This window comes from Nicotiana tabacum, chromosome 10 (assembly GCF_000715075.1).
Source record: "Nicotiana tabacum cultivar K326 chromosome 10, ASM71507v2, whole genome shotgun sequence".
Classification (NCBI taxonomy): domain Eukaryota; kingdom Viridiplantae; phylum Streptophyta; class Magnoliopsida; order Solanales; family Solanaceae; genus Nicotiana; species Nicotiana tabacum.
In genome coordinates this window covers 91,182,095-91,254,183 of record NC_134089.1, presented here as the reverse complement: position 1 = coordinate 91,254,183, position 72,089 = coordinate 91,182,095, and the positions used below count along the sequence as shown (strand labels likewise).

General features: G+C 36.2%; 5 protein-coding genes and 1 long non-coding RNA gene across 10 annotated transcripts; 1 reads left to right on the top strand and 5 right to left on the bottom strand.

The window, feature by feature from the left end:
* Nucleotides 1–25,792: 25,792 nt before the first annotated feature.
* Nucleotides 25,793–31,566, top strand: LOC107807308 (putative WRKY transcription factor 20). Of its 2 annotated transcripts, none has more exons than XM_075223122.1 (6): nt 25,793–26,083; nt 27,232–27,423; nt 29,011–29,530; nt 29,638–29,806; nt 29,878–30,033; nt 30,639–31,566. In XM_075223122.1, the coding sequence occupies exons 1-6, from the start codon at nt 25,829–25,831 to the stop codon at nt 31,114–31,116; spliced, it is 1,770 nt and encodes a 589-aa protein (XP_075079223.1). In that variant the 5' UTR covers nt 25,793–25,828; the 3' UTR covers nt 31,117–31,566. The 2 variants fall into 2 exon arrangements, with proteins under 2 accessions (XP_075079223.1, XP_075079224.1); XM_075223123.1 differs by lacking the exon at nt 25,793–26,083 and adding an exon at nt 26,690–26,849.
* A 582-nt stretch (nt 31,567–32,148) lies between these two features.
* On the bottom strand, nt 32,149–34,951 carry LOC107807309 (scarecrow-like protein 21). Its single transcript, XM_016631660.2, has 2 exons — nt 34,698–34,951; nt 32,149–34,081 (listed from the first exon to the last, which is right to left on the bottom strand). Exon 2 carries the CDS (start codon nt 33,965–33,967, stop codon nt 32,324–32,326), a length of 1,644 nt encoding a protein of 547 aa, XP_016487146.1. The 5' UTR covers nt 33,968–34,081; nt 34,698–34,951; the 3' UTR covers nt 32,149–32,323.
* A 3,401-nt stretch (nt 34,952–38,352) lies between these two features.
* Nucleotides 38,353–39,977, bottom strand: LOC142165245 (uncharacterized). Its single transcript, XM_075223841.1, has 3 exons — nt 39,815–39,977; nt 38,794–39,463; nt 38,353–38,680 (listed from the first exon to the last, which is right to left on the bottom strand). The coding sequence occupies exons 1-3, from the start codon at nt 39,975–39,977 to the stop codon at nt 38,353–38,355; spliced, it is 1,161 nt and encodes a 386-aa protein (XP_075079942.1).
* Nucleotides 39,978–40,056: 79 nt separating this feature from the next.
* Nucleotides 40,057–42,057, bottom strand: LOC107807306 (uncharacterized). Its single transcript, XM_016631658.2, has one exon. The coding sequence runs from the start codon at nt 42,055–42,057 to the stop codon at nt 40,057–40,059; it is 2,001 nt and encodes a 666-aa protein (XP_016487144.2).
* A 2,553-nt stretch (nt 42,058–44,610) lies between these two features.
* On the bottom strand, nt 44,611–45,391 carry LOC107807311 (uncharacterized). Its single transcript, XR_012695633.1, has 2 exons — nt 44,999–45,391; nt 44,611–44,912 (listed from the first exon to the last, which is right to left on the bottom strand). It is a non-coding gene; the product is annotated as an uncharacterized LOC107807311 (long non-coding RNA).
* Nucleotides 45,392–56,462: 11,071 nt separating this feature from the next.
* LOC107807310 (zinc finger CCCH domain-containing protein 18) lies at nt 56,463–61,600 on the bottom strand. 4 transcript variants are annotated; one of them, XM_016631663.2, is made up of 9 exons: nt 61,369–61,600; nt 59,615–60,522; nt 59,362–59,529; nt 59,097–59,276; nt 58,669–58,745; nt 58,326–58,481; nt 58,121–58,217; nt 57,583–57,676; nt 56,463–56,801 (listed from the first exon to the last, which is right to left on the bottom strand). In XM_016631663.2, exons 2-8 carry the CDS (start codon nt 60,508–60,510, stop codon nt 57,604–57,606), a joined length of 1,647 nt encoding a protein of 548 aa, XP_016487149.1. In that variant the 5' UTR covers nt 60,511–60,522; nt 61,369–61,600; the 3' UTR covers nt 56,463–56,801; nt 57,583–57,603. The 4 variants fall into 4 exon arrangements, with proteins under 4 accessions (XP_016487149.1, XP_016487150.1, XP_016487148.1 ...); XM_016631664.2 differs by lacking the exon at nt 56,463–56,801 and having other exon boundaries at nt 57,245–57,676; nt 59,615–60,519; nt 61,369–61,599; XM_016631662.2 differs by lacking the exon at nt 56,463–56,801 and having other exon boundaries at nt 57,245–57,676; nt 61,369–61,598.
* Nucleotides 61,601–72,089: the final 10,489 nt, after the last annotated feature.

Genomic DNA, 72,089 nt, shown 5'->3' with positions numbered 1-72,089 from the left:
TTGCTTCCAATATCAGGTACACAACTGAAAAGCTGGTTATTGTAATCCGAAATATGAAGCATGAATACATATGAAGAATGAAAATTTGAAGTTTTAATTTCGTTTTTTTCTTTGTTCCTTTTGTTGATTGTATTTAAGCTATTTCATGAATTACTAAATAATAGCTGGAATAAGAAAATAATATCATAAGTTAGTCTGTAATAAATCAGTTCGGCAAAACAGGTTAATTCACTAGTTATGAAGGCTTCAAGATTATAGGTTGATCATGAACAAGTAGCTAAATTTAGCTAAAACACGAATTTAAATTAAACATCGTAAATTAGGCATTAAGGCATGACTTGAGCTTAAGCAAGATTAGAAGAACGTTTAAGTCTAATAAACTTTCTAATAAGTTTTAGTAATTTTGGTTAAATCTAATTTCAAATGATTGTGAATAATTAATCTCAATAATATTTGTTTTTTTAAAAAAATAACAATGTTGAGTTTTAATCTAGCTATATTTGTTTATTTTGAATATTAGTTGTTGAATTTTTATTTTATTTATAATTTCGAAATTAAGAGTAAAATTCTTTTTTTCATCAATATTTGTATTAATCAAGCAATTAGCATGTCATGTTTTCTTAAAATAATAAAAGCTAGTAATTAATTAGGATTTTTCTTTCTTTATTTTAGAGACTAATTTTTATAGAAAATGTAGTCGCTTTAAAATTTGTCCATTTAAAATAAATGAGATGAGTCTCGCTTAATGAAATGTATAGATTTCGGGGCCCTCAATAAATGTACAGTTAATTGCTTAGAATTAGGGAGGAGCCGTTTTAGCAAATTTCACGGCCCTACCCAAAATAATGACACGCTAGTCGCTCTAGGCGCGTATTTAATAATGTTATTTCCTTAAATACGGGTGTGCATTTATGTAACCCAAATCTAAATCTCAACGGAGTCGAAATATGTCGATAACCACGGGTGCATTGATTGCGACGTGATTTGAAATACGTTTTCACAATGTTGCAATTTTTCGTAAAATAATAACAATAAATAAAAAGAATAATAAAAGCGGCTAAGGGATAAAATTTGCACATAAGTTTATAATACGTATTATATTAGATAATCAAGCCGAATATAACAGTTAAGCGACCGTGCTAGAACCACGGAACTCGGGAATGCCTAACACCTTCTCCCGGGTTAACAGAATTCCTTATCCGGATTTCTGGTGCGCAGACTGTAATACAAAGTCATTCTTTTCCTCGATTCGGGATTAAAATAGGTGACTTGGGACACCCTAAATCTCCCAAGTGGCGACTCTGAAATAAAGAAATAAATCCCGTTTCGACTGTCTTTTAATTGGAAAAAACTCCTGTACCCCCGCGAGGGCGGAAAAAGGAGGTGTGACAGGTAAGACCTCGGTATTAAGCCCATCAAACAAGAGAGCTGATGGTTTATATATGTTATAAAAGGCTCAGTATAGCTTGAATTAACACGGAGGAGTCTAAGACTAGGAGCATTTAGAAGAGATGGAATGCTCCTCTGGTCGTAATGTAAGGATGTAATAGTGGTAAATTATAAAAGGATGATATATAGGCCTTCATTTGAGTAATGATTCAAAGAGAAGAGATTTCATGGATGGCACGGGACTAGGATACCCCCATAAGACGAATCACATCGGGATACTATGAAATACGGTTATTGAAGTATAGTATTGTCCCTAGGTGGATTTGGAAAACCACTTCAAATGTTCCCCGATAAGACGTGAGACTTGTGGAAATGTATTACGTAAGAGGTTTCAAGTTATCAGTGGTGGATTATAGATTAACATTAAGGTAAATCAATAATAGATGGATAAAGATTCCAAAGTATGAGAGGAGATTATGATGTCATTCTTTAGATGAACAGTAATAAGGATTATACATATAGGATAAGCGGTGAGAGAGTAACCTGGAGTTGGGTGGCAGACTTCGGTAATAGTAAACCGAAGTAAGAGTTACTGTATAATATGACCTACCTAGTTGTATTAAATCCATAAGCATAGATAACTGAGGCTATGAAACAAGATATAGCAAAAGTCGTAAGTTTAACAAAGTACCGAGTGAAGAACTTCAGTATACCCATAGATGCCCAGACGAACAACATATCAAGCTTTGTATATGTTTACAACGTGCTACCTAGAGATTGGATAAAAGCTGGAGAAAAAAAAGAGTCGCATAGGCGCACATACAAGGAAAAAGTCGTACAGGCTGCATGACAAAAAGGAGCAACAGTTACGAGATTGGAAGGGGTCCGACCACAAGTCGTGGTATGAGAAGGAGGACTAAAGGGGGAATACCCTAGACTTTGGATTTATTCAAAGAATAGTTGCCTACATGGATAGAAGAGTATTAAAATGTTCACAAGAGCTATGGGTTATGCAAATGATAAGTGGATTAGTCAACATTCGAGGACGAATGTTCCAAAGGGGGGAATGATGTTATACCCTATGTTTTCGTATGTTAGAGTATCCGTAAGTCAATTGATGTAAGCTCAGAAATGAGATCAACTTTGAAAGTACGTAAAGTAAGTTAATCCTTTTATAATGGAGGTTACAAATCTTTATGATCATGAATAACGAGTACCAAAAGGGTTGGAAAGCTTAGGCGCTAAATGAATTAAAGAAAATAAGTTTCGTCGAATGTCGACAAGTTTGGAATGTTATAGCCTATACTTTTGGGGTGAGACAAGGGTGATTAACATGATGATGAGGTTATGTTATGAGTTAGTTTATTCGTATGATAGTCGTGTGTTATGTTTTTAAGTCAAGCAAGTTGTGGAACAAAAGTTGGAAAAAGTCATCACAAGTTACATTCAAAAATGAGTTGAAACCTAGGTTAAATGTAGCTGAGCTTTTCTCCAAACATACTTTGAATCAAGGGATGATATACATATTAAATTTAATATCTATGAGTCTAGTTTTCAAATCATTAAACCGTTTATCAATACAATCTTGGAGTATAGAGATATTCGCATTTTCGCGAGACCGCGCAGCTAGTAGGTGACAAATAGGTGCATCACCTACTTGCCAAAAAGAGAGGCCTCAACTAAGTCGGTCAAGAGGGGAATTTTAAGGGATTATAAACTCAGTTATTTCACCTATATTTCAGACCAAGAAAACCTAATTGAACCCCTTCAACTCCTCCCCAAAAATCCCACACAAACCCTAGGGTATTCCGGGTGTTACGACGCGATTCTAGTGCTGAAAAGTCCGGACAGCTTGCTAGTTTCTCTTTCTCCTTCTTGTAGCCATGTTGACAAACTTATTTTTGATGAAAAAGGACCATGTTTCGTGGGTTATACTCAGTACAAGGTAAGTTTATGCTTCTCCTTCCATTATCTATGCGTTTGCGAGTTGTAACTCGATCGTAAAGAATAGACCTAGCTAGTTTCGAAAGAATGGTATGTTGTTTGTTCTTGTGTAATGGTTGGCTGGTTGAATTCATGGCTGATTTATTGGATAAGAGGTATAATGATGTACTTTTGGTTGTATTTCCCAATTTGAAAGAAAAGACAAGTCGAAACGTGTTTAAGTAAACTGAAAAATTATTTTTGAGTTGATGAACTTGTGGGAATATTTTTGGGTTGTTTCGTGTTGGTATTGGGTTGTCTCTTTTACTACTATGAGGAGGAAGGTTGTGGATAAACACCACATAATGACAAGGTTGTTTGTTGGTCGTTCGTCGTAACATTTTCGGGTTGGTTGACACTATTATGGTTGTCGTGTTGTGTATGAAGTGATAGGGGTATGTTGGGCTGTTTGTGATTGTTTTGAATAGTGTGAAGTCATATATATAGGGGAGGTTCTGTCCGTTTCATTGTAAAATAGGTTGTGGTCGATACATAATAGTTACGACGCTTAAACAATAACGAGAGTGTCATTTCTCTTATTGTAGACTAAGGAGCCGTGAAATTGCATAGATTAAGGACTCAACGGGTTTAAGGTATGTTAAGGCACTTACTTCTTTCTTTTGGTATGATCTAAAGTGACATGAACATAAACGGTACGTTAATTCATAACGGATCTACTCCTAGAAACTAAGGTTGTCCATGTTGTTCTTTCCTTATAAAGTTATTCTAAATAAATGTGTATGATCCTTAAATCCCACTAAGGTTCATATTAATGGTAGGGATGTCCATAATGTTAATCGAAGGTGCAATGACCTTACATCACTCCGAAAGGGTTAGAACGTGATTCCATGAGTCGAGCATGAATTATATATATGTATCTATTTTACTCTACCGAGCCGCGCTATAGTCGGCTGGGTATGGCACCTATTGTGCAACCGCTGATCAGTTGGGTTTACCGAGCTCCACGTGGCCGGGTATGATTCTACCGAGCCCTATGATGGCCTTACATATGATGATGATGATGCCCACAGAGGTGAATGTTTTTAAAAAGTTCATGTATATATATGTATTATGCATTTCATGTCAGTAGCACCCAGAGGCACTCAGATGTTACAGGTTGTATCTCCTTTATCTCTCTTTACATTACTGTTCTTGTTTATGCTTTCCTGCCTTACATACTCGGTACTTTATTCGTACTGACATCCCTTTTGCCTGGGGATGCTGCGTGTCATGCCTGCAGGTCCCGATTGATAGGTTGATAGTCTTCCTAGTAGGCTATCATCTCAACGAAGGTGTTGGTTCACTCTACTTGCTCCGGAGTTGCCTAGTTGGTCAGTATGCTTTGGATATGTATTGATTGGTATGGCGGGGCCCTGTCCCGATCTTTATGATTTTATGTACTCTTAGAGGCTTGTAGACAGATGTCAGGTGTAGGGACACTTGTATGGCCTTGTCGGCCTATGTTTTGAGTTTACAAATTGTCATGTCGGCCTTATAGGCCCGTATGTCACATATATAAGTTTGTATATCATTTTGGGTCTTCATACATTGAGTATTCCCTTATGTTTTATTCTTGTTATCTCATGACCGATTTTCTGGCTCATTTACTCATGATAGTATGATAAGAAAGATATGTTATATTGGTACTCGGTTGAGTAAAGCACGGGGTGCCCGTCGCGGCCCTCTGATTCGGGTCGTGATAGAGGACCCATAGTTGGTCGAGTTGAGAGAGCGGGTTCCACAGCAGAAAAAGCCATTGTTAGAACTCAAAGGAGATGGAGTTCTCAGATACAGAGGTCATTTGTTTTTTCCAGATGTAGCAAGGCTACAAGATAGGATTATGTCAGAGGCACATTATTCATGGTACTCCATTCACCCTGGGTCGACGAAGAGGTATCATGACATTAAGGATGTGTATTGATGGAACGATATAAAGAAGAACAAAGGATGTGTATTGGTGGAACGATATAAAGAATAACATTGCTGAGTATGTTGCTCAATTCCCTAGTTGCCAGAAGGTGAAGATAGAGCACCAGAAGCTCGGAGGGCTAATGCAAACTATAGAGATCCCGACATGGAAATGGGAGGCGTTAAACATGGACTTTATCATGGGTTTACCTCATTCTCATCGTAAGTTTGATTCTATATGGGTGATAGTCGATAGGCTCACAAAATCAGCTCACTTCCTATCGGTCAGATCTATATTTACAGTAGAAGCTTATGCAAAATTATATATTAAGGAGATAGTGCGACTACACAGAGTACTAGTATCTATTATATCTTACCGTAGGGCCTAGTTACAACACATTTTTGGAGGTCATTTCAGAAAGGTCTAGGGACTCAGGTGAATCTCAGCATAGCTTTTCATTCACAAACTGATGGACAAGCCGAGCGCATGATTCAGATGCTCGAGGATATGTTGCGAGCATGTGTGCTGGATTTTAAAAGAAGTTGGGATGAACATCTACCTCTTATTGAGTTTGCATATAATAACAGTTATCACTCCAGTATCTAGATGGCTCTGTACGAAGCTTTGTATGGGCGTAAGTGCAAATCTCCTATAAGGTGGTTTGATGTTGGAGAATCTGGATTACATAGGCTAGACCTGGTTCAGCAGGCCATAGAAAAAGTAAAGCTCATCCGGGAGTGACTGCTGATAGCTCAGAGTCGCCAAAAGTCATATCCTGACATGCGGCGATGAGATTTAGAGTTCGGGGTTAAGGACTGGGTATTCTTAAAGGTGTCACATATGAAAGGTTTGATGAGGTTTGGCAAAAAAGGCAAGCTTAGCCCACGATATATTGGGCCTTATAGGATCATTCGGAGAGTGGGCCAAGTAGCTTATGAGTTAGAATTCCCTTGGAATTGGAGTCTGTTTATCCGATTTTTCACGTATCTATGTTACGAAAGTGTATTGGCGATCCTACCCGAGTGGTACCCACGGATGATGTACAGATTATAGAGGACTTGTCATACGAGGAAATTCCGGTTGCCATCCTAGACTGACAAATCCGCAAGCTACGAAATAAGGAGATAGCATCTGTGAAGGTTTTACGGAGAAGTAAGAAAGTGGAAGAGATGACGTAGGAAGCAGAGGAAGAAATGAAGTCTAAATACCCCCCACTTATTCCAAACTGGAGATATGGCTCGAGGTTTATGGGATACCTCAGCACAACTCTATTCAGGCCAGTAGGTCATCAGGTAAGCTCTCATTTTGACTCTCAGAATTTATGATGAACAGTTGTGTGAAGCCAAGTGTTTCTATTTATAGACAGTGGCAATGTGTGGTGTGTATAGTATGTTTTCTGGCTACAGGTTGATTTTAGTCTAGTGTATAGAAGAGACTCTGGCAAAAAAAATTCCAAAATATCTAAGAATAAACATTCGAGGACGAATGTTTCTAAGGGGGGAAGGATGTTACATCTTGCATTTTTCATACGTTAAGGTTTCGTTCTCAGTTAATGGATGTAAACTTGGGGATGAGATTATCTGGAGGTTAGAATATTTATGTTATTTGTAACAAGCAATAAGTAACTGCCATGAAGGAAAGGGTACACGAATTAAAGAAAATGAGTTTCGCTAAAGGTTGTCGAATTTGGATAAAATACGGTCTGAGCTATAATACCCAACACTTATGGACTAGTATTATGCAAGGTAACATATGACCACGGTAGTATGATGTATAAAGTATATTAAAAATAAGTAGAATTTTAAGTAATTTGAGACAATTTTTAATTATGTGGGGAATTGGTTAATTATCGAATAACGGGACATTACCTAATTACCTAATTAGTGATAAAGATTAAATAAAAACACCACCCACCCCAAGTGGAAGCAAGCCACTAGCAAGTAAGTGACTCATGGTCACATTAGATTAGGTGTCATCTTGATAAATTAGTGGCAAGACACCTCCACTTTAAAGCTTTCAAACAAACCTTGCAAATTCATTTTCAATGTTTCAATACCAAGGAACATTGATCATTCTGATAGTTCAACAACGTGAGCATTCTGATAGTTCAACAATGCAATGTGATTTCTATAACGCAACATGATTCTATAATTTCAACAATTCCACGAGAATTTTTAGAATTTTAGCAATGGAGAAATTTTGCGGTTCTAAAGAAGTACAGTATAACTTTTTTCAAGGATATCACACGGATTTGTTCCTACTCCAGGTATGTTAAGGTTAAGTTCTTCCTTCATTTTACATGATCTCATTATTACACAAATTTGATAACGAGGCATACAGAAAAATTTATATCCCGGAATTTACGTATATTTTCCTAGTAATATTCAATTGAGTATTTCCTTTTTCCAGTCAAGAGAGCATAGAGTCTATATATACAGTATTACAGTATTTTCATTACCATCGAGCTATAATCGATGGGCAGGCCCCTATTGGGCAACCATTGATCAGATGGTACGTTATACACCGAGCCTACTGTGGTCGAACGCCTATGAGCGAGCCCAGTTGGCCGAGATACAGAGCCTAGTATGGACGAGCGCCTATGAGCGAGCCTACTACGATAGAGTAATTATATATATATATACCGAGCCTTATAGGGTCGGACAACTATTTTACTTATTATATTGAGAGAATTGAGTCAGTATCTGCAGGTAAGCATATGTTCAAGTTATCAGTTCAGTTTCAGCTTTCAGTATATTTCCTTACATACTAGGTACATTATTTTGTACTGATATCCCTTTCTGGGGGCACTGCATTTTATGCGTGCAGGTTCGGACAGACAGACGGGTAGACCTCCTTAGTAGGTGTTTGCCCGAGTTCAACTTTATCGGTAAGCTCCCCGTCCTTCGGAGTTGCCGGGTCTTGAAGTTTGGTGTACATCTTGTGTATATATGTAGATAGGTTATGGGTAGATTAGGGCCCTATTCCGATCATGGTACATCTACCAGTAGAGGCTTGTAGACATATCCTATCAGTTAGTGAAGTATGTTGGGCTTGTAGGCCCTGTACGTATATTTTGTTGGCTCGTCAATTGTAGTAATGATGACAGCCTTGCCGGCCCAACTTTAAGTTGACAGTTAGTCAGCGTTAGTCTCTATTCAGTTTTATATTTTGTATTGTACATTATCTTGTAATGTAGCCCATGGACAAAGTATGACATTACATGTTCAGAGTCTCTTAGTCGTAAATGAAACACATGGATAGGTAAGGCATTGGGTGCCGATCTCGCCCCCAAGCTCGGGACGTGACAGATACTCTTGAGTTGACTTTGATAATCTTTGAGTGATTGATTGAACCATAGTGATATTTAACTTTATTATGATTATTGTAGGCTTTAGATTCTATCCTCTTTTACGGTCTAGTTGCAAGAGGGGTGAGGTATTTTTTTTTTTTACTAGTCCAAGTATTTATGTCTAAGTTTGCTTGGTTTGGAAGATATTATAGGCTTTTCTTGGTCCGTTTGAGCTTTCTATTACCACCCAATGCTTTTTATCCATAGTCAATCCCTTTGAGTCTTTAGCCTTTCTCTATTGGAAATCATGCTACAAGCCTTTACCCGTTTTGTTTGTAATTATCTCTTGGTACCCTTACCTTCCTTAACACTCTTATGAAGTAAGTGGCTTAAGGCATAAGTTTGGGGGGGAGGGGGGTTGAGGAATTTAAAAGGGGTATCAAGGTACCAAAAAGAAAAAAGAAATGATCTTTATGAAAAGAGAAGGCAAGAAAAAAAAAGAATAAAAATAAAATGCCAAAAAGAGAATCAAAAGGAAGGTTGATGAAATAAAAAAGAGGCAACTATTTGTAGTATGAGCATCAAGGGAGAAAAAGAATGAAATAAACGAAAAGGAGTGATGTCAAGTCTCTCAAGCCCCCAAGAAAAGCAAATACCTCTAATAGATGGTAAATGTGTGCCAAGAAAGAAAAATGTGGAGTGTTTAAGGAATGGTGTAACTACTTATCCCATATGGTATCCAACCCCAATCCAAAAGCCTTCATTACAACCTGAAAGAAGTCTTACTTGATTTTAAACCGACTGATCTTATATTAGTGGTGATCTACATGAGGGGAAATCCTATGGTACTTGAAGCCGTACTTGTGATATTCCTTTATTAGAGAAGAGTGAACATTTCATTGATATAAAGATTGAGTGCTAATTCTTGAAGTGAGCTTGGCAAAATAGAAGGTAGAAGGGAAAGAGTTTGGAGTGCATTATGATCTATATGATAGAACAAGAGCCCTTGACGAGTGAAGTCAATTCTTGAAGCTCAAATGTCACATTAGAGTTATATGTGCATAATATGTGATTTGCCACCTTGTTGAAAAATGAATGAATATTGTGGGTATTTGTTGGTCCCAACTGAGTATGAATAGCTTACAATTGACTATTTGAAATGACCTTTCACTTTGAGGAGGTGGGAACTAATCTATTTTCTTGAGGACAAGCAAAGACTTAACTTTAGGGGAGTTGATAAGTTTAGATCTCAACCACTTATTAGTACTTTCTTGCTGTAGTTTTAGTCTGAAAGTATTAATTTTTTACTCCCAAAACTGATGAAATTATGCAAATTGCAGGCATGTTGGAGAATTGGACTTCAACAAAGAATTCTAACTCAAAAAGGAATGGTCTAGCTCAAAAAAGCAAGAAGGAAAGAAGCAGGCCAAAGTGTGATCTACAGAAGAAAGTACGGTCGCAACAATACTTTTGCGGCCGCAGATCTGGTACCTGAAGCTCAGAGGATTTTTGGAGAAGTTCAGTTCGCATACTAAATGTGTGGCCGCAAAACATGGTCGCACTAACAAGAATTCAAAAAGTTCAGAGAATGTACAAACCAACCAAGTGCGAAGCCTTGCCAAAAGTGTAGCCGTGAATGGAATTGTGCGGCTGCAGAATCTCTAGACTTTCTGGAGCCAAGAAAAGTGCAGACTGCACATGAAATTGTACGGCCGTAAAACCTCCCAAAGGGCATTTTGTCAGCAAAAATTGGGTCACTATAAATAGACATAAAATACTTTTTAGGGCAAGTTTTGTATTATTTTGAGCAGTGGCGGTTATATTTTGTTATTTTGGGAAAGTAGTGACTATTTTGGTTGAAGAAATATTAGATTTATCAATTTAATCTTAGTTTATGGATTTAATTAGTTTTTCTTCTTTGTTTTCTTCAATTTCTTCTATGAGTTGCTAGATTTTCTCTAGGGTTGTGACCCAACTCAAATGTGTAAACCTTATGGGTGACTAATTTAATGCTTGTTTATGATTGGGTGTTTGTTATTTAGCCTTGTTCATGCATTATTTCTAGAACTAATGGTTGTAAATATTGATTCATGCTTATTTGAGTTGGTTCTTACTTGAGAAAGACAAACTTAGTCTAGAAAAACTTGGCTAACACGAAATTGGGCTAGTTAATGTTTTGGCTAGTCTAATTAAAAGGTTTGAACTAGAGACATGAAAAACCCGACCTGAGCTCATATCAACTATCTGAATTGATACCCAATTGGGCTTGAGAAAGATAATTTGGGCAAAATCACTCTATAAACGAGAGGTATTGAGTGAGTAATTTAAAGTTGAGAGTAATAATACTCTCCGGTCACTTAAACAAGCATTAGCATGATTTACCCATTAGGCTAATACCTACGCGAAGGTTACATCCCTGGGCTTTTACCCATTTGATAAAAATAATAAAAATAATTACTTGCTTTCTAGTTTCTTCTCATTAGTTTACAATAATTAGTGTTAATTTTAGAAGTAGATAACAAAATCTCTTGTTTGGAAGCGCAATTGAGCTATTTCATTTACTCTCATCAACTGTACACCCTAACACCCCTATTAAACTCCATAAGAAAATCGACCCCGACTATTGTTGGGTACTATTATTCCAATGACTGTTTTCACTCACTATTGAGTGCGGATTGGATGTGGATCACTTCGCCTCCTCGAACATTTGCTGCTTCTCAGTGACCTCCCCCTGATAGCGTCTATATTAAACTAGCACCTATCAAACTGACTTTGCAATTGGACCTCCTGGCTCTGGAGGTCGCTGCATTGGGCCTCCACGCCCTTACTCAATTCGAGCTCCTCTTTTTCCCTCTTTAGTGCTCCCTCGAGAATGCTGAATCACTCTACGGATGCCATCAAATCCTCATCTTTCTTCTTCAGCTCCTCTCATAAAGCAGGCATGTCGCCCTCTTCACGAAGCCGCCTCTAAGCCTCCTTGTACTTTTTGCGAAACTTCACGTACTTAGTCTGCAATATCTGGTAGATATCCTTCCGTTTCTTAACTCTCTACACACTTTCGATCTCCAGGATGATGGTCTGCAAGCCAAAGAAAAAGTGAGAATAAAACTTAGAAACAAATCGAAGCAAAGAAAAGAGAGTGAAACAAAAGGGAACTTACCCTGAGAGCAAGACCGGCGATGCTCTTCGACAAGGTATTGTCTCTCAGTCCCTAAAGAGTCTCGTGCTCAGCTTCAAACAAAGAGGACCGATGACACGATTCACGAGGATTGTAATAGTCCTTGATCCTCCTTCTACCCTAACCTCGATCTGAGTAGTCCCACCACCGATCATTGCGAGGTCCTCGGGATCAAGGTCGGAGCTGGAGTTGTCACCATCATGCTTGACTCGCGTATCTTCTTGTACGGCGAGCATCTAGTTCTTCCCTTTATCAACATGGGAATCCTCTTGAGCTTTCCCAGAAGAAGAGGCCTCCCCACATTCGGGCCGAGCAGGAGCGTCATCAGCTATAATCTCAACCGCCTCGTCGGGTCAAAGGGAAGCCGCAAAATAAAGTTTTGCCAAGTTAGATACCTCTGAGGCTACCCTTACATCCTCCTTGACCAACGTCACTATAGGACCATGTTCTACGGCCTCAAGAGGGATCCCTAATAAATTGCTTGCCGCCAGTACGTCGTCCCCCCATCAACATCCTTCTTTTTACTTGACCTCAGATCTGCGTGATCCCGAGAAATCTCCTCACCCTCAATACAGGAAGGAGCCAAAGGGGGAGCAATCATAGAAGTTGAACGAGGGGCAGAAGTGGAGGGAGAGGCATTCCTCCTCCTCATAAAGATGGCATAGGCGCCATGTTCCTTCGTGCAACCCCCCTGAGGGAACCTAGAGGAAGTATAAAAAGATGAGCATGATGAAACAAGAAAATACTTATAAAACATCGAGCAAAATAATAAATTACATGTCGAAGGGAGGGCCGGTTTGAACTTCTGGCAGAAGCTCGACCAATCACAGATCCCAACGATGTAGGGGGGGGACTTGTCTGACCTAGTCAGCGAGGTGCACCACCAACTGAAGAAGTCGGTCATTAGCTACAAAACAAGAAGGATTAGTTCACAAACATAGAATGTACGACAGATTAAAAATATAGAAGCAAGAGTGCGAGCACTTACGAGTGTGGTTCCAGGCCTTAAGGAAACCAGCGACATCGGCTACGACCTCGATCTTGACAAAGAAAAAGTCAAGCCAAAATTGCCGACTACCTTTGTCATCCATTTCTACCACCAAGCATTTACCTCTACAATGTCACAGGTTCAACATCGTGCCTCAATAAAAGTTGGGCGCAAACAGATGTACCAAATGCCGCACCATGATCTTTACCCCAGCCAGCTCGACAAACTTTGGCAGCATCTTAATCACCTTATATACGTAGGGGGCGAGCAGAGCAGGGCAAACCCTATAAAAATGATAAAACTCCTCCACCAGCAGAAGGAGAGGGTACGAGTAGCTGATAGTGAACGGATAGGCATAAAGAGCACAGTACCCAGGACGGTGGACGTGAACTTCGTCATTATTAAGAGGTATTAGCTCCACGTGGTTGGGAAGGCCATATTTGACTTTGAACTCAGCCAAACTCTTAGCCATCATAGAAGATTGAAAAATCTCAGCATCACCTCCAGTGGCAGTTGAAAATTCGATTTAGCATCAGGATTGTGGGGGATGATTTCCTCCACTGAAGGGAGAGCCTCCTCCTCAACGGTGGAGATGGTGTCTCCCCCATGAACGGGAAACACAACCGCCAGTGGAGTGGGTTGGATTTCTTCATTAACATCAGAAGGAATTTCGACATGGTTATGGAATTTGAGAAAAGTTAGAATAAGAAAGATGGGAGTATAGAGAAAAGTTATAAGTTAGCAAGCGAGAGAAGGAAACTCGGGGATGGTGAGCTAGAAAAGCAAAAAAAAAAGCAAAGGTGGTTCTAAAGAAACTAAAGCTTGAGTAATGGTAAAAACTCCCTATTTATAGAGAAGGTGCACCAAAACCGAAACGGCTAACCATGTTGCAATCAAAGTCGAAACGGCAAAATCAATGAGAGGTCGCACGTGTGAGAGGCAGAACCAATGAGAACCAATTTGGATATTAACATTGACGTAGATTAACCCTTTTTCACTACAAATCTAATTGTATACACCAAAATATTAATTTTGGGTCATACACCAACGCGTTTAAAAAAAGGTATATTCACGTTGTTTGCCACTTCAGTGTTTTTAGGTGAATGGCTGACAAATAGCCAAATCAGAAGTAATTAAAAGCATAAATATTTTAGTGATTTAACTAATAATCCGTAGTAAATTTAGGGGGGTTTTAGGTATTCCGCCAAAATTATATTTACTCCACAAACCAAAACTATCTGTATTATACTAAAAGCACAAAGACCTTTAGCAAAATGTCGTTCGTTTTTTTTACCCTTTAAATATAGGTTTCACATTAGACAAAGTTGTAATTCAATTAACTTTCCTAATATCTAGCATTTTAAAATCAACTAAAATTTTGGCTATTAAATATTTTTTTATTGAATTAGATAAAAAGTCCTAATATTCCGGACTTCAAAATCAATAAAAAAAATCCTTGTATTTTTTTCTTATTTTAAAGTGTTAATATCTTACGTTTTTACTTTTGGGGGATATTATTCTCGCATCTCTTTAATTTCATATTCATAATATTTAAGTCTTATATTTTTTATATTATATATTTTTCATCAACTCCTTTTAAAAGTATAACGTAGAACATGATAGTTTTTTCATAATATATTTAAATTCTAGAAAAAGGTCTATATCTCTTTTTTTGTTTGGTTGTGCATAAAAAATTTGTACACCTATACCGAGTTACTTGAACAAAAAGTTTTTATATCCTTTTCTATTCTATTTACTATTTAGCTAAAAATAAAATATAAAGTGTAGTATTATTATTTAGTATTCTTTATTTTTGTTATTCGTTATAAGAACATGAACATATACAATAAATTTTATTATCTTTTACTTTCATGAGACGATCGGTATATTTTTATATTTATTTTTTTTTAATATGTAAAAAGCTATAAGCAATTATTAGAAGATGCATAGAAATTTATTTTTCATATTATGCTAGTTGGAATGAAAGACAAATGCACGACTATGGACAATAAGGTGGCCTCATTTCGCCTTACCAACTCCAGGGAAACTCCGAATACAGGCCTAGATCATTTGTGCTGATAGACTTTTTAAGTGCTAAGATCCAAAGTCGAGGGAGAAACAATCCATATCGTGCGCTAAGGTCCATAGGCAATCACTTAGTGGAAAACGAAGTGATTGAGCAATGACAATCAGGAGCTGATAAAAGACAACATTTGATGTCCATAAAACTTGGTTATAAAAGATGACATTGATGCATTCAGATAGAATCTAAATGCATGGTTAGGATGGAGAAAGAAAGCTCTCCAGAAAAAGGAAAAAAAGAGAGTAGATTAATGTATACTATTTTGCGATAATAATTTTTTTAATCTGTTGGAAATAATTTTTATAATAGTTTTTATTGATTAAGAAAAACAGTTTGAATAGACCTCTTATGTCAGTTAACTTGTGTCTTCTAGAATAAACTTGAGAATATATAATTTTCCAATATTTTTTAGTTAACTCTTAAATCTTCAAAGGTTGTATGTCCTTGTTGAAACAAAAAAGAAAGTATGATAACTTATGAAATTGAAGTAATTGTTATAAAATATAACCCAAAATAACAATATAGAACAAGCAAAAACAAACTAAGAGATATAGAGAGAAAGAGAGGAAGAGAGATTCTTATTTCTTCTTCAATTATGTGTATTTTCCTATCTATTACAAGGCCTTTATATAGGCATAAAAAGTGAAGAAAATATGTCATGGAATATGTCGTTGAACATACAAAATATGTCATTGAATATGTCATTAAGCATTTGAGATGAAGATCATGGAAGAAGAGTAAACATCCACCATAATGTGATATTTATCATAACACTCCCCCTTGGATATCCAAAAATAATGTGCCTCGTTAAAACCTTACTAGAAAAAAACCCTATGGGAAAAAAAATTCTAGTGAAGGAAAAAGAGTACACATGATTAGAAATACGCCCTTTTATTGCCTCGTTAAAAATCTTGCAAGGACAACTCAGTGGGACAAAACCTTGTAAGGGAAAAAGAGTACAACGCGTATTAACTCCCCCTGATGAGAGCATCAACTCACATCCTTGAGCCTTCGCATCCCAATTTTGTACACCAGTTTCTTAAAGGTTGATGTTGGTAGAGATTTGGTGAACAAATCAGCCATATTATCACTTGAACGAATTTGTTGCACATTGATATCACCATTCTTTTGAAGATCATGTGTAAAAAATAAATTTGGGAAAATGTGTTTTGTCCTATCTCCTTTTATGAATCCTCCCTTCAATTGGGCTATGCATGCTGCATTGTCTTCATACAAAATTGTGGGTAGTTTTTCACACTTCAAACCACATTTGTCTCGGATAAGATGTATTATATACCTCAACCAAATACATTCTCGACTTGCTTCATGAATAACAATTATCTCAGCATGATTAGAAGAAGTAGCCACGATTGATTGCTTAGTCGATCGCCCAGATATGGTAGTGCCGCCACATGTAAACACATAACCTGTTTGAGATCGAGCCTTATGCGGGTCAGATAAATACCCAGCATCGGCATAACCAACAAGATCGGGATTGCAATCATTGCTATAAAATAAGCCCATATCAGTAGTCCCTTTTAGATATCGTAATATGTGTTTGATCCCATTCTAGTGTTTCCTTGTAGGAGCAGAGCTATATCTTGCTAAGACATTAACCGAAAAAGTTATGTCAGGCCTTGTTGTGTTAGCAAGATATATTAGTGCACCAATTACACTAAGATATGGTACTTCAGGACTAAGAAGCTCTTCATTCTTTTCTTGAGGTCGAAATGGGTCCTTATTCACATCAAGTGATCGAACAATCATCGGAGCACTTAATGGATGTGCTCCATCCATGTAAAACCGTTTCAATACCTTTTTAATGTAGGCAGATTGATGAACAAAAATCCCATTTGTCAAATGTTCAATTTGCAAACCGAGACATAATTTTGTCTTTCCGAGATCTTTCATCTCGAATTCCTTCTTTAAATAATCAATTGCCTTTTGGAGTTCTGTAGGAGTTCCAATAAGGTTTATGTCATCGACATATACGGGAAGTACAACAAATTCCGATGTTGTTTTCTTTATAAAAACACATGGACAAATGGCATCATTTATATAACCCTCATTTAATAAATACTCACTAAGACGGTTATACCACATTCTTCCTGATTGCTTTAGACCATACAAAGATCTTTGCAATTTGATTGAAAATATTTCCCGGTGTAAGCACGTGATTTTTGCTTCACGGACAGTCACTCCAAAAGAAAAATAGTGACAAAGGACCTCGCTGTACAATTTTCAATTTTCCGTAACGTGTGCTGCTAGTCATGTGTGGTTCTGTCCATTTTTGCTATTTTTTCATTGTTAAACAAAATACGAAATGTGTATGTCATGGTAATTAGACCATAATTCGTTCAGTAAAAGAAAATTCACAAAAAATATTCTAGGGTGCGATTTAATCTATTTAAATATCTTGATAATTATGTTAGGTGTTAAATTAATGTTTGCTTGAACTTTATTTTATTTTTTAGTTTTAAAAATTAGAAAAAAAAAGAAAAATAAAGGAGAAGAAAAGAATGAAGAAAACGGTTTGGGCCAAGAAAATAAACCAAAAATAGGCCCAAACCAATTCGAGCCGACCCAGTCCAAACCAGGCCTCAGGCAAACCCCCCCCCCCCCCCCCAAACGACGCCGTATAAAGACGTTTGATCTGAGCCGTCCGTCCAGGCCGATCTAACGACTCAGGACCTCTTTCAGCAACCCGTTTTCAAACCCGACCCAATAACCGGTCTGACCCAACCCCTCACTTAAACCAAACGACCCCGTTTAACTACCAAACGACCCCGTCTCATTTCTCACCATCAGATCCAAGCCGTTGAGATCATCTGATCTAACGGCTCAGATCCAATCCCCTACCCCGTATATAAACCCTCTATCACTCCCCACGCCCCCTATCCGAACCCCCCCTTTCCCTTTCATCGTCCCCAAGCTCAAACCTGAAACCCCAAACCCTAGCAAGCCGCCCTAGTTTCCCTTCCACCAGAACCCGGCGGCATGAACGCCGATGACCACCCCCTTCACACCCCTGAAGCATCCCACCACCCTGAACACGAATCCACTAACCTAGAACACATGTACCTGGGGAATCCAGCCGGTCTTGAAAGGGGTTTGAGGTTTAATGGATCTTAACCAAGGTGTTCTCATGTGATAACACCCTGGTTAAAATTTGTTTGGCCTCAAATGGTCAAAGCTAAGTCGGATTTGGGACAGTTTGGTTTAAACTTTTTTAGTAAGTTTTCCTGCTCTTTGTTTTAGTTTTGATTGAGTTGTCAACATGCTTTGTTGAGAGTATTTGTTATTGTCTGTTACTTTTTCTGTTTTCTTCCATCTCTAGCAAAGACCTTTTATTTGGTCGATTGATTTTCTATGTGTATGTTCTGAATGTACTCTGTGATATACATGTTCGTCGATTAGATTGATCGTCAAATAAGTTAACTTATATAGGTTCCCAGTGATTGACCAAAGTTGTCCGAAGCCCTTTAGGTCCCTGAACGTATTGTTTATATGAGCGACTGATTATTACTTGTTATAATTAGTATAGTCGACCTGATAAATGTCGTCGATTAACTTCCTACGATTGAATGTTCAAATGTCCTGATATGTACAACCTCACTTGACTGAATGAACCTGTATTGTGAAATGAATATTGGACATTATCTATGAATGTTAGTTTGTAACTACATTGTAAACAATTAAAAGAACCAGGCTGGGGCAGTACTGAAATCGAATGATCAAAGCCCAAAGTGCCCTGACGCTGCAATAGGCAGGGCAGTAATAATCAAGGTTAAACAGGGGTAATCTGGGGTTTGAAAAGGACAGAAAAGATTAGTTTAAATGAAGCTGACAAGTAGGGTACTAATTAAGATTAAACTAATGCCAATGGGGAACAAGACATAAGAGCATGGGAGTTTAAAATGAATACTAAAATGAGCCCATAACTCTTGATTAAAGAAAACCAGGCGTGGGGAGCAAATGGCTGGCATCAAAAGATGCTTAAGGATGGGTTTAATAGGTATGGGCAGACTGCAAGTTGCAGAAGGCAGGCAGCTTAGCTGCACTAGGTCGATTAGCTTATAAATAAGCTGTTTTAGGACATACAAAGGGGCTGGAATTTTTAGTCTTGGGACTGGAACTTTTAGTTTGAAGAGAGGTCTATTGAGTTTAAAGAAAACTGAAAAAAACATAAGGTAGTTTCCAAAAATATTGTAACCAAACACTATCTGAAAGTTGTATAAGAATTCATATTGGCCAAGCTGCCTTGGCCAAGTTCTGTTGTTTGCATTGACTGAGCTGTTTGTGGTTTGAACTGTTGGTGTTGCTGCATTGAATACCCTGTTACTGCTGTTTGTTTCATCACTCTTTCCCTGGGATTGCTCATTTGGTACTCGACTATCTGTTGGCTCTTTTTGTTCTGGGAAATATTGCTGGTTGTCTGTGGGCTGTGGAAAACACTTGGATTTTTGATTTGTTGCTGTGTTGTTGCTGTGTATCTGCTGTTGCTGTGTGTGCTACATACTGCCCAGCTGACCATTCCTTTCTTCTTTTCGTTCTCTATACCAGGTACACGACTGATACACTGCCAATGTAACTTGAAAGTTGAGCATGAATACAAAAGAAAGGAGTTGAAGTTATTTATTTTCATATGTAGCCTGTATATTGAACATTATATGGTGTATAATAGTTTACATTTTTGCCTGGATAGTAGAGGTAGTCCTCCTACATAATGAATGTCGATGTATGGCAACTTAATAGCATATTGTGTATATAGGCTGGTAGATAAAAGGATTGACAGTGTAGATAGGCTATACCTTAGACTTTAGCTATGTTTGTGATTAGTATATCCTTTAATGCATGTTAAGTATGAAACTATCCCTTGTTAGTTAATCTTATTTCCCTTGATAAGCTGCCTCGTTATAACTGGCAAACCATACCTTTTGGAACAAACAGCACAAGTCTACACTTCAACCTTACAAATATCAAGCCCAAATCGAATGAGCTAAACAGGCCTTCATCGGAAAAGCAGTGGCCCAGGTCCGGCCAATACTGTGTGGGCTGGGTTTGGGCCCATAGTGTCCATACGGCTGTCCATGTATGCGGTCGGGCTTCGGATTTTGCGAAAGCATTCGGGACTCCGCTATAAATACCTGCAAACATGCAACTAAGTAGGATCATTTCTTTCATTAGTAGAGACAAATGTAATAGAAAAATGTAGTCACTATAGGTTTATCCTTTAAAAATAAAAATAAGACGAGCCTCGTCAAATAAATTACACATCGCCGGGGCCCTCAATAAAATGCATAACCATTGACTAGACTTTGGATTTGGCCGTTTAATGAACCTTCACGGCCTCTTCCTAAAATAACAATACGTTAGTCTCTTTAGAATACGCCTTAATAAACCTTACCTTCTTAAACTCGGGTGCACATTTATGTGACCCAAATCCAAATCTCAACGGAGTCGAAATATGTCTCTAGTCACAGGCGCATTGATTGTGGTGTGGCCCGAGATGCATTTCCATGACGTTGCAAATTCTTTAAAAAAAAATAATGAATGAGACGAGCCTCGACAAACAAAAATGCACAAGCTGCGGGGTCCTCTAAATGTATATATTAAAATACTTAGAATTCGGAATAGGCCGTTTAGCGAATTTTACGGCCTTCCCAAAATAACAATACGCTAGTTGCTTTAGGCGTGCCTTAATAATTGATTTGCCTTAAACTCGGGTGCACATTGATGTGACCCAAATCCAAATCTCAACGGAGTCAAAGTGTGTCGACAACCACGGGTACATTGATTGTAACGTGGTTCGAGATACATTTTTATAACGTTGCAATTCTTGATAAAAATAACAGTAAATGATAAAAGCGGTTAAAAGATAAACTTGGCACATAAGTTCACATTTGTATAAAATCAGATAATCAAGCCAAATATAACAGTTGAGCGACCGTGCTAGAACCACGGAATTCGGGAATGCCTAACACCTTCTCCCGGGTTAACAGAATTCCTTATCCGAATTTCTGGTACGCAGACTGTAGTATGGAGTCATTCTTTTCCTCGATTCGGGATTAAAATTGGTGACTTGGGACACCCTAAATCTCCCAAGTGGCGACTCTGAAATAAATAAACCAATCCCGTTTCGATTGTCCTTTAATTGGAAAAACTCCCTTGCGCCCTCTCGGGTGCGGAAAAAGGAGGTGTGACACCCGGGACTTTGAATTCTGTGCGTTAGGCATTTTAAATCCCTCGGGAATTTTCATGTATATCTCATTATCAAGTGAGTCGTAAAGGTAGGCTGTAACTACATCTATTAAATGCATGTCAAGCTTTTCATGGACAGCAAAACTAATGAGATAACGGAATGTTATAGCATCCATAACAGGAGAATATGTCTTTTCATAATCGACACCAGGCCTTTGTGAAAATCCTTGTGCAACAAGGCGTGCCTTATATCTTTGTACCTCATTTTTCTCATTCCTTTTGCGTACAAAGACCAATTTATAGCCAACAGGCTTAACACCATTAGGTGTTTGGACTATAGGCCCAAAAACTTCACGTTTTGCAAGTGAACTTAACTCTAATTGGATTGCTTCTTGCCATTTTGGCCAATCAAGTCTTTGTCGACATTCTCCAACAGATTGAGGTTCAAGATCCTCACTTTCTTGCATAATTCTAGATGCAACATTATATGCAAAGATGTAACCCACCACTATATCCATTCGATTCAAATTTATCTCAATATCGATTGGATTTATTGATAGTTCCTTATTTTCTTGAATCTCAGGCTCATTGATTTCCTCATGAATCTCAGGATTGGTTAAATCGTGAATTTCATTATGAGACTCTTTCGTAGTGTCATCTTGATCATTTGTTTTCCTTTTTCTAGGATTTCGATCCTTAGAACTAAATGGTCTGCCACGTTTTAGGCGTGCTTTTAACTCATTAGCTATGACAGTAGAAGATTGTCCAATAGGGACATCAATACGGATTGGAACATTCTCTGTAGGGATATGTGATTTTGTTATCCTTTTTAGATTCGTAAATGCATCTGGCATTTAATTTGCTATTTTCTGCAAATGGATAATCTTTTGCACCTCTGTGTCACAAATAGAGGCATGTGGATCAAGATGAGACAATGATGTATTTTTCCACAAAGTTTCACGTTTGGTTTCACTAATTTCTCTCCCTAATTTTGGAAAAAATGCCTCATCGAATCGACAATCTGCAAAACGAGCAGTGAACAAATCTCCCGTTAATGTTTTAAGGTAACGAATAATGGAGGGCGATTCAAACCCAACATATATTCCTAACCTTCTTTGGGGACCCATCTTGGTGCGATATGGGGGTGTTACAGGCACATATACAGCGCATCTAAAAATTCTTAGATGAGATATATTAGGTTCATGACCCAAAACTAATTGCAACGGGAAATATTTGTGATAATTTGTTGGTCTGAGACGATATAGCATTGCTGCATGCAAAATGGCGTGACCCCAAACAGAAGTGGGAAACTTCGTTTTCATGAGTAACGGTCTTGCTATCAATTGCAGACGTTTAATTAAAGACTTTGCAAGGCCATTTTGAGTGGGAACATGAGCTACAGGATGTTCCACTTTTATCCCAATTGATAAGCAATAATCATTAAATGCTTGGGATAAAAACTCAGCAGCATTATCAAGTCTAATAGACTTAATTGGATTGTCGGAAAATTGTGTCCGTAATCGGATTATTTGTGCCATTAATTTTGCAAACGCGAGGTTGCGAGATGACAATAGGCATACATGAGACCATCTAGAAGATGCATCTATTAAGACCATAAAATATCTAAACGACCCACTAGGTGGGTGAATAGGTCCACAAATGTCCCCTTGTATACGTTCTAAAAATGCAGGGGACTCAATCCCAACCTTTGTTGGTGATGGTCTTATAATTAACTTGCCTTGATAACAAGAAGTGCAAGAAAATTCATTATTTAAAAGAATTTTCAAATTCTTTAATGGATGCCCATTTGAGTTTTCTATGATTCGTCTCATCATAATTGATCCGGATGACCCAATCGATCATGCCAAAGTACAAAAGAATTGGAAGCAGTAACCTTTTGGTTTAAGGTAGAATGTGCCTCAATTGCACTAATTTTTGTCCAATACAGGCCACAAGATAAAGATGGGAACTTCTCAATAATTCTTTTTTGTCCAGAGACATTCTTGGTAACGATGAGATATTCCATATTATTCTCATATATTGTCTCAATATGAAATCCATTTCTGCGGATATCTTTAAAACTCAACAAGTTCCTCTTAGACTTGGAGGAGAACATTGCATTCTCTATGATAATTATTGTTCCCATAGGCAGAGTTATAGTAGCTCTTCCAGAGCCTTCAATTAGATTACTACTACCAGAAATTGTAGTAATATCTGCCTTACACATACTTAAATGAGAGAAATATTTCTTCTCTTTGAATATTGTATGTGTCGTACATGAATCAATTAAGCAAATATTTTTACAATTGAACTTTGATCCAAGTTTGCTTTGAAAGATATCCATATTTGCTTCCCGTAGTTTGACATACAAAAGAAGTATATGAATAAATATTAGTATTTTTAGAGAAAAATGGAAAAGAAATAAAGTTAAACCAATAATTGAATATAAGCCTTTAATGCATTTTCTGGCAAATTCTAATTATTATACAAATAATTACGCAAAAAAATAATACAAGTACACATATGACTAATACAACTACAACAAATTTATTTACATGTATAAACTATTTGCATTTTCCTACACATTGTATGAAAAATAATTGATCCGTGTAAGAAAAGAACATACTCATAAAAAAAATTGAGGGTGAAGTAACAAAAGTTGTTCCAGGGTGCTTGTAAACCTTTTCTTAAAGGGAATTAAAGCAACGTAAAGGAAAGTTAAAATTGTTAAAAGATCACTGAGACTAGAATACTAACTAATAGGATATTACTCCTTGTTTGTGAAATTTATAAAATTTCGGAAATAAAAATATTCTTAAGAACTACATAAGAAGAATTATAAAGTACAATAAAAATTACGAGATATTTATTCATTACATACTACGAGTAGGAAAGCATAAAAATTAAATTGCTCAATCATCTCTAACCACAGATCCATCACCGATCAAGTGGTTTATTTTTTCATCAGGCTGCTCAAAAAAATCTACCACATCCAAGTGGGTGATGTCAAATTCATTGTCATAGACAAGATTGGCTTCAGGGCCTTTATTCTTCAGAGATGCTTGATAAAGCTCAACCAAATATTTTGGTATGCGATAAATTTTTGCCCAATGCCCTTTTCTACCGCAACGATAGCATTTAGTTTCTAAACCCTCTGCGTTTCGCTTCTCATCTTTCCCTTTTCATTTTTGGAAGTTATTTTTCGGTGGAGGATGATTAACACCAGGAAATTTTCTTCCTTGGATATGGCCACGACCACGAATATGACCACGACCCTTTCCACGATTAGCATAATGGGAATACACCTCATCTTCTTTAGGCAATGGTGTAGACCCAGTGGGTCGATTTTTGTGATTTCTCATAAGCAATTCATTGTTTCGTTCAGCCACAAGTAGAAGAGAAATCAACTGAGAGTACTTTGTGAAGCCTTTCTCTCGGTATTGCTGTTGCAAGACCATATTGGAGGCATGAAACGTTGTAAACGTTTTTTCAAGCATATCATAGTCACTGATATTATCTCCACAGAGTTTCAATTTAGAAGTAATTCTAAACATAGCAGAATTATATTCAGAAACAGACTTAAAGTCTTGGAGCCTAAGATGAGCCCAATCATATCGTGCTTGTGGAAGAGTGACCAACTTTAAGTTGTCATATCTTTCCTTTAAACCATTCCACAAAACAAGTGGATCTTTCACTGTGAGATATTCAATTTTCAACTCTTCATCAAGGTGATGGCGCAAGAAAATCAAGGCCTTAGCACAGTCTTGGGTAGATGCTTTATCTTTATCTTTAACGGCGTCTCCAAGACCCATTGCATCTAAATGGATTTCAACATTCAATACTCATGTCATATAGTTCTTGCCCGAAATTTCAAGGGCAACGAACTTTCTTTTCATAATATCAGACATAATTTAAAAAATACAAATTTGAGAAAAATTATACCTTAATTTTCTCAAAGATCTTCTTGAGATGGTAGAGCCTCGTGCTGATAACGTGTTATAAAATATAACCCAAAATAACAATATAGAACAAGCAAAAACAAACTAAGAGATATAGAGAGAAAGAGAGGAAGAGAGATTCTTATTTCTTCTTCAATTATGTGTATTTTCCTATCTATTACAAGGCCTTTATATAGGCATAAAAGTGAAGAAAATATATCATGGAATATGTTATTGAACATACAAAATATGTCATTGAATATGTTATTAAGCATTTGAGATGAAGATCATGGAAGAAGAGTAGACATCCACCATAATGTGATATTTATCATAACAGTAATAAAATTATAAAATTGGAAGAAATATTAATTGAATATAGTAATTGAGATGCATGATTAAAAACTTCTATAGGGTAGAACTCTTCCTTTTTGAGTAAGTGGCTAAATAGAATCAATAATAATCATTTCCAAGAATTCTTTTTTTTATATATATATTTTTATTTTTGTAATTCAAATATAATTTTCACTATAAGAATATAATAATTTATTAAGATAGATTACACGACTAGTGACTTTATAATTGGGAATTTGGAATTGGCTTTTATGGAGGGTCATTATTGGAAGAAGAGTAGTTGGATGGGGACAAAGCAATAAAATCCAAATCCCAAGTCCACTTGGCGTCGAACCGTCTTTCATCACTGACAATATTAAAGTAAGTACGCAAACAATCCACCCTGCTTCAAAGTTACCAAATTACCCTCATACTTAAAACCCAAACTACCCCTGCCCGCTGCCCCTGGTCACCCTGTTGAGTCACACTCCTTTTGATTGTGTCTTCTCCTACGCACCAAAATCCTCTTCTGAATCGTCAATGGAAAACTCTCACTCAAAGTCCCACTCTCGCTCTCAGCAGCAGCACTCTTCTTCCGAGCAACTCAGAGATGGAATCTCCGCCGTAACTGACGGCGGTATCAGCTCTGGCGCCGCCGGATCCAATGGCGGTGCTAAATACAAGCTCATGACTCCTGCTAAGCTCCCGATCTCTAGGTCCACGTGTATCACCATCCCTCCCGGTCTCAGTCCTTCCTCCTTCCTCGAATCTCCTGTTCTTCTCTCTAACATCAAAGTGAGTAATTTTACAGTTTGTTTTGCTAAAATGTTCCACGCAATTGAAGAAATGTGAATAATTTTTGTGAAGTTAGTTAGGGCACGTGCTTTTTTTTTTTTTAATCGGAGCAACATTGGACTGAATCATAGTATATCGAGAGGAAGTAGGGAGATTGTGACACTAATTAGCTGTTGTTTTTATGGATTGATAAGAAAACGAAGGACAAGCGAAAAGGAAAAAAATTAGGGAATCTTAACCACTATTAAGATAATCTTAATTAGTTTAACTGTTGTTAAGAGTAAGGTGTATAGTTGTGCTGTCTTCAATTGAGTGAAATGCAAACTACTCCTTTTACTAATATTTTTTTTTGCCTTCTTTAACGTTGTGCTTTCCTTACGTCATAATATACTCTCAGGTGGAGGATTTGAGGAATTATTATGATGTGATGGTTGCTTTGTTAAAGTACGGTTTGAATTATTGATTAGATATTTGGTTCTTTTCATAGGCATTGCAACTTGTTCCTTTGATTCTTTTTTCCATCTGAGTGCTCATTTTAGAATATAATATTTATCTATAAATATAACTATGCTTTTCTGTGTTAATTGCAACCGTCTGTTCTGATGCTTGCCTGAAGGGATTTACTATATTGGTGCAATATATTGCTTTTTAAATAGAATCGTGCTTCTGCTTTTACCATAATATATATTCTTTGTTCTTCTGCCTGGAAAAGCTCAGTTAGGCCTCAGTGTTGTTTTTTCACATAATGAATCTTCCTTTTTGCAAGGTGCTCAGCTTTTCCACTATGTTGTTCCCTGGGGAAAGATGATGTTTATTTTATGCATGTTCTGTCCTGATTGTGGCATCAGTAAAGTCCCCTAAATTTGTCTTATTCGGGCATAAATGCTAATGTTCTGAGTTCAGTGGCTGTTGCATATCAGTAACCATTTTCACTACTATAAGTAGCATTGATCTGCCTCCACTCAAATGAAAAAATTAGCCAGAAAGTGACGTGAAAAGAAAAAATTTCTGTAACAAAGAAGCAGAAAATTGAGAAAGTAACATTAAATAATATGTATCGCGTCTGTCTATGCGTAAATGCAATTTCCCCTTGTAAAAGAAAATTGTGATCAATAACTTAGTCTATTTCATTTACCTTTAACCTGCAGGCTGAGCCGTCTCCAACTACAGGTTCCTTCTCCAAGCTTCAAGCAGTGCAAGGCTCTGGTGGGAACGCTGCATTCTTATTGACAAGAGGTTATTCCAGTGGCAATACATACAGTGAAAGAAAATCCAGCTGCTTTGAGTTCAAATTTGCTGGTGGATCCAGTTCTACATCAGGATTAGTTGCGGAACATATGGTAATGCTCTGTTGAAATATTATCAATGTTGGATTAGAAAGAGAGAACAAAACAAAAAGATGATTAGTTGTTTTTTTGTTTTCTCCCCCCCCCCCCCCCCAAACAACGGGCTTTTCTGTATTAGCAGTAAGTCTTCTTTGACAACTGACATATGCTTGATTTAGGGAAATTGAAAATTTAACTCTTATGTTCTTGGAATTCTCTCTTTCTCAAGTTATGGTGTCTATTTGCCCTTAATGCCAATTGTGTAGGTTTTCGATGGTGTTGTAACATGCTATAAGGATGTACGCTTTTATTGATTTGCTAAGGTAGGTGTGTTTCAATATCGTAGAGACTCATGTTTCTTGAAGGGCAACACTCCACTCCTTTTCAAACAAGTAGAGCAATAGTAATTTGGTTATGTCTGTAAGTTGACAGCAGCATGAGCAGTAGTTGAGTATGTTCATGCATAATAAGGAATGAATTGTTCAACAGGTGATGTGACCGTCATTTATTTTGCATTGTTAATGATCCTGCTTCCCTGTTTGATGATGTGACACATTACTATAATGACATGATATTGCATTTACGTATTCCAAGAATTGGAAGTCATTAAACAAATAAAAATTATAAAAATCATTTAATTTGTAGGGTATGTCCAATAACTAACTTATCTATTCTTCTGCCACCATTAAATTCAATTTAGTATGTACGTTATACTTAACAATGTGTTAGTCAAAGTAATTTTGTTAAACTTTTAGCAAATCAACATGTAGTATCTGTATCACACAATTTCCATAAGCAGGGAAATGACTGCTTTTTCTTGTGCTATTTGCTCAAAGTCCTTTTATTTAACTGAATTTGGTTTTAAAAGAAAAAAGATACTTTAATTAAATTAAAGATGAAGATTGAGCTATTGATAAATGAAATAACGGATTGTAGCTGTCATAAAAGAAATTCATTTCTTACAAGAAAATTATGATACTTGTTTTGCACTATGAACTGCTTTCTATATCTGTTACTGTTTTCTTCCTCTTCCTTTTTGTTTTGTTTTGCATGGTGGGTGGGTGGATGGGCTTGATGATATGCTTCCTTTATTTACCGACACTTTTGTTATTACAGCCTCTCTGCCCTTCCAGGGGTAGGGGTAAGGCTGCATACATCTTACCCTCCCCAGACCCCTCTTGTAGGAAACTACTGGGTTTGTTGTTGTTTTATTATTACAGATTTATTCTTTTGTTCTTTTCTGATATTATTGTCTCGTCTATTGAGCCGAGGAGCCGAGGGTTTCCCGGAAACAGCCTCCCTAACCCCGGGTAGGGGTAAGGTCTGCGTACACTCTACCCTCCCCAGACCCCACTAGTGGGATTCTACTGGGTTGTTGATGTTGTATTTCTGTGTTCATCTTGAAGGTTTTAGCAGAGGATGCAAGTACCTCGCACGCCTTTTTTCTTTAAAAATCAGTATGTGAATTTATTTCTTGACCCAAAAAAAAAAAAAACAAATTTTTTTCTGTTTGTTTATTGAGTACCTTATTTTCACAAAAAGAATTTACTTGTAGAATCTGGTTGTTAGTTCCTACATTCCTAACACACTTCTCTAATCAAGATTTCTACAGGTTTGAACCAACAACAAAATGAGCCATTAAAAGAAGTTCAAGACCAAAGTCATCCACAATTGGTAGCAACTTCATCTCTAGCTAAGCACGAGATGGCATCATCAAAAGAACTGAGTTTATCTGCACCTATAAATGTTGATGATTCTTCAAAAGAAGAGAGTCTATCTGCACCTATTAATGTTGATGCCATGAATATGAGAGGTCAATCTAATACAAGCATGCAAGTTTCACTTGCTGATCATAAAGATGTATCATCAGTAACTGCTGAGAGATCATCAGATGATGGGTATAACTGGCGAAAGTATGGCCAGAAACTTGTAAAAGGAAGTGAATTTCCAAGGAGCTATTACAAATGTACATACCCAAACTGTGAAGTGAAAAAGATATTTGAGCGATCACCTGAAGGACAAATAACAGAGATCGTTTATAAAGGTTCTCATGATCATCCTAAACCCCAACTGAGCCGTCGATTTACTCCTGGTGCTCTCATGTCCATCCAAGAAGATAAATGTGAGAAAGTAGCTCTTTTAGTATTGTTTCCCTCTCGATGAGCATAAAGTGGTAATTTTGAAAAAAAAAACTTAATTTTATTCTGAGTCAATCTTATCAATTCTCAGTCTTTGTTGAGGACAAGTTCAACGCCAATGCCCAGACCGGTAAAATTGAGCCCATTAGTACTCCCGTATCACCTCAGCAAGTGGATGCTGATGGTCCTGAAGGGGCAGTTTCACAGATGCAGGGCACTAATGATGATATGGATGAGGATGATCCATTTGTGAAAAGAAGGTAAAGCTAATGGAAAGCCTTCAATATATTCCTGCTAATAGATCTGATTAAATGGTTAAAACTTTAAGCAGGAAAATGGATGGTGCAGTGGATATAACACCAGTGATTAAGCCTATCCGTGAACCACGCGTTGTCGTTCAAACTGTCAGTGAAGTTGATATATTGGATGATGGGTACCGGTGGCGCAAGTATGGACAGAAGGTGGTCCGAGGCAATCCTAATCCTAGGTATGCAACACTTTATGGTTTGTAGTTACTTGAACATATGACCTTGTGTTACGTGAATGTCATGTACACAGACACTTAAATGTGGTATGCAACAAGTATTTGACAAAGGTCATTACTGGTTGTTGGTTAGTCTCTAGAGTAGTCATCTAAAACGATCAAGTATTTGGTGGGTGTGTAGTCTTAGAAAATATGATACTTGTGAAATCATGCCCTTCTCCTGATGAGAGGCAAAAGCCTAAAAGAGACAATAGGATCCTAAATCCATCAATATCCAAGATATTGCCGTTTTTGGGTGTTTAATAGGAATTAGAGACCACTTATCGTTAAATTTATCAAACATTCGCATGTATCAAGGTTTATCCAAACTAATCAACATACATTACAATTCTTATAAATCTCTCGTAAGCTTTTGTAACACGTCCATGCCTAGAGGGATGCTCTATGGTGGAATTCTATAGAAGCTATGGGTTTCCAACATTTTCTTTTCCCTTTTAACCTGCAAAGTCCATGCATTTCCAAAATTCTTAATTCACCTTTGAGTTTCTATTAATATTCTTTAATCATGAGTGGTCAATATATTTTCTCCTAACTTCCATGTCATGCAGGAGCTATTATAAGTGCACCAATGCTGGATGCCCTGTCAGGAAACACGTGGAGAGGGCTTCTCATGATCCCAAAGCTGTTATCACCACTTATGAAGGAAAACATAATCACGACGTACCTGCTGCAAGGTCTAATAACCATGAAATGGCAGGATCCACACTTGCAACTGGCGGCTCAAGGATCAGAGCAGAAGAGACTTACTCTATTAATCTGGATCTAGGTGTTGGTATTGGATATGGTGTGGAGAATGGGAACAATAGGCAACTTCACACCGTCCATAACCAAGTTCAAGTTTCACGTTCCGGTATGATGGTAGTGCAACCAGCTGCAATTGCGGCGCATTATGGTATTGTAAATGGTGGCATGAGCCGGTTTGGACCTATAGATAATCATGTTCAAGGACATGGTTTTGAGACTTTGCCTTTACAACCTTCTACTCAATTTCCTCAAAACTATGGAAAGATACTCTTGGGCCCATGATTGTTTCTACCTCCAAGTATAAGCTTAACAATAAGAAGCCACCATCTATTTTTTTCTTGAATATTGGTGGATTACAAAAGATATCTCTAGTTGAAGTATAGATACTTGCCCTCATACTTGTAGGACCCATCATGCTGTATTATACAACTGCTCAGAAAAATGTTGCACTTCCTTTGTACATATCAACAGTATATTAGGAAGTGAACAACAGTGGATGTCTGAGCAAATATCCACCTCCAATATCTTTATCCCCATGAATAGGCAAATTTTGATTGGGCTACTATGAGCACTTGAATCAATGGCATTTTCTAGGAATTATGTAATTCAATATGTTCTATTTACGGTAACTAGGAGGCAAGCACATGGCAAATGTATTTTTTGAAAAAAACTATTATGGCAAAGATAATATGAAAGTGCTATGAGAGACCTTCATCTCTTTTTCCTTTGATACACATCGTACACGTGATTGTTATCTATCATGCAAATGGTGATTGCAGAATCTCCTTTTACTGGTTTCCCCTATCGCTCTAGCATACACAACCATAGACGTGCGTTTTAAAGGCTGGCTATTTACGGGTTTAAATTATATACGCTAGCATTCTAAAAACTTTTTATGATATATCAGTGCAACTTAATCAGTTGTGTTCCATTGAGAATTTAACCCTATATCAGTCTGATTCGTCTCTAAAGAAAAAAAAAAAAGAAAGACCAGTTGTGTTATTATAGATGAACTTTACTGGGTAGTGTACAAAAAGTTATATACCGTCAGTTCAGAAAACTTAAAGGAAAGAAATATATAGCAAGATTGGTGTCCAGCCTAAGAATCTGTTATAATGATAAAAAGGTTTGAATAGGACGAAAGTGATTCATATAGTAATAACCTGCTATAGTTGGTTAAATTGAACTAATGGTGTAAAGAATCTTTATGCATATATATAACTTAAATCGGGTTTAAGTCATATACGCTAACAGACCTAATTTCTGATACAGGCATATCCGGCCTCAATATAATCAACTTTGGGTCATATGTAGTTGAACGGCAACAACTCACTCTTGTCTCTTTATATGAAGAAAGAAAATAAAAACTGATACAGGTTCTAAAAAGATTATAGTAAGGTGCTCTTAACTCAATACGAAAAGAAAGGTCTACCTTTTACCATTATCAAGCTAGAAGTTACATGCACCTACTTACAGGTAAGGTAGGGTACTATTTCCAGGCACAAGAGGCAACTAAATCTCGATTCATCCAGCCAAGATAAAGAGCGCCATTTCTCTCATCAAGCGTATAACTTTGGTAGTAATTCTCCAGCAGGGTCTTGATTGTAGCATTTACTGAGGAGCTTAATGGATATGGATTGAACCCAGCCATAAGAAATCGTGACCTCCACCTTTCAAGAAGCTCATGACGCTCCACTCTTTCTGCCCCTTCACATGCTATTATGTTCACAATTTCCCGGGCCAGGCAATGTTGCTCAACGTTAATTCGTTGCTTATGGTCCCTAGGTAGAGCAACATCTATTGATTCAAATATAGATAGGTAGTAGTTCAGTGTCTCCAAAAACCTGGGAAAGAACTGGACTGTATTAGTGTTGGACTCTTGCTCCACTAAGGTCACAATCTTGGGAGACAAGCTCTTAACCATTCTCAGAAGTCTGTCTCTGTGATTTTGAGTGCCAACACTCTCATCAGGCATATGGTGCAAGACAAGTGCAAAATTCACGGCCAATGGTTCGCCACGCCGAACCTTAAGATGCTCAATCTCAACATCCGAGCAAGAAGCAGCTACGGGATGAAATTCAAAAGGTACATTGCAAGATGCAGCAATGCTTGATAACCTCCGACCAACAATTTCAATCCCTCCTCCTCTGGCATAAGCTGACGTGGAATCATCAATCCCTGTAATGCGGATTCGTGGGGGTCCACCTGGCCGGGCTGCAAGAGCATGGATTAGGGTGATCCACTGGCTGCCCTGGGAAATCTGAAAATCAATTATATGAATTGTGTTCTCTTCTTTCATGGCATCAACAATTGCACCATTTGCTGACAAATATCCAAACTTGAAGTATGGGCAGATTTCATAAAGCAAATGCATGTATGACATTAGCTCAACGCTAGTTGGCTCTTTGCACCTTAGGGACTTGTAGATGGAGCTTCCTGAGGAGGCCAATCTGGCAACTAATCCTTCCAGCATATATGCTCCTAAGCGTTGTATTGGAGAACCGCAAACTGATACCACTGTGCGTAGTTCTGACATTAACCATTCAGCTGTTACTAAATTATTATCTGCTATTGCTTTAGCACAGGCAATAAGCACTTGTTTCAAATCTCCATTAGGCATCATCTCCATCATATCAACCCATTTACCTGACTCGGACGAAATTTGATTGGCTGCAGCCAATGGAGTAGTATTATATGACTCCAAGCTTTCTGAATCAGGCCCCAGCATTGCAGTTTCGAGTTCCTTTAGCTTGTGCTTCAGGCCAGTACCATCACTAGTGAAGCACGAACTGTTACCTGACGAGTGGTACGTATCATTAGGAGAATGATGCATGTCCGAAGGACATGAATCAGAACCTTGGTGCATCATGGAATTGTCATCAGCAAAGAAAGTATCAACAGGAGGAGAATCGGAGACAAGTTCACTAGAATTTCCAGTGGATGATTCAACATAGCAGTATTGGTTGTGTTTTAAGGCAGAGAATCGTGTCTGCTGACCACAATCAGCATAAAGTAATTGGTTGTTATTCGGGTTGTTAATGGAAGGCAGAAAAAAAGATTCCTGATCCTCGACAGGTTGGTTATAGAACCTGTTAAACTCATTGATATCCTTCGCGTTTTGAGAAGGCCTCATTGTGAAATCAATTTAAATATCCAGAAGATAATAGTACCAATTCCAGCATACAACCTGGTTGAATTCGTTAACAGAAAGTTCTCCAGCTCCAAGCTTTAAAATTCACATCCATATCTGCAATTGTCAATAATGAGTAATGAGAAATCTGAAAAAAACCAACTATAAAGAAATTTAGGAGTGTAAAGTGTTGCAGAAATGTTTTTGTTCATAAGTCCTAAAAAGCAGTTGGACCAATGTTGCAACCTTTTCTTTTCATAAATTTTTTAAAAGGTCTAGGTTGAAGGGTTAGGTCCCTGCAGCCTTGGCCCTTTAGATCTTCCATAAAAAGACTGAAAACCAAAACTTTCATGATTATAAATAAAATTCATTAAAGTCATCTCAGATTTACTGGCAAATAAATAACTCCCATCAACAGATAATGGAAAAAGCAGTCTCAGATGCTCTTTAAAAGTAACAAACAACTGAAGCTTACCAACAGCAGATATTAGCTAAACATAAAGAAAATAACCCCAAAAAACAAAAAGAACCAAGAACAACAAAAACGAAAGGGAAGAGTAAGTAAGATGCAAAAGGGGTTTCAAGTTTATACAAAAAGATCCAATTTTTTCAAGAATTCAATCAACCTAAATCTTTAGAGGAAAATGGGGTTTTAAGTTTATCAAAAAAGATCCAATTTTTTCAAGAATTAAATCTTCAGATTATCACATAAAGTTTAAAAAGGAAGAAATACCTGATACTCAGAGGAGATATCTTTAAGCAGAAATCCAAGAACATGAGTAAAGCAATTATCAAAAAATGCTAACTTTAAACACGGCATATTCCATTTTAGGAAGCCCTCAAGTCTTGGCCACTCGTGATGAAAAAGCCAGCCAGCTGAAAAAAAATGACTAATGAAAGTCAAAACAAAAAATTCACAGCAATGGGGCCTCAAGGGAGAGCATCAATCTTGATTTTTTCAACTTTGCAATAATATTCAGAAAAAAATAGTTTTGCTGATTTTTGTCCTTGACTTTGGAAGATATTTTTAGTCAGCATTAAACGTACAATAATCATTGACTATTTGACTCCATAATATGGATTAAGGAGTAGCGAGGTAGGTGAGTGCAACATTAGTGAAGGCCAAAAAAATAAAAATACATGGTGTTTGCATTAAATAAATAAATTACAAAATTTTGTGTGGGTATAAATTGTTTATCAGTTAATATTAAATACTATGTACTCTTATTTCTTCCAATATTATGATTAAATTTGCTGATAATATTAGAAATCAGAAACTTTTGACTGTTACAAGAACCCCATACCTAACTCACGGCAAAAGAATAACTATTGCATTTATTATTAGCAAATTAATGCCAACCTTTGGCCATCCCCTACATTAAATAATGTTCTACGTTAAATAATCTCCTTTCGTTGTCCATAACTGACCGTCTTATTTTCTCTCTTAGGATATCTTAAAATTGTAGTAGTATCTGTTTCTTAAGATAATTTTTTTTTGCAACACTTGTAGTTTGTCATTACTCTAGGAAGTTAATACAACATTGCACCTACTTTTGTTTAAACAACATTCAAATTATTAAAAAGAAAAATGATTTCCACTTTCATATGGTATAATCCAACTCCTTTTTTTTAATAACTGCATCTAGACAACCGAACACACTTAACTGGATGATGAAGAGAATACTGTATTTCAAATTAAACAAATATTCCCTCTGATCGATAATAAGTAACTAATTTATTTTTTATTTTTGTTCAAAATAAGTATTTATTTACATAATCAAGAAGGAATTAATTTTATTTTTTTAAAATTTGCCCTCTTATTTAGATATTCCAATGTGTTAAGGTAACAATTAATTAAGGTTAATTTGAAAAATACATTTTTTTTTCTAAGAGTCCGTATTTTCTTAATAGGTGTGTCAAAGAAAAAATGATCACTTGTTATGGATCGGAGGGAGTATAAATTATTTCTTTCGATCTTTTATTTTTGTAAAGGCAATTTGTTTATATTGTTTGCGCTTTCGAGTTATATTATTTGTTTTGTTTTTGTTCTCTCTCTTTTAAGTCCAAATATATGAGAGTTTCCACGTGGACAAATTATTGTGATTATTAAGTTACTCAAGCTGCCTTTATAAAGAAATAAAGTTACTCAAAGCTTTGATCACTAGAAAATTGAATTGATCTCAATCGAGGGTATCTCCCACCCTTGTACCATTTTTTTACACCAAAAAAATGGTATAAACATCAAAATGGGGTACAAACTAACTCTAACGCATTACATTATTTTTATACCAAAAAAGAATCTCTCTTTTATATTCTTCTCTCTTCTATATTATATTACTTTCTTTTATTTAAATTAATTTTTTTATTTCATAAAACAAATCCAAACTTTTTTCTTTTTTACATATTCATATTAATCATATTCCTTTTTTATGTAACCATTTAATATAAAAAATTATACCATAAATTTTTAAATAACATAAATTATAAGCAAATATTATTTTATACCTACCAAAGTACTAAATTATTGTTGTAATTTTCTCATCCCATTATATTATTTAGTGTATTTTAAATTTTAATCTATGTCAATCATTACTGTATTAAATATTTATTTTTACGTTATTTAATGAATATTTTATTAACAGCATATTATATTTTATATTTGCAATTTTTATTTTTGTGATGGTTATATTTTTTATACAATTATAACTTATAATAAAATTAACTTACAATTTTATATAAAAATAATATATACGAAAATTGATTTATAAAAATTATACACCAACTTAAGATGTAAAATTAGTTTTATAAAGATATTACATAAAAAGTATAAGTAATTATTGCTCTTTTGCTTAACTCGATTGCGGTAAAGCACCAACCCGTTTTTAGATAAAATGGTATCCAATGGATTAAATCCTTGTAATCTCTTTGATAACCTTGATCGTATTTCTAGTCTTCTTCTTATTAATTGTCATAAAGCTCTTAAAGATTTTACTAATAAATATATCAAATCAGCAAAGCAAATGTGCAATTGAGCTCGAGAAGAGCTCCAATTACGTGAGTGGAGACTTGGAAGAGAAGACTGAAAACGAGAGCATTTGCAAGAGGAAGGGAAAATGATTTTGGAAATGAAAGTCTCAATCACATTAGCTCAATTAAGGTGTATATATACAATGCAAAAGCAGAAGAGAAGCAGAAGAAAAACTAACGGAGCCCAAACCCCAGCTAACCGACTAACTAACTTTCGGAAGTCTAACTAACTCAACTAACTACCTAACTGCTTGGTACTACTCGCAATGCTATAAGTACAACTACCCTAAGCAAGTATAAATAATACAATACAATAGCTGTATCCTAATGATCTCAATACTATCTTTTTAAATGTTAACTAACAGCTATTTTCTATAACAACACTTTATTGTAATAGTCAAGTTTTTTTGAGCTAAAAAGTTCCCTTATGCAAGAATGAAAAGCAAGCTCGTGAGTCAAATTCTACCTTTTTGTAGTTTGTTTCGAACAAAATGGCAGTCTATCTCAATATGTTTCGTTCGTTCATGGAACACTGGGTTCCTTCCTTTGTGAAGTGTTGATTGACTGTCACAGAAGACTGCAATAGGACTGGAGAAAGGGACTGTGAGCTCTTCAAGTAGCCTTTGTAACCACACTAGCTCACCAACCACCTTTCTAATGGACATGTACTCTGCTTCAGCTAACGACAAGGAAATAGTTTCCCGTTTCTTTGATTTCCAGCTGATAGGGTTATTTCCCAATAGAACAACATACCCAGTAGTTGACTTCCTCGAGTCTGGTCATGATGCCCAATCAGAATCACAGTATGCTTTCACTGTATAATCAGCATTTTTGGAGAAGAAGGCTCCTAGGCTAGGATCAGCTTTCAAGTACCTCAATAGGTGATATGCTGCCTTCAAGTGTGGTTCCCTTGGATCTTGCATGAACTGGCTTAGATGCTGAACACTAAAAGCAATATCCAATCTTGTGTTAGTCAGAAAATTCAATTTCCCAACCAACTTTCTATAACAATTGGGATCTAATAAGAGAGGACCTTCTTTTGCTTTTAACTTCACATTTGAATCAAGGGGAGATGATAAGGAACTACAGCTGAGACAGTTATACTCTTTCAAAAGGTCAATGACAAATTTTCTTTGGGAAATGATGACCCCATCATCCTTATAAAGAATTTTAAGGCCAGGGAAGTACTGAAGTTTCCCTAGATCTTTGATTTTGAAGCTATCATATAAAAACTTCTTCAAAAGCTTTATTTCTTCAAGATCTGTTCCTGTGAGTATCACATCATCGACATATACTGCTATATATACCAAGGATGTCCCATTCTTCTTGTAGAACAATGAATAACCATGCATGGATTGTTCTTAACCTCTGGAGCATAGTGCTTCTGTCAGTTTAGCATACCATTGTCTGGTGGCTTGTTTCAAGCCATATAGAGACTTGTTTAGCCTACAGACTGATCTTGGTTCAGATACTACCAGTCCAGGAGGGACCTCCATAAACACTTCTTCATTTAAATCTCCATGAAGAAAAACATTGTTTACATCTAGCTGAAACATGTTCCACTCTCTTTTGACCACTATAGCTATGAGTCCTCTTACAATGGTCATCTTTACCACTGGTGAGAAAGTTTCTGTGTAGTCTATTCCCTCTTGTTGTGTGTATCCTTTTACTACCAAACGAGCCTTAAACCTTTTAACACTTTCATCAGCTTTATGTTTCACTTTATACACCCACCTGCAGCCTATGGCTTTCTTCCCTGCTGGTAGTGGGACTAAATCCCATGTGTTATTGGCATGCAATGCCTCAAACTCTTTGTCATAGCCACATGCTTAGCAGGATTGATAGTTGTTTCTTCATATGAAGAAGGTTCATTATCTTGACAGACACTTTGCATCAATGATTGACTATCATGGATTAGAACCTCAGGGGAAACAGAATGATGATTTGACAACAGTGTATTTAAATATGGTATACAACTGTTTGAACGCAATTTAGGTACATTGTGAATGTAATCATTCAAGTATGCAGGTGTTTTGATTTCTCTTTGGGTTCTCCTAAGATTGGGACTATTCTGATTACTTGTTTGAGGAGAGTGATTACTCAAAACTAGTTCATTAAGGTTTGATGTTGGAGATGACTCTAGAAATGGAGGATTATAAAAAATGTGATTGTTACGGGGTGATGTGGATGTGATGCTAGTAGGTGATATTTCATTGTTACTAGCAGGTGACAGTTCATTGTCCATGTGACTTGCACCATCTAGATTGCTTTCTATATTGGTTTGAATATTGTTATCAGTATCATCCACAAAGTCAACAAAAGGGACACATTTTAGCACAGAAGGAAAAGAAGAAACATTTGGAACAATTGCAAGGGGAAAGATATTTTCATGGAAAGATACATCTCTTGATAGTTGAATCTTCTTGGTAGCAAGACTCAGAACTTTGTACCCTTTGACTCCAAAGGGATAGCCTATGAAAATATGTGGAGTAGCTCTAGGTTCAAACTTGTCCCTATGGACTTTAAGTAATTTGGGTAACACGGGTAGCCAAAACTTCTCATTTGAGAATACAATGGTTTCTTTTTGTATAGGATCTCAAAAGGACATTTGTTTCTAAGGTATATAGTGGGTAGTCTGTTTATGATGTAGGTTGCTGTTAGCACACATTCTCCCCAGTATTTCAAAGGTAGTTTTGACTGGAATAGGAGTGCCCTAGCTGTTTCAAGCAAATACTTATGTTTTCTCTCCACCACACTATTCTGTTGTGGTGTGTATGGGCAGGATTTTTGGTGAATGATCCCTTTGACTGAAAAAAGTGTTACTTTCTGTGTTGACAAACTCTAAACCATTGTCTGTTCTTATGGTTTTTATGGTAGTCTTGAACTGATTTTCTATCATTGAAATAAAGGCTTTAATGACTTGAATTGCATTGCTCTTGCAAGTTAAAAGATGTGTCCATGTAGTTCTGCTGAAATCATCAATCATGGTGATGAAATACTTGTAGTTATCATGAGTGTTAGTGTGATAAAGTCCCCAAAGATCGACATGCAACAATTCAAAAATATTACTGGAAGTGCTGGTTCTTTAAGGAAAAGGTAGTCAGTTTTGTCTGGCCATAGGGCATATTGAGCACACAAAAGGTTGTTATTCTCTTCATTTTCACAAAAGGCACATGCCTAAGTCTATTGTTCCACAGAATATCATTCTCATGAGATGTATGGGAATTCAGAGAAACACAACTTCTAACTTTATTTACAGATGATGGAACATTTACGTCAGTATCACTACTAGCAGATGTTATTTTATTCAAAAAGAGATTACGTACAGATGGAAAGTAAGCATCTTGGAAATCACATGGGTGAACAGACAAACAAGGAACGAAAGACTTGATTGTAATAGAAGAAGAACTGGCATCTTTGTGTTTCAAGCATTGAGAGCACAAGAGGTAAAGTCCATCCTTGACTCTACCAATCTCCAGAGGCCTCTTCAGTGAAGGGGCCTGCAACATACAAATACCATCAGTGAAGAATGCAATTCCTCTGAGATGTAAGGTCAACAAATGAATAGAAATGAGATTGTATTTAAAAGAAGGGACAAAGAGGACTTTGTGTAACACAATCCTAGGTGCAAGTTTCACACTTCCAACTACTATTACTCGAACTTTGTAACCATTTGGTAATACGACTAATAGGGGATAAGGTAAGATAGTAATGTCACACATTGAAGATCTATTGAAGGTCATGTGATTTGAGGCCCCTGAATCTAGTATCCATGTATCAATCTTAGATTTAAAGCACCTACATGACAATTTACCAAAATCAACTAAAGAGGTACAGACTATAATACCTGCAAAGTTGGCAGCTCCAGAGCTCAAGTTCAGACTGTTGGGATCCTCCCCTCCACTACTGGTTTTGAAGTGTTGCAGCAAGCTCATGAGTTGACCATATTGTTCTTTGGTGAAACTCATTCCCTGACTCTCATTATGGTGCTCACCCTCATCTCCATTGTTAGTCATCATATCAGTTGGAGGACCATGAACATTTGCTACTGTTCTTTTTCCTCTATTGAACCTGAAATCTTGATTGGGATTTTGAAAGATCTGATTAGCTCCTTGAAACCTCTGATTGTTATTTTGGAAAGGTTGGTTAGAGTTCTGGAAGCCTTGAGGATATCCATGGAGTTTATAGCATTTATCTTTGGTATGTCCCGGCTTTCTACAATGCTCACACACAGGACGAGGTCTACTATTGGATGTATAGTTGTTTCCTGGGTTATAATTGGTCTTGAAAGTGGGTTGCTTAGAGGTATTTACATTTAAAGAGACAGACTCGATCATCAGTTGGTTGTTAGGTTTGATCTCTCTTTGTTTCTCCTCTTGAATCAGCAAAGAGAAGGCTGGGGCCAAAGATGGCAGGGGATTTATCGTGAGAATGCTCCCCCTTGCCATAGTGTACACTTCAATAAATATCATAAGGAACTGGATCAATCGTCTATCTTGTTCAGCTTTGTGCATGTTCTCCTTGGCTCCACAAGTACAATTACAACTGCATTGTGTTTTTGCACTTAAAGTGCTAAATTCTTCCCACAACTTCTTCATCATAGTATAGTACCCAGTAATATCTAGTGTTCCCTGCGACAGATCATTAATCTCTTTCTGAACTTGGTACAGGTTTGCGCCAATCGTCTGATCATAACGATCCTCCAGCTCTTTCCACAACTCGACAGAATCATTAACGTATTCCACACTATCAGCAATTTCCTTCCCCAAGGAATTCAAAATCCATGAGGTGACCATATCATCACATCTCTCCCATAGTCTATACTTTGGAGATTCTAGATCTGGTTTCTTACAATCACCATTAATGAAACCTAGTTTATTTTTAACTGACAGTGCTTGAAGCACACTCCGTCTCCAAGATTTGTATCCAATCCCATTAAAGGGGACTGGTACCACTATTACACCAGGATTATCCGATGGATGCATGTATAATGGACTATTTGAGTCAATATTGGACTCCTTGCTTGAGTCCACATTGATGTGTTCGATTTCTTCATCATTAGCCATGAGGATTACTCAATCAACAGTATTTGAGATGAGAAGAAGAAAAGAGAAACAGAGATCTAAGAACCCTAACTTTTCGCAAAGACGGAAATTACCTGCAATTGAGATGCGCAGATCAAGCTAACGATGGTCTACACCAATCTTATGCGCATAGGATCAACTATGATCTAATACCATATCAAATTAGCAAAGCAAATATGCAATTGAGCTCAAGAAGAGCTCCAATTACGTGAGTGGAGACTTGGAGGAGAAGACTGAAAACGAGAGCATTTGCAAGATGAAGGAAAAGTGAATTTGGAAATGAAAGTCCCAATCACATTAGCTCAACTAAAGTGTATATATACAATGCAAAAGCAGAAGAGAATTAGAGGAAAAACTAACGGAGCCCATACCCCAACTAACTGACTAACTAACTTTAGGAAATCTAACTAACTCAACTAACTATTTGGTACTACTCGTAATGCTATAAGTACAACTACCCTAAACAAATATAAATAATACAAAATACAATGTCTGTATCCTAGTGATCTCAATAAAATCAAATCCACATGCCTCTCAAAATAAATAGAAGTAAAATTATCTCCAAAATTCTCTTCTTTGACAGATCAGCCACCGGTGGACCCTTCTTTCTTGTTCTCCTCTCCCTCTCTTTATTTGTACTTGATCACTTACACAAATCAGGATTTAGAGCTTATGGGTTCGAGGTTCTAATTCTTTTAAGTTACTGGGTTCTAAATTAATAATTTTTACATATTCAATAAATTTCTTAAGACAAATACATGATCTGGATCAAATTTCAATAAATTTATGACACTGTCGATCTCAATCTGGCATACAGCAGCTATACACCATTCCCTTTGTAGAAATGTTGAAAAAGACAGACAATGGATACAAAGACTAAAACTAACTCTAATACATAATGCAGGGATCTCCACAACCTAGTTGTGAATCCTTCAGTCACCCACCTTCGCACAAAACAAGTCGGATAGACTTCGTTTCATGCCACATTCTGTTGAAAACAATCCATCAAACGGCAAAAGGAAAATTGAAAATTAGGCTGACGCGCACACACATGTAAAGGTGGTCCTCACCTGCCAAATCGTGAATATGAGGCTCAGACCAATGCAAGTATGTAACCAAGGAGGGCTAATAAAGCAATCTGCTCCAGAGAGCAATCCTGATTTAGCAAAAAGTACATTTTTAGAGGTGCATACCGAAACACCACAGGCAAATATAAAAGAAAATAATAAACTACAAAAGATTAAGAAGTGTTTGCCAACACGAATTTTCTCATGCTAGCTAAGTTCTCCCTCTCTTTTAAAGATGAAACAATAGTTGAATCTTTAGGACTGCCTGTCCCTTGAGCATGACATCATCTTCAACAAGGATGAGCACTTGCTTCAATATCCGACCTACACTAAAAGTGTTAGCATCAAGAGCTTAAAAGCAAGTCATTGCCTGCAATACGCCCTCGTTAAGAAGCATTCCCGCTTCTCAATTAACCGACTCCCTGCAAACAGGGGCGTATCTAGAATAGAAACTTCGAGTTCATCTGAACCCATAGTATTGGCTCAAACCCTGTATATTTATCAAAAAACTCAATAAATAAGTACAAATAATAGATTTTGAACCCAGTAAATTAGATGGGATGTAGTAGAATTTCGAATATGAATCCATAAAGTTCAAATCTTGGATCCGCCTCTACCTGCAAAAGCATCTGTTTCTACTCGTGAAGATGAGTTACTATGCAGATGGAGAATATTTAGCTGTTCTAGTTCAGATTTATTGCTTCTTTGAATTTTTACAACTGCCTTCATAAAATTTAGCTAGTCTTACACTGCTAAGCTAAGTGTCAAAAGTATTTTTTTTTTCCTCTGAGATGTATCGTAAATATGCTAATCTTTTAGTATTCTTCCATAATAAGTCTAAATATAAGTGCTCTCATGAACATCATTCTTGTCATCGTTGCTATTCTCTTTTAGCATTTTTACCAGATGAAACGTAATAAAAGAAACTTTCACAAGAATGGTTTGCTTCTTGGAAAATAAATGTTCAAGTGCTAAAATGTTCTTTTTGGGGTACTTTTCCATTTTCCTCCCTTATATCATTTCCAAGTGGAAAAACAAACATGACAGCGTTATTAATTAAACAGGAAAGTTTTCTAGTTCAAAAGTTAAAGCTTAGGGCAATACACTGATGAAACAAACTGAGTGATTCAGCTTCAAGAAGCTAAAGAAGGATGTGATAGTAAGAATAAATCAAAAGACCAGCCCCATCATGATCCTATATTACTGGTATAACTCTCGTGAAGCTGCTTAATAGGACTCCGCCTCGTTCCCATCCTATCCTCCTCGTTTTAAAAAAGCAGAGACAGAACAAGTCCAAAGAAGAAAATGAAACTCCAGTATACTTCAATGAACAACTGGTGCAATGAAGAATGTGAAGAGCATATGATAAACTTTATTCACAAATACAAGAGAAAAATTTGCATAATCAAATCATCAACTATTAGCACGTCAACAAGAGACTTAATTCATAGCAAAACAAGCAATTATAGAGTGACGAAGTAACCACATACTGATATTATTGACAATAAAATTTTCAACAAAGTTAACATATAGAAAAGAGAAATGCTACTATTTTCTTAACATGTCCAAAAAAATATAAATCCAGAAAAGGGTCCTGAAATAAAAGATAAAGTAGTTAAATCTTGTACTTGTACTTGGCTACCTCTCCTTCATTGGGGAAAAATCCCATGAGCCTGCCAGCAGAATTCTGGTAAGCGTACATGAAACCACCCATTACCCCAATTAAACCTCCTGTCACCATTGACGGTCCCCTAATCCTTGGTTTTATTCCTGGCCATATTCAAAAAAGAATTATCATTAACAAAGCTCAGTCGATAGATTGATTAATAAGAAATAAAAGAGAGGTAGGAGTATACTGGAGAGGTAGCCGACGGTGACGGAAATGCCGGAGATGGTGGTGAGACGGAGGTAATCAAGTGTGTTGAAATTGGTACGGTCTTAGTAAAAGGTGGGTTTCGATCTATAACCGGGTATTCGGGCTTTGTCGATGCTGTTATGTCTGTGTTCATCTTCCTTCTTCTTTCCTCTTAGCTGCTGCTCTTTCTAGTCACTCTCGGGACACTGACCTGGTTTTTAATCGGAAAATGCAATTTCACATTGATTAGAGGCGCGTGGATCCATCATTCACAACTCGTCAAAATAGCCATTTTTAGAGGTGATTATTAAAAAATCTAAGTTATTCAAAAATAGCCACTACATATGTGTAGATAAAAGTACAACAACAACAAACTCATTATGATCCCAACAGGTAGGATTTGGGGTGGGTAGTCTGTATGCAGACCTTATCCCTACCTAATGCAAATAGAGAGGTTGTTTCCAATAGACTCTCGGTTCAGGAAGGGCAAGAATAAGAAGAGGAATGCAAGTAAGGAAGAAAGAAAGAAGAGAAAAGAAAAAGGGAGAGATAAAGATAAGTAGTAACAAATAATAGCAACGGGAAATACAATACCTGAGGCGAACAAAACCACATAATGTTATAAAAATCTAAGAATATGAAGGGACATGCATGTTACTAAGATTATCGGTGACCAACTAAAAACTACCCATTAACATTCTACCTTAATCCTCGATCTCCACACCCTCCTATCATGATCATGTCATCAGTGAGCTGAAGCAGCGCCATGTCCTCTCTAATTACCTCTCCCCAGTACTTCTTAGGCCTACCTCGACCTCTTCTCAAACTCCCCATGGCCAACCTCTCACACATCCCGATAGGAGCATCAATGCTTCTTCTCTTAACATGTCCGAACCATCTCAGCCTCGACTCTCGCATTTTGTCCTCCATGGAGGCTACTCCCACTCTGGCCCGAATAACTTCATTCTTAATCCTATCTCTCCTGATACACCCACACATCCATCTCAACATTCTCATCTCTGCTACGTTCATCTTCTACACATGGGAGTTCTTGACTGGCCAACACTCAACCCCATACAGCATAGCCGGTCGAACCACCACACGATAAAACTTACTCTTAAGTTTTAGCGGCACATTCTTATTATATAAAACACTGGAAGCGAGCCTCCACTTCATCCATCCCGCTCCGATGCAATGTGCAACATCTTCATTAATCTCCCTGTTACCCTGGATAATAGACCCGAGATACTTAAAACTCGCTCTTTTGGGGATAACTTGAGCAGCAAGCTTAACCTCTACGTCTGCATCATGGGTCCCGTCACTGAATTTGCACTCCAAGTATTCTGTCTTAGTTCTACTCAGTTTGAAACCTTTAGACTCCAAAGTCTGTCTCCAAACCTCCAACCTCGTGTTAACTCCACTTTGCGTCTCGTCAATTAACACTATATCATCGATAAATAGCATGCACTAAGGCACATCCCCTTGGATGTGTCGCGAGAGTACATCCATCGCCTGGGCTAAGAGCCGATCCCAGGTGCAACCTCATCTCCACAGGGAAATGCTCTGAGTCACCACCCATAGTCCTCACCCGAGTCTTAGCATCATTATACATATCCTTAATCACCCTAATGTATGCTACCGGAACACTGCTAACCTCCAAACACCTCCACAAGACCTCCCTCGGGACTTTATCGTACGCTTTCTCAAGGTCAATAAACACCATATGTAAATCCTTCTTCCTTTTCCTGTATTGCTCCACTAATTTCCTTACCAGATGAATCGCTTCCGTAGTCGAACGTCCCGGCATGAATTCAAACTAATTCTCGTAAATAGACACGCGCCTTCTCACCCTAGCCTCCACCACCCTCTCTCAAACTTTCATAGTGTGACTCAACAACTTGATACCCCTATAATTGTTGCAATTTTGGATATCACCCTTGTTCTTGTAAAGTGAAACCATCGTACTTGAAATACAGAAAGTTCAAGTATAATATGTTGGATTATGAAACTCCTACGTATAAACTTTCACCATATTATATTAGAATTCCAGCACGTTATAAATTTCAAAACATTATGCTGGAATCTCATACGTCAAAAATTCGAACTCCATGTTGGAATTTTCCCGGACTTTTAAGAGTTGTTTTGTTCAAATTTTATTTTGGCGTAATAGATTCCTGACCACTTAAACTTGTAGGGCTTTTGAAAACCGATACATGAACTTTGGATTTTCCCATTTGAACACCTCTACTTGAGAAAATGTCTACTAATAAACACTTGTCATGGTGTGTGTTGTTCAATCGCTACTGACATGGATTTAATTTAATATTTTATATAGCCACGTCTTTCATTCATTCACATTTGTGGCCACCTGTATGTTCAAGGTCCCACTTTTATTTTTTTATTATTTTTTGTCAAATTAATTTTTCCTGCATATAACCCTTGTACCCCAAGAACTGCTTCCTCCTTCCCTGTTGCAAGATCGTTTAAAGAGACAGTACGTGTGTGTAATTCATCGCGCAAGCGAAAGCCATAAAACCACCTCCCGAGCTTTCACCATTGTACACGTACTTGCCTTTGTGAAATATTGCAGTTGCTTAGGACTTCCACTCCCTCGGAACCCACCAGAAAAATATTCCCGAATTGGAAAATGACCTGAAAACCTTCAAATTTATCGGTTAAATATCTCATGCGATTGTTTTTTCTCTCCTACCTAATACATTTCACTTCCACTGTTTTATCATCTTCTCACCTACAAAATAAGAAATATATGCAAAACCTTCAAGTCCAACCTTTTATCACCAAAAATCATAGAGAAAAAATCACAAAATTAGAGACAAAAATCACCACCCCCAAATATCAGAGAGAAAAATCAGGAAGTGGCGAATAACTTTTACTATGATTGAAATCTGACACGATGTTTTCTAGCAGATCAACAAAAAATTTTAACAAATCAAAAAGCAACGAACACTGTTGCTTTTCAATTTCTTATTACCCATTCTTACTCCAAAAATTTGTCTCAATCTCTTTCATCTTCCTTGATTCGATGAATTTATTTTATGATAATGGATGTTGACTTTTATCTAATATGGAGTTTTGAGTGTGATTAATGGTTAAAAATTGAAGAATAGTGAGATATGTGGGCTGAATATGGAGCTTTTGAGTTTGATTTATCAAAATTTTGGTCATGGCTTTAATTAAGAATAAAAGGCAAAAGACGGGAAAGGAAGAAGATAAATGGAGGGGGTGACTTTTCTCTAAATCTGACCCGATGAATTTTTCTATTTTTTAAAATTAATTATTTATCTTTTTTTAAAATTATTTATCATATTCACGCGCTTAATACCTATGATTAACATGCAATTGCCCACATCAGCTATAATATTGCCACATAATTATAGTCAACGGTCAAAAGGCGTTTACTAGTAGACATTTTCTCAAGTATAGGTGTTCAAATGGGAAAACCCAAAGTTCATGTATCGGCTTTCAAAAACCCTACAAGTTTAAGGTAAAATTGCACGGGGTGCCCTATTTGGTCACCCCCATTTAATCTATACCCATTTTTAAAAAAATTTAACTTGTATCCACTTTTTAAATAACTTTAGTCCTCTTTCTCCTCCTCCTCCTCCTCCTCCTCCTCTTTCTTCTGCTTCCTTCTTCTTCTTCTTCTTCTTCTTCTTCTTCTTCTTCTTCTTCTTCTTCTTCTTCTTCTTCTGCTTCTTTTGCTGCTGTTGGTGCTGCTATGGAACTTCAGTTATTAAAATTTTGTGTAGACATAACTGGTTCAATGATAAGACAAAAATTTTCTTACACTACTGTATTCCATTCAAGAAATACGAATGGATCTGCAAGTGGTCATTGTTTGGCACCAAGTCCTTTTTCACCCTTAACTTCACGCTGAAGTGAAAGCAATACACCACAAATTTAGCATCTTGCCCATGACAAGGAAACACCAAGTTACTTGTATAGTTGTATGCAATAAGAAATAAAATGTCCATTGCTTATATAGTGCTGAAGTTTTTACAAATGAACTAAATAACTTCGCTCTAGAGCTGAAGTTCGACAGTTACAAAATAAAAACTTCAGCTCTAGAGTTGAAGTTCGCCAATTACAAAACAAAAACTTCAGCTCTAGAGCTGAAGTTCTCCAGTTACAAAAATAAAAACTTCAGCAATGTAAATAGAGAATAAAACTTCAGCTACTATGCTTAAGTTCAGCAATTACAAACAAAAACTTTAGAACGCTTGGTTCAGCACACTTGCTACTTCAGGCCCGTCTACTAGAATGCTGAAGTTTTGCGTGATTACCTTTGCTACTTCAGCCATGTATGCTGAAGTTATGCGAAAAAGCGGATACACTTGCAATTGTTTTTGCAAAGTGTGTACAAATTAAAATGTGATATAAAAAACAGGTATATATGCAAATCCTCCAAGTTTAAGTGGTCAGGAAGCCATGCCTTTTATTTTACGACTAAATTTCCACTAATTTTCAGTCAGCAGTTGTTAATGGTATTATTTCTGATTTCCCTCTTAGAACTCATGTAATTGGTAGCCCATTCATAAGGCCGACGGCCCAAGTTGTCTAAAGGGGCTTTTGCCCATGACAACTGGTCCATAGTGGTTTCATCATCTCTTGATCGAGAAAATATCAGTGTTACCTCATTATTTCTCCGGCAATTACGGAGGAAATAAAGCTATTTTAATACAACCACTGAATGTAACATCTAATCTAATTACATGCTGCAAGCAGGTGATGATTGGACAGTGAGGTCACTTTTTAATGTCTTTTTCCCTTTGTAATAATATTTAGGGAAATTTTCATAAAAGACTATCTTTTAGTAGTAATTAGTCATTTATAAATATCATTTACTATATTATGGATTATAGATATCTTTTTTGTGGTTATAAAATGTATTTGATGTATTTAAGTTACTGTATTCATGAATACAGTAGCAAAAACAGGCGTGAATCAGAGAAGTCCAACTAATCAGTTGTTATATTCGAGTGTATTCGACTGTATTCATGGCATGAAACATGAGATTACAGCTGGATAGATTATTGTATTCGACTGTATTCACGGCGTGAAACGGGGAATTACATTGTTTTTAAATGAAAAGTGAATCAATTAACATAATAGACTCCTAATATAACTCAACAAACTCAATTACAACACACAAATTTTGTATTTCTAGTTATAAAAAAAGATTCTCAACCGAAAAATACCCCAAAAACATAGCAATCTTCGGAGAAATTATATAATACATCTGAATACATGAATACATTACATTGAAATACAATGGAAAAAAAAAAGACAGTGAATGCAATGAAATACATGGAATACAGCGAGATACATTGAATTACAATGGAAAAAAAGACAATGAATACAATGAAATACATGAAAAAACAGCGTGATACATTAAAAATATATTGAATATATTAACAAAAAATTAAGTTGCTCAACCCCAAACTCCGTCGTTTTTCTTCAAGAACAAGCCCTAATTTCCGGCGAATCCGCCGTCGAGCAAAAACCCTGAATCTCACTGTTCCCAACATGTATGTATATGCAGCCATTGGAGACCCTATGCCAAAGATAGCAGGCATAGCAAAATTGGATGTATCAGTAGCAGAAGCTGATCAGCGTAATTGCATAGTAGGGTGCCGATTATTTGTAGAAGAGTACTCTTTTGTGGAATAAAATTGGAAACATAGCTAAAAGGACAAGGGCAAAAGAGGACTGAAGCATGAGATGGAGGAGATTGGACGTGGACTGAATTGACTGAATGGACTGAGTGATTTGATCAGCCACCATCGTTTTCGTTGAACCATCTCTGTTGTTGCTGCCAGTTTTGCCGGTCGACGTTGCCATCCCGACTTCTCTTCGTGGGTACTCGGTCTGCTCTTTTGTTTGTGCAAATTCCCGCAAAGTAAAATAGAGAGAGAAAGAAAATAGTGTAACTGAATAGCGTATTTAGTGGCTTAGGGGTAGGAGGTAACCAAAATTAGATATTTTGCTATAAACATTAAAAGTATTTATAGAATATAATTTTTTAAAATAGTATTTATTTAAAATAAATAAGGTGTTAACCTTTGCTACGTAACTACCATCCGAAACACCCACCAATTGGATATTTTTCTGTTTGTTGGCAGCAGAGGCCGACTAATCAACATTTCTTGTACTCTGCGGTGAGACCTCTCCCTCGGTCTTCACAAACCAGTCAAACACGCCAACCTTAATTTTACTCCGCACTAAATTATTCACAGACTAACACAAACACACCTACCCAACAAAAACAATCTAGCCACTTTTATCATTTAATTATGGTTAATTTATATTCCAACAATTCATAATAATAAGTGACCAATTTGCTTTTTTATTTTAGCATAAAATAAATATTCATTTATATAATAAAAAAATTCAAATATACGTATCCCTAAAAAATTTTTTACTCCTCACATTAACTATGATACATCATTTAATTAAGGGTAATTTAGTCACACTAACTATTTTTATCTAAAATTTAGTATTTCCTTAATATGTGTGCCCAAAGCAAATTGGTCACTTATTGTGGACCGGAGAAAATATTCTCTTCGGTCCACTTTAATTGATTTTTGGCTCTTTTTTTGTGATTCACAATATTTAATTTTTTCAGATATCAAGAATACATTAACTTTTTTAAAAAAAAATTTACCCTTGGAGTAAAGAGTCTTACAGTATCTATTATATTTCCAATGAACAAATTCAGATGTTAATTAATGCTAAAAAGAGAATTCCTTAATATGTGTAAAAATAGGCAAAAAATAAATTAAAGTAGACCGGATAAAGTATGTATTATTACCCCAAACAGAACAAAATTTATGTCTGCACCTTGGTGATGAAGTTTCTTCTCAAAAAGGAACATAAGAGGCTTGTATTTAAGCTAGACTCCCAAACTTCATAGAGATCATGAATATACTTTTAACCCTGCATCTTCACTAATCTCCTCCATCAACTAAAGTTTATACTTATATAGTTTTGTTATAAAATAAAGACTTTAAAGTAAAGAAATCAAAGACAAGTAGAGAGAGAGATTTATTATTCAACTTCAAATTCATGTACATAATGAATTGAAACCTTCTTTATTTATAGAAGAAAGGAAGCTGTTGTGAAGCTGCTACTGCAAGCTGTTGTGTAAGCTGCTACTGCAAGCTGCTGTGTAAGCTGCTACTGCAAGCTGTTGTGTAAGCTGCTGTGTAAGCTGCTACTACAAGCTATTGTGTAAGTTGCTTGTAAGCTGCTACTGCAAGCTGCTGTGTAAGTTGCTACTGTACCCGATATAGATAATCTTTTGTCGTGGGTAATATTTATCCATAACGGAGTACCGAAATGATAAGCTTCTTCAGCTTATTTCCAATAGAGTACTAAACAGATAACCATATTTACGGCGGAGTGCCATATGAATAAACTTCTTCAGGAAGCTTATTTACAACGGAGTACTAAATGAACATCCATAATATAATATATATTTATAACACTCCCCCTTGAATGTTCACTAAAAGATAATGTGCCTCATTAAAATCTTACTAAGAAAAACTCTGTGAGAAAAAATTCTAGTGAAGGAAAAAGAGTACACATATTTAGTAATACGCATTGCTAGGTGCCTCATTAAAAACCTTATAAGGAAATCCCCGTGGGAAAAAACCTTAATAAGGAAAAAAGAGTGCATCGCGTATTTTACTCCCCCTAATGAAAACCTTGTTTCAAATATTCAAGTCTCTGCACTGTACTCTTTTTCCCTTGCTCGGATTTTTTCCCACTGGATTTTTCCTGGTAAGGTTTTTAATGAGGCTGCTTGCAATGTATATTATTAGTGTACTCTTTTTCGTTGACTAGGATTTTTTCCCACGGAATTTTTCCTAGTAAAGTTTTAACGAGGCACATAATATTGAACATCGAAGGAGGAGTATTTTGAAAATATTTTTGTGGATGTCCATTTATTACTCCACTGTAGATAATCTTCCTAAAGAAGATTATCCATTTAGTACTCCATTGAAGTTTTCTACAAGCATGCAGCTGATGCAGGCAGGTTGCAAACAACTCAATGAAATGACTTGTAGCATCTTCTTGGTTTTGATGAGATTAATTTAAATCGATCTGAAATAGTGCTGGATAATATTCTCTACAAATTCAACTTTTGAGGAGATGGACCAAGGAGTTCATCATTCTCTTATGGAGGTAAGAACGAATCCTTAATCCGTGTAGGAGAAGAACTATATCTTGCTAGTAAATTAACAGAAAATGCTATGTCAGGCATTGTAGCATTAGCACGATATATTAGTGCATCAATTGCACTGAGATATGGTACTTCGGGACCAAGGAGTTCCTCATCCTCTTCCGGAGGTCGGAACAAATCCTTATCCACTTCAAGTGATCGAACAACCATTGGTGTACTCAATGAGTGCACTTTGTCCATGTAAAAGTATTTTAAGACCCTTGCTCTATAGGCAGATTGATGGATAAAGATCCCGTATGCTAAATGTTCAATTTGCAGACCAAGACAAAATTTTATCTTTCCAAAATCTTTCATCACAAATTCTTTCTTAAGATATTCAGTTGCCTTTTGGAGCTCTTCTGGAGTTCCAACAAGATTTATGTCATCAACATAAACAGCAAGTATATCAAATTCTGAATACATGGACAAATAACATTATGTAACTTTCTTTCAGCAAATATTCACTGAGGCGATAATATCACATACGCCCAGATTGCTTTAAACCGGACAAAAATCTTTATAATTAGATCGAGTACATTTTTTGAGACTTTGAATTATATGCTTCAAGCATTTTAAATTCTTCAGGGATCTTTATAGAGATTTAATCAAATTAGTCATATAGGTTATGACTTGCATTTAAATGGCATGACATTTTCAGGTGTCTGGACTACAGGTCTGATCCTCACAATCTTTTACAATATTGTACACTATATTGTATCAAATATATCGTCGACGATTAATTTGTATCGGTTCGCAAGTGACATAACTTGTTGAGATCTCATTACTTTCTTTATTTTCAGGTACCTGAACTTCTTCTGGAGTTTCATGAAATGTTATGTCGTGGGCTCTTCTAGAGCTCATTTCCTCCTCATTATGATCATTTTGATCATTAGCTCCTTATCTTTTTTCAAGGATTATTACCTTTGGAATCGATTGGTCTAATACGCTTCATGCGTACAGTAAACTCTATCCTTCAGGGACTTTAAATTTTAGTAGGAACATTTGCAGCTGAAATATAATATTTATTTTTGGATCAGCAAATGCTTCTGGCATTTTACTTGAATTATCTTCTAAGTGAGGATCATATTAATGATAATTCTATTCATGTAGCATATTTTTCAGTTGTATATTCCATCCCCCAAATGTTAGAAAAACTAACATATATCCCTAATCTTCTTTGGAAAACATATATTTGTGCATTGTGGTAGAGAAATTAATCATATACCACACATCAAAAGATAGTAAAAATATTTGGTTTCTGATCCTAAACCATTGTGAGGGGAGGACTTATCATAATTGTTGGTCTGATGCATACAAGTGCTGCTATATGCAATTTAGAAAATCTTAGACCAACACATGAATCATTGTTCTCATAAGCAATGGTTTAACCATTAATATGAGGTATTCAATGTTAAACCAGTTTGGATATAAACCAGCATCATCAAGATGAACTATCTTGATTTAATAATCTGAAAATTATTCTCATAACTGAGAAAAACAATTTCACATGCCAAACTGCAGGTTGACAATAATCGCACATGTAACCATCTCATATATGCATCTATAAGTGGTTCACATGATAGGTGAATGAGCCCATACTCACCTTTTGTATATTTCAGAATTAGGGATATTAGTCCCAACTTTAGCTGGTATAATCAATTTATTATGAGAACAAACAACACAAGAGAATTCTTGAAGAATCTTCTAGTTCTTCAGTATATGCTAATCTGAATTCGCAAATAGCTCAAAAAATGGCAAATGAAAACTTCAAGTTTATCATGACATGTGCTATCTCTTAGTAAACTTCTAGTTTACTATGGCATAAACTTTTGTATTAGTAAACTTCTGGTTTACTATGATACATCATATAGTACACATTGAAGAATAATGTGGGTAACTTCTCATATACATATTATTTTACCCCCTATGATTGTGGAAACGTGAAGATTTTCAATCTTCCAATCATTTGTAGTCTCAATATGATAGCCAGTTGTATTAGTAAACTTCGGGTTTACTACAACATATGTTTTGGCCACAATCATATAATATGAATGACAAATTTGCATATAAGCTCTTCGGGAGCCTTCAATTTATTTTTCACAATCAAATATTTATCAGACCTAGTGTCATGTGTCTTCTAGACAAACAGTTAGCTTTTCAGGAGTTGTTGATATATTTTGTACTATCAAATATTGCTCAGACACTTCTGGTATCATGAGAGAAAATCATAATAAAATGAACATTATAAAGACAATTCTAAATTTATAAATGTAAAAAATTAAGAATTTCAGTATTTTTACCACCAACTTTGTGACAAATATCTCCTTTAGGGAGAAACGCCATTAACATCTGAATATTTTATATCAAAGCGGCAACCACATAATCATTACATCCTTCAGGGAAAGATACATGAGTTGTTATTTCCTTCGGGGAACTCGATAACTAACTATAACATATTAATGTGGTTGTAGTACAAAGCACTCTGCAAGAATGCTTTTTGCCTTAGAATGATATTTAATAAAATTATTCAAGATATTTTACGTACAACGGGTACGTGCGGCAATGATCTTTATGCCACAAAAACAAGATTTATATCATTTGTTATTCTACCTCTTCACGAGGTAGGGTGTGGTATTTCTTCATTCACTCCAGAGAATGAAAATGCGCTTCAAAAATAACTTTGAATAGCTTATTATTTTGTTTAAGCACATAAAGACACAGTTTCATAATATTTTCCTGCTTCAGGAGAAAATTTCAATTGTGTTGCTTCTTTAGGAGTAAATTTAAAATACGAAAAAATGAGTATATATTCCCTCAATCATATTACCTCTTCTGGAGGCGAATTGTAATATATTCACATCAAAAGCGCATTCATATTTACGAGCTTTATTAATATTATCACATTCACTTCAGGAATGGATTAATATTTATCAAAAGTTCCCATCCTTCAGGGAACAGAACATAATTATTTGAGCGTGCATTAATCACACCAAATTGTGTGACGGCTTAGAACCTTTTTTAAGATATTGCTGCTTTAGGAGCAAATCGAGGCATGCAAGTAATATAGAGAAATTTTTTCTCTAGCTTATCTTCAATTGTAACCATAGAAAGCCTAAATTATCACTTCTGGTGGCCATAGGCATATATCACTTCTGGTGGTTAACAAAAATTTAGTTACAATGAGATATACGAAACATAACCACTTCTGGTGGTTGTATATTTCTTGCAAACTCTGCTGGAGTATAAGTGGATCTAACAATGTTATCCACTTTATAATCTTTTATTATAATAATTAGGATGAAGGAAATAAATACCAAAATAGGTATTGTATACGTAGCATATAACCAAGCAAGCGATGATAAAGATATTAAACCAAATATAAGCAAAAGGCTCAAATTACTTCACACAAATTTGGCCACTCCAGACGTAAGTGATATCCACATCTCTACCGCCAAGAAGAAAAGCTCACCACATCAAGGATATAATCTGCCTTATGATGCTCGGAATGAACAAGATCTACCACAGATGTAAGAGCGTCGCCATATATCGGAGATGAACACTGAAATCGAAATTAAATTTGAAGTAAGTGCTAAAAATAACAGAGTCTCGTGCTGATAACGTGTTATAAAATAAAGACTTAAAAGTAAAGAAATCAAAGACAAGTAGAGAGAGAGAGAGATTTATTATTCAACTTCAAATTCATGTACATAATGAATTGAAACCTCCTTAATTTATAGAAGAAAGGAAGTTGCTATGAAGCTGCTACTGCAAGCTGCTGTGTAAGCTGCTTGTAAGCTGCTACTGCAAGTTGCTGTGTAAGTTGCTACTGTACCCGATATAGATAATCTTTTGCCAGGGGTAATATTTATCCATAACGGTGTACCGAAATGATAAGCTTCTTCAGTTTATTTCCAATAGAGTACTAAACAGATAACCATATTTACGGCGGAGTGCCATATGGATAAACTTCTTCAGGAAGCTTATTTACCACGGAGTACTAAATGAACATCCATAATATAATATATATTTATAACAAGTTTTACATTCTTTCCCAAGGACAACTACCTCTGTCCTATTGTCTATGCTATGCCCTAACATCTAGAAAAAGCAAAGAAAAGACCTATGAACTTTCTTACATGTACGTTTTTGTGTATCAGGTATTTCCTAATTGGCCAAGTTAATTTAGCCCGGGCGTGTGGAGGATCTACTTCTGATATTCCTCTATCTATATGCACTACATCAGCAAAAGCCTTTAGCTTCGTGAACGAAAGGGGTCGGAGGAACAAAAGACTTGCATTGTCTCGAATTCAAGATGCTGGCTTCGAAGTAGACTTGTATACCTATATAAGGTGTCACCGGACCTAAATGACTGCAGATATGCTGCTCGTTACTGCAGATGCGAATGGACTGTCTGGTAGGTTGTTTCCTTGATTGCTGTAGTAATACAACATAAAAAAAACTAAATGAGTCCAAGCGAAGTACAAGGTTCAATTTACGAAGACGTACAAGTAGATGAGATTCAGAACATAAAAATGACTCGCAAAACCCCATTTCTAGGCAGCCTAATCAGTAACCAGAACTGTCATGTTACACACACAATTATCGTAGGACCTACCTTCGAACTATTTGACATAAGATTTGGACCTGTTCTGTGGATGCAGAACATAATGAAATGTAAATACTCTGTGCAATTTTGGAACGAGATGACAGCAAATGGATAGACAAAGTAAAGAAACATCGAGACAAGCTTTTTTGTTAATTCAGTTGCTATGCAAGTAACATCAAAGTGAAGAGAGGACTTGTTATCAGATTTTAGAAAATACTGGGAGATATGCGAGTCGATGACTATCAGAACTAATTTATAACTCCAGTATATACCTCTCCTCATGAGCACAATGGCTTCCTGAATGTGTGGGGTTATCCTCATCCGAGTATCCACTGTTCTGAACATCTGATAGATGGCTGAACCGTTCTGCTGACAAGAACTTACAACGCTCAGTGTACTTGCAGTACAGAAAATCAGTGTACTAAAAGTGAAGGCAGGTGGTTAAAGTCAATAACAATAAAAAGAGCATATACATACGCTGAGAAATGTTAAATTCATCCATGGAAGCGTCGAAATAGGACAGTGCGACCATGGATTTTTGCGACAACTGCAGCTGTGCAAGTCGCCTAGACTCAAGTTCAAGGGATTGCTCTTCCATTATATGCTTCCTTAGCAGTCTGGAGTATGTCAATCCTGTTGACAGTCCACGATATGTATTAAAAAAAATGAAAATGCATAGAGCATGCAGAAGGATTTATAAAATGGCTTTACAGATATGGATGTTCATCCACACTGCATGGTAACTAAACCTTAAAAGGAAAAGAAATTTCATTCAGTCTACAATGTCAAATGAGCAATATTTCAAGTGCAACTGTCTTACTTTCTTGTAGCCCAGAATCCAAATCAGCATGATGTAGGTGGTAATATATTGGTGACTCCATTTTCTCCTGGTGTCTCCTGCAGGAAAGGAAATAAGATTAGACAGGTTGACCATTGTGAACTAGTAGAAGTATATCAGATCTAAATTGGAAACTATTATCCGGTTAATATCAAAAGGAAAGATCAGTTAAAATGAACAAAATGCAAGAGTAATTCACTCCATAGATACAAGAAGGAAATGGTAGAAAAGAAGAAGCTGAATTCTCAGTGTAACACCAGGATTCCCTTACCAAAGCATGCAGAGTATAAAGATCAACTTAATCGAGCAATCGAGATGTGTCATTAAGGAATTGCAGTATGATTAGAACCCATAAGGCACTAAAAAAAGGCCGTCATTTAGGTTGACTTTAACCAAGAGTATAAGAGTACCTTTCAGATAGCTTTGACTTCTCCCTATAAGGTTTGACAAGAACGCGAGCACCACACACATAATGTGGATTTCCTGTTGACAAAACCATTTTTACAGTATCTGCGCTGAAGAAGGTAACAAATCCAAACATCCGTTTCTGCTGACATGGCATTCTTACATCTTGAACTGGGCCAAAAGTACTGAAAACAAAAACCGAAGATCAGAGAAATATTGAACGCTAACTAAAAGGAAAAGCACAAAAACATCACATGTTCGGTTGCATACTTGAAGTAATCAAAGACATCTTCCTCCGTAAAAGTGCTCTCAGCAGGGAATGTCAAATATATTTGACGTGAACCACTAACAATAGGACCGGGATCACTTCTTTCACCATGAGAGTCCATGTACTTTGCTGCATCTTCAGTCAGTACTACAGAATGTTGTCCATGAGGCCTGTAGCATAGCATCTAAACATATTAGAAGTTAAATAGGATCGTTTGACTAAATAAAACAATGCAAGAGTCCAGGTAACAAACACCTTTCAATCAGGCGAACAAACTTCAATCGAGCAAGAAGCTTTGTCAAATTATAACCAGCTTTACCATGTCTCTGGCTCTCGGTTAGATACCCTTCCGCTTGGAGGGTTCTCCCATAGTTCTCATAATACATCATGGGAAGTGATGCAATTGAAAGAGGATGCCCTTTCTTGGATTTCAAGAGCTCCGTTATCTCTAGCTCTAATTTCTCCAGGGAACCAGGTGAAAGTACTTGATCTTCATCACCATTTTCACATAAGTTAGGGTCAACCATATGATGGTAGCTCTCCGGAAATGGATAAGCATGAAAATACCTACAGCTAGTACCATTTTTACAGAACCCCTTGTTGAAATAGTGGCAAGCCTTAACTGGAAGTTTAAGCGAACTTGGAGAATTTCTGCTGCGCCTGATAAAGGCTGCTTCTGGATAGCAGTAATCACTTTGGTAATTTAAATTTTCAAAGTCCGTTCGTTCTTCAAGTTGGAGAAACCGTTGCGAAGGCTCATGGTCGGAGTAAGGCATTTCAGTTAACTGAGAACGTTTGTCAGTCAGTTGAGGTTCGCAACAAGAGGAGGCTACATCAAAAGCTGATGAAAGCGAACATGATGAAAGAGGTGAAAAGTGTGCAAACTGCATTAAGGGATCTGCTACATGTGCTGGATTTATAGAAGGTGAAACTGGATTGTAAAACATTGAAGTTGAGTTTAGTTTAAGGGCATTTTTTGCCTTTTGGATCACGTTGTGAATTAAGGTATCAGGGCCTAATGCTAACCGAATCATTTCCTGATTGGGGAAGTCTTGCAAGTAAATATAGCCAATAATCTTCCTTGTAACATGCTCGGGTTCAACTCTCAGGATTCTCTCATGCACAAGTTTAGCTGCCTCAAACGGATCCATTGCAGCAAGCTACTGTATCATGTGTAGCAAATTGAACACAAAAGAAAGAATTGCAGTTATAAGCCAAAGAAAGGTACATCAAATGATCATATATAGGCAACAACCAGTGGCGAAGCTAGGAATTATTGCAAGGATGTTCAAATTTGAAAGAAGTGATCAATATTGTGTTATATACCTCTAAAACGTAATATTTTACCTAAATACACAATGTGATTTTTGACGAAGGATGAGCATGTGGCTTCGCCACTGGCAACAACATAGGTACGCCAACAATGATTTCGTTAATTCCATATACAGCTTTTGTTTTTACATAAAATCCAAACTAAAGCGAACCTATGATACAATAAGCAAAGGCTGATGGAGTTTATTACTTATAGATTCAACAGAACCAAGTATTTTGACACGGAACATAGATACAAATGTGAAAAACTACTAAAATTTCAACAATTTTGAATTCTATACCCATAATTTTAAAACTACAACGAGTTTCAACGCTAAGAACCTTAAGGTTGAACCTATCAAGTTTAAATCCGGTTAGATGGAACTCATTTTCAAAGTTGGAACCTTTGTTCTTCTTTTTCGGAACAGAAGAATAACTGAAACTAGAACGTGGTCAATTCATGTTAAAAGATTAGGAAAAAAAACACCATAATTTGCAAATGATTGTCAAAAGCTAAACATGTCAAGGGAGTTTAACTTTTTGGGACTCAAACCTCTGAATCTACAGTAATTTGAACAAGAAAGACATGCAAAAACTTTTCTTTTTCTCAGAGTCCTAAAGCAGAATAATAGTAGCAAAAAGTAACTGGAAAACAAAAATTGAGTAAGAAATCAAGAAGAAGAGGAGATTCAACATACCCTAATATGGAAATCACTTTCACTGTTAAGAAATTAAACAGTCAGAGTGAAGCACACATTCTTTCTTTCTCTCTCTGAATGTTACAGAAACACAACACTGTTGCAACTCTCAACTGCTTTCAAATACTTTAGGCTAAAGTACTGATTCAACCTTTTATTTTTTTTTTATTATTTTTTTTTTATAACAGGAGTTATTATAAAATCAGTTGATTATTCGTAACTTTTGAGATAAGTATCATTTTGAAATACAGCTAGCAGTTACCAACCCAAAATCTAAACTTCCTAGATTTACGAAGGTTGAATACAGCTTGAAATATGTAACTTGACTATATTACCCCCTACTACAAACCCAAGTCAGATAATTTTACAACAATAAAGTTCTTTTCCCCTTTCTTTTTTTTTTTTTTTTTTTTTTGGGAAAGATAATCATCCATAGACAACTTTCGGAGATTCCAATGTCCAGACGAGTTAAAAAGCATATGCACTGTCTTTTGTCTCACGCTATGGTTTGGTCATCTTAACTATAGTGAATAATTATAATTGATTTATTAATTTTTGCAAATAACTGAAAAAATATAAAAGAGACCTAATTAATACTGTTTTAATTTAATTGTACAAAATATTATTAGTAACCTAAACATGGAAGTACTAAGATTTTTGTCGCTATACGAGGCATGCAATAACATCTTTTAGAGTAGCTTTGGGAAAAAATGCAAATTCAAAAAGAGTAGCTCGATGCATTATTAAGTTCCCGCTACGTATGGAGTCTAGGGAATGACCGGATTATAAGGGTCTATTATACACAATATTACCCTGTATTTATGCAAAATGTTGTTTCCATTACTCAAACTCGTGACCTTCTCATCATACGACAACAACTTTACCAATTACGACAAGACTCCTATTCAGAATCAAAAGTCACTACTAATTGAAATTTTCACTTAATTATGTTACGACTCGTGACTTCCAGAATGAAGAAAGATATTGATGAAGCATGTTGTGAAGGATGCAAACAGAATATTTAAAAGCGACTTTTGCCTAATTGTCAGCTCAATCATTATTCATTACTTCTGAGTTTCCGAGTATGACCCACCGGTGTTCATTATTTTGTAATATGATGTTTTAATTTTGGGGATTCTATAATCATAAGTTGAGGGTGATGACGACTTACTATTAAAGTAATCATCACTTGTCTAATGTGTTCAAATATTTGACTTTCAGAAAATAGCATGTTTGGGATAAAGGTAAGGATTGTCTTTGTATAACTAGGAGGCTACGAATTCTAAGTTAAAAAAACAATCTCTTACAAAAATAAAAAAATAAGCATATAATAGGTTCGATGAAATCCAATCTTCTCTTCGCCCGAACTAGAAACTTAAAGGTCATTTGGTACAAAAAATAAGAATAATAATTTCGGAATAGAATTTAAAATTATATTATTCATTTGGTTATAAGTATTAATTAATTTCAAGATAAATTTGTCACCAAAAATAATAAAATTATTTATTTCATATAAAAGGTGAAATAAATAATCTCATAACATATTTTAATTTATCGAGCTTCCTTAAAATAGCGGGCTTGGAAAGGGGAGCATGCAGTGCCAACTGCCAATGGACAACTTTTTTCCAGAAGTAGGAGTGAACAAAGAGAAGAAGCCCCACGGGCATATGCCCAAAATGCTATTTGTTGGCTTTAAGTCATTTTTTAATAAAGTGGTGTTCGGACTTGCAGCCCTTGTGTAAACACAATTGGGGACTAGTAGGGTCTCTCATATCCGAATCCATGCATGTACTTGTTGGTGAGATTGGCAACAGTAAAAAAATTTGTGTATTCAATAAATTTATGACATATATCTATATTTATCTATTTATATCTATATTATTATAAAAGTACGAATACAAAATTGATTGACCAAAATAGCCCTAAAATATATAAAATTATAGGTTATTTTGGTAAAACCAGAACATAAATAGAGTTTTAATTAAGCATTGCTTCTTGATTTTGGTACCGACAGATGTGCTACTAATAATCTAATTAGAAAAGCACATCCTGATTTTACGAAACTTATATAATCTCAAATGTCCATTATATCTTTCACCCAAGTTGATTTGTATTTTCATAAAAAAAATTAGAACTTAATTAAGGTCGATACAAATCTATTATGTTGTCCAACGTCAAAGAAATGTTTGTGAAGATACCATCACATTAAATACTTTTAAAATATATTACGTAATTATCTACTAACATGAGAAAATTGACCATTTGTGTAAGTTTTGATGATGTCCTTTTATTTAAATTCATGTATTATGCTAATGTAATAATATTTTTCGGCATTTAGATGATTGTTGTATTATTATACATAAAATTTCTCTCATTAATTAAATTTTATTGTTCTTTCATATAAATAAGTATTTAAATCATCAGTTGCACGTTCATAAATATTAATCTATATTTTTATCTATATCTATTTATCTATATCTATATTATTATAAAAACACGAATAATTTATGTTAAATGTTGAGCGACAAAAATATCCCTGAAACATTGATCGACTTTTATGCCCTTAAATATTATATAATTTAAGGATCTAATAGTAAATTACCTAATAATAGAATTCTTTTTTGATTTAAACTACAGATATTGCCGATCCTACAACGTTGATCCTACATAAATAAGAAAAGCACGTCCATAATTTTCTATCAAAAAGAATTGTTGTTCCTAATTACAATTCTCTATAACAAACAAGGAAACAAGGAACGTATTAAATGAAAAATTTAGTACTATGCTCTAAAAACATTTATAATATTTAAACAAATTGAAAAATTCTTACTATTCTTTAAATTTAATTTTTATAGTTCATATAAAGCTAAAACTAAATTATATGATATATTATGTGTTCCTAGGTATGAGGAGTTATTACATAATAAATTAAGTTAATTTTTAAAATATTAAATAATAAAAATATAATTAAATTATAACCTTTTAAAATATAACATCTACTTTTAAATGATAAAAAAAATATAGGGGCAAGTTTATATAAACATTTTTCTTTTACCTGATAATAAGGTGGTTCTAATAATACAAATGAGATTATTCTTTAATTTATTTATTTTTACTTCAGTATGAGTATTTAATTCCTTTAAAAATTTCTCAAAGATAATCGAGGGATATATGTTAGATTGTTTCCTAGAACAAGTTCGTTCAAGTCTTCTATATATCGAAGTTTAACAAATTTTTCCTTTGGTTGGTTTATTTTCGTTAGATGCTCATGTGCCATAAATTGTTTCCAATTTAATGTTACATCAATTTATATTAAAATAAAATGCAAAATATTTAAAATATTATTATTAGTATATTATGCGTGATGATTAGTTAAAAACAGTTTAAAGTAAGTGAAACACAATAATTGGATGACTCTGTTACAAAAACAAAAATATATTACGATGTTCATATAGAATGTGAAAATCGACCGGAACTTTCCAAACAAATAGAAAGCTTGTATAATATAACGTATTGATTTTATCTTTGTGTATTGTTATAAGGATATCGAGTTTATGAATTTAAGTTTTGTTTTTCAAATTATCTATCTTTTTCATATTTACCTTATTCTAGATAATAAATAAATTTTTTTTATAAAATAAATGTTTGTACTATTTAAGGTACTTATTTATTGAGGGATATTTTAGAGTATTAGAGTAATACAATTCTTTTAGATGTATCTATTCTTCATGTCCACATAATTCTTGATTATTCTCGATAGTACATATTTAAATAGTGGAGATTTATCCAAAAGTATTAAAATTGTTTTAACTCAAACGATTGAAATGAGCTCCAAAATTATCATATACTTCTCTTCTTCGTAACTTTCAATAATATTTTCAAGTAAAAAGGTACAAACTCGACGCAATTATATGATTCATGTGATTAATCATGTATTTTATTATTCTTACATATGTTCAAAAAATTGTGAAAAACTTCTCAACAATGTAATGTTATATGCTTTTAAAAAAATCATCTTAATAAGTGTCACATGTAATTGTTTTCTTGTGTCACGACCCGGATTCCCACCTTCGGGAGTCGTGATGGCGCCTACTAGTACAAGCTAGGTAAGCCAATCAATTTCACAACTTACTTTTTTTTTACCTATTTTATATTCATTAACAATTTTCGATATAATAACATTTAAACAGCGGAATATGAGATTAAACGGAAGACTTAGATAAAATGAACCAAAATAATAAGAAACTCCACATATGCCTCTACCTAGAAACTGGTGCCACAACATTCACGGACTATCTATGATTACTACAAATAAGTGTTTGAAAGAAAAGAACATAGCCTGTCTCGAGTACAAATGATAATAGAACATAAAAACTGATAGAAAAGACGTCGGGCCTGCGGATGCCTGCAGGGCTACTTCGGAGTCTCGGTGGTCTGAAGGCTAGCTCCCCTACTGTTGCTGACCAAGTGCTGCTTCGGTATCTGCACAGAGTGCAGAGCGTAGTATCAGCACAATCGACCCCATGTGCTGGTAAGTGTCTGGCCTAACCCCGACGAGGTAGTGACGAGGCTAGGACCAGACTCCAGATAAATCTGTGCAGTTATATATATACGTGGCGGGAAATAAATTGATACAAGCAATAAAACCTTCGCGATGTGTCAGGCTGGTTAAGCCTTCGCGTTCGCGTAAACGGGCTCGTGTTCGCGTAAGACAACTACCCCTCCCCCTGCCCAGGCCCATTTGGCCTTTGCGTTCGCGTGGCCAGGTCCGCATTCGCGAAGGTATAAACCCCTATTGCCTCGCGTTCGCGGCCTGAGCTACGCGTTCGCGTGGAAGGATTTCCCTTCAGCAACAATTAACCTATCGCGTTTGCTGGGTACTCCTGCGAACGCGAAGAAGAAAATACCAGAAACCCAACAGCTGAAAACCTGCAATTTTTCTTAAGTCTGAAACCTTCCGAAACACACCTGAGCCCTCGGGGCTCCTAACCAGATATACACACAACCTCAAAAATATCCTACGGACTTGTTCGTGTACTCATATCACCAAATTAACATCAATAACAACGAATTAAACCTCAAAATCATAAAATTTTTCTCAAACTTCTTAAAACATCAACTTTAGCAATTTAGGTCCGAATCACGTCAAACGACGTCCGTTTTTCACCAAATTTTATAGGAATGTCTTAAATCATATATAAGACCTGTATCGGGCATCGGAACCAAAATACGGGCCAGATACCATCATGTTCTAATCAAATTTCATTTTAAATTTCTTTAAACAATTCCAAAAAATAATTTCCTTTAAAAATTTATTTCTCGGGCTTGGGACCTCAGAATTCGATTCCGGGCATACGCCTAAGTCCCATATTTTCCTATGGACCCTCCGAAACTGTCAAATCACGGGTCTGGGTCCGTTTACCTGAAATGTTGACCAAAGTCAAATTAGCTCATTTTACAGTCAAAATTTATCATTTTCCACAGATTTTCATATTTAGACTTTCCGGCTACACGCTCGGACTGCGCACATAAATCTAGGTGATGCTAAAAGAGGTTTTCAAGGCCTCAGAACACAAAATTTCGTTTTTAAACAAGTGATGACCTTTTGGGTCATCACATCTTGCATCGTTGTAACTATTATTTTTATTATATTTTAAGGAGCAAGGTGATGTGAAAAATGTACAAAAATTGAAATCCTTTGTAATTTATTAAATAACCATGGAATATACAATGGTTAAATCCAGGGCAAAATACAAAATTAATCGCTTTGCCAAAATAATTATATTAGTTAGCGAAATAGTATATAAAATATATATACTATATTCATAATTCACATATATACCAAAAAAATATCTATATGCTATTATTTTTAAAAGCAATTAAAAATATATACGTCTCTAAAATCTTTAATCATGGACTTGATTTATCATAATATTGGTATAATTAATATTTTATTGCTTTGAATACGATATAGCAATAATGATTATTTCATCTTGTAAATAATTTATTACTAAATTTAGTTAATTGTTCTGTCATATCAAAGTTTTGACTAAAGATTTACGTGCAACGCACGTACATATTAACTAGTCTTTATAAATATAATCATCTCCAAATATTATTAACTAATATATATATATATATATATATATATATATATATATATATATATATATATATATATATATATACCTTAATTTATCATTTAATCATGATAAAGTAGCATGAATATGTGTAAACATCGGCACAAATAAGTTTTTAAATTATCTTCGTCTTTCATTCTCGTCCACACTTCCATTTCAAAGTGCCATTTCACCATTTTGGTCAACTTCGATGCTTTCCCTCCTAAAATCTTTAGATTTTTATACTTATAGTTTTTCCATTTTTGAAGCATAAATTTTTTTAGCCTTCCTTCCATATATTGTAATTGACTCATTGTTTGCCTCGAAAATACGAGTAACAATTAAACTTGTTTACGGTTTTAAAGATATGTGATTTAGTTTAATACTAATTAATAATCAAGAAATCTAACGTAGAAATGAAGGAAGTAAGTAAGATCAAACCAGTGTGCAAGCCAATCTCGACCTCGAGCTAAGGTGGCCTCGAGGTTAGTCAAGAACAATAAAGTAAGAACAATAATGTTAAAAGACAATTCTGATGAAATATGAGCAAGAAAGCAAGAGAGTATATTCTTTGCCAATGATTGATGATCATTACAAGTGATTGGGGTCCCCTTTATATAATAGGGAAATCCTAAATAAGGTACATTTCTATTTACAGTAAGGAATCTTAGTGGGACAGCTATCTAACCGCCTAGTACGGATTAGTACTAACTCGTACAAATCTATTCCGAAACTTATGCCATGATCTTAGGGACGTGGCAGGAATCTTGCTCATTCTGTTACAATCTCATAATGGCACCATCTCGGGATTGGGAATACTCGGCTTCGATACTCATCGCGTACTTCCATCCTCGGGCCTCGTACTCTGTCATCAGGCTCGAACCTGGTCCATCGAGCTCGAACTCGATCCATCCTGAACTCGGGCTTAAGGCGACCCCTCGAGCCCGTGAAATTTGACATACCTGATTTCGACCGTATACAGATAGTCCTCGCATTTTTTAGAGTAAGATGATAAGAAACGATTTGATCCTCGATGCTCCGATGCCTCGATCATGATGTCAATGTCGTGATGTCAACAACTGAAATGATTGAAAGGTCGCATCTATGTAGTTCCCAAGGTCATTAATTTGAGGCTGTTGATGGTTGGCCGTTGGCTTCCCCAAACCATTAAAGCGGCCTCTATAAATAGGCCAATTTCACAATCTTTACTTCTTAAATCATTCTTAAAACCTCACTAGTTTCTTCATTTTCTCTGAGTTCACCCTTTTCTCAATTTATTCTTGCTACAACATCAACCCTTTCTTTTCTTTTGAATTTCTCAACAATAATGGCTAAAACATCTAAAACCATTCCTAAGAAAGAAAAAGCTTCCTCATCATCGCGACCGGCCAGAGGTAGAATGGTAGTGCCACCTCGTATCGAGGAGTACATTCTCGGACCATGCGAGCTAACTTTAGATTTTAAAATCGATAAAACTGCATCGACACTAGGCCGATGTAAGCCCATGTCTCGATACATGTACTTGATAGCTGAAGATGAACTTGAGCATGTGAAGAAGGATTGCAATTGGAAGAATAAGGATGTTGTGATCCCTTTCCCTGATGAGGACATCACTACCCATAAGGTAGGGTACTTAAGCGTGTGAACCTACCCTTTCACATTGGTCCCCATAGATCCGGCACTAGGTTCCATAGACCCAGTGATTCTTGATTTTTTCCAATAGTACCAGGTAACGCTTAGCCAGATCTACCCTTCTTTCTGGCGCATTGTCAATTTGATCAGATATTTCTTGGGCCTAGTTGAGGGGATGCCTTTTACCCTCGATCACCTGATCAGACTATACAATCCTCACCTTTATCGAGGTGGTCTGATAAAGCTTCAACGCCGATCCTCAAAGTCCCTTTTCTCCAATATCAACGAGGACAAGGACCAGGGATGAATGAGCAGGTTTATCTGAATTAGGACTTCCGATTTGATTCCTGTTGAGAGGATGCCATTCCCTGAGGAGAGGAACATGAAACGTAAGTACAAACTTATCGATGGTGACTTAATATTCTGCTTTCCCTACTCTTTCTCGATCTAATCCCTTTCTCGATCTAATCCTTTTATGATGATGCAGATGTCTTTTGATTTCCTGGTGCGGTCCCGGACCTTGCAGGTTGGGTCCGACAATTGGCCTCCACTTTTTTCATACGCAAAATGCAGTTGGCATGATTTGGCCAAGGGTCGATAGGAAGCTAAAAATCATGGTGAGTTCTCTTGTTCACATATTGATGTTTCTTAGTGAAATACTTATTTTATCACTACGCAGGTCTCGGAGACGCAGTTGCTATGCGGCCACCCCCGCCCGGTGAAGAAGAAACCCTAAAGCCAACTAAAGAAAAGAAAAGGAAAAGGGCTTTGCTTGCAAATTCTCCGAAGCCCAAGAAAAGTAAGGCTCGAAAGCCTAGGACCGATTCCGCAACCCTATCTATATAAGTGGCCCAACACCTTCGGGATGACGAAGAGGAGAGAGAAGATGATAGCTGTCTATTGGTAGCACGAAAAAGAGAAAACACTGGGGCTTCAAAGTCCGCCGAACCGGTGATGGCTGATACGGTTCATTCTCGAACCGAAGAAATTTTGGAGGGGAGCTCGAGCAGAGTCCACGAGCCATCGGGTGGTAAAAATATGTCTCATCCCGGGGGACATTTGGCGGGCGAGCCCGAGGAGCCTAGTTCCGAGGCCCTCTAAAGAGAGGATAATATCCCAACTGGATCACTTGGGATAATTAATGTAGATGACACGACGTTGGGCCTTGTGTTTCCGAAGGGCAATTCCGAGATGCCCAGGCCATGAGGACTCCTGATGTGGGAACGACCCATGAAGGGAGTGATAGTTTTCGGGAGTGACTTGCAAGGGTCGAAGATGGTCCTGATCCTGATGCCTCGTTTATATTTGATGAGGCTCAGAGGCTTCTCAAACAAGTAAGCTTTTGTCTTCATAATTACGTCGAGTTTTATTCTCATTTTTCTAAATCTGACTCCTTTTCTTTGTGTGAATGTTGTGGCGCTTCATCGACAAGCATTTTCCAATTCTCGAGCGGAGCTTGCCCGATGTGAAGCCAAACTCAAGAAGCCAGTGGAAGAGAGGGATAGCCTTAAGTGCATCTATGTACAGAAATAGGAAGAGGTCAGGGATCTCCGAGTTGAATTGGCGAAGGCTCGTCAAGAACAGACTGAGTGTCACGACCCAAACTGATGGGACGTGACAGGCACCCATTGCCTTTACTCAACCGAGTACCAAAATAACGTATCTTTCTCATTACATCAACATGGGTAAATGGGCCAGAAAGGCCGTATGAGGTAACAAGAATAAGACATGAGAGATCACTTGATATAAAATGACACAACCTGATATACTGATTTATACATATGACGTACGTGCCTATAAGACCAAAATAATCACTCTTACACTGAACATAGGCCGACAAGGCCATACAATCTTTCATATACATGACATATGTCTACAAGCCTCTAAGAGTACGTAAACGTCATAAGGCCGGGATAGGGCCCCGACATACCAATCAATACATGTCTAAATTATACTAATCAAATAAGCAACTTCGGAGCAAATGGAGCGAACCAACATCTTCCATTGAGCTGATAGCCTACTTGAAGGACTCTCAACCTGTCTATCAGGACCTGCGGGCATGAAACGCAGCGTCCCCAGGCAAAAGAGACATCAGTACAAATAATATACCGAGTATGTAAGGAATGAAAATCAGTAAACAATAGATATGAGAGAAACATGGAATAGAAGACTCAAAATGTATATCTGAATAGCTTTGTGAATCATTTAATATTATAATGTCATGAACATGCGTATAAATGTCATACCATGCATGAGTATATGCATTCATAACATCATCAAGCCTATGAGGGCTTCCCATTATATCATCTCAGTCACTGTGGGCAAATCATCAATGTATACCAACTGATCAGGTGGTGGTGCATATATAACGTCGTAACCTTTTTCCATATCCCATATATATATATATAACGCGTATATAATTCCATCTGGTCATGGGTCAATGTAAATAAATGCAACGCATGAGAAGTACGTCAATAAAATCTTTCGGAGTATCATAAGACCATTATGCCTCTGATTAATATCATGAAATAAACTTTTTCAACTTACATATTTTCTGAGACCCATGAACAGATGATAGAATAATATGACACATGGGGAATTAAGAGTATAAGCATCTCTAGTATTTCTATGAATAGAGTCATTTATGAAAATTGTGCATTTGCTCGTTTCATTTGTGTCGTATAGATCATGCCAAAAGTAAAAAAGGGAGAGCCTTAACATACCTGAGCCGATTCTCTTGACAATCCCTCTGACACATATCAATTGTGACAAATACGTAAGGGCAGATCGAAATAGGGAAAAATCCGTATAATATTCTTGAGAAAAATTGTACCGTGCTCTATTAGAATCGCAATTCTCACGTTACTGAGTAGCCTTGTATGAATTTTATAGCAAATCACGTTGCTATCACCTATGTGAGTTTGCTGAAACATTGTTCCTTACATTAGAGATATATGTATCTCCCTTAAA

What these genes read in the sequence shown, in the direction of transcription:
- LOC107807308 (XM_075223122.1), top strand. Translation starts at nt 25,829, where the DNA reads ATGGAAAACTCTCACTCAAAGTCCCACTCTCGCTCTCAGCAGCAGCAC. An exon ending in TTCTTCTCTCTAACATCAAA is followed by an intron (nt 26,084 to 27,231) that starts GTGAGTAATTTT and finishes TTTAACCTGCAG; the next exon opens with GCTGAGCCGTCTCCAACTAC. An exon ending in GATCCATTTGTGAAAAGAAG is followed by an intron (nt 29,807 to 29,877) that starts GTAAAGCTAATG and finishes AACTTTAAGCAG; the next exon opens with GAAAATGGATGGTGCAGTGG.
- LOC107807309 (XM_016631660.2), bottom strand. Translation starts at nt 33,967, where the DNA reads ATGAGGCCTTCTCAAAACGCGAAGGATATCAATGAGTTTAACAGGTTC.
- LOC142165245 (XM_075223841.1), bottom strand. Translation starts at nt 39,977, where the DNA reads ATGATTGATGATTTCAGCAGAACTACATGGACACATCTTTTAACTTGC. An exon ending in AGAGTTTGTCAACACAGAAA is followed by an intron (nt 39,464 to 39,814) that starts GTAACACTTTTT and finishes ATATTTTCATAG; the next exon opens with GCTATCCCTTTGGAGTCAAA. An exon ending in GCTATGACAAAGAGTTTGAG is followed by an intron (nt 38,681 to 38,793) that starts GCATTGCATGCC and finishes AAGTGTTAAAAG; the next exon opens with GTTTAAGGCTCGTTTGGTAG.
- LOC107807306 (XM_016631658.2), bottom strand. Translation starts at nt 42,057, where the DNA reads ATGGCTAATGATGAAGAAATCGAACACATCAATGTGGACTCAAGCAAG.
- LOC107807310 (XM_016631663.2), bottom strand. Translation starts at nt 60,510, where the DNA reads ATGGATCCGTTTGAGGCAGCTAAACTTGTGCATGAGAGAATCCTGAGA. An exon ending in GGATTCTGGGCTACAAGAAA is followed by an intron (nt 58,482 to 58,668) that starts GTAAGACAGTTG and finishes GACTGTCAACAG; the next exon opens with GATTGACATACTCCAGACTG. An exon ending in CATTGTGCTCATGAGGAGAG is followed by an intron (nt 57,677 to 58,120) that starts GTATATACTGGA and finishes GTATTACTACAG; the next exon opens with CAATCAAGGAAACAACCTAC.